The sequence below is a fragment of the Venturia canescens genome, chromosome 2 (assembly GCF_019457755.1).
Source record: "Venturia canescens isolate UGA chromosome 2, ASM1945775v1, whole genome shotgun sequence".
Classification (NCBI taxonomy): domain Eukaryota; kingdom Metazoa; phylum Arthropoda; class Insecta; order Hymenoptera; family Ichneumonidae; genus Venturia; species Venturia canescens.
In genome coordinates, this window is record NC_057422.1 from 33,408,531 (window position 1) to 33,480,619 (window position 72,089).

Below are 72,089 nucleotides of genomic sequence, written 5' to 3' on the forward strand. Positions count from 1 at the left end.
GATATGTGACGTTTATCGGTGACCGTTTCCAATGTTTCATAAACATGAAAATAGGTAATCAGCGATAATCTTTTCTGTTAATCGTTACAAATCAACAATTTTTTCCGACATTTCTATCAGAATCGCAATCCGAGATGCGATTCGAGACCGGAACTGACAATCGAACGATGTCGTTTCTGAACGTTCACAAATATGAAAATTGGTGATCACAAATAAACTTTTGTGAGAATCTTTACAAATTATCAAGATTCACTGACAATTCGAACAGAATCGGTTTCCGACGTGCGATTCGAGATCACAAGTTACAATCGAGTGATGTCGTTTCCGAAAGTTCGTATACATGAAAAACGGTGATCACGATAAACTTTTTGTTCAAGTCATCACAAATTAACAAGATTCTATGACATTTCGAACAGAATCGCTTTATGACGTGCGATTTGAGATCATAACTTACAATCGAGTTATGTCGTTTCCGAACGTGCATAAACATGAAAATTGGTGAATACGGATTCACATTTGTGTGAATCGATAGAAATTAACAAGATTCACTGACATTTCGTTCTCAATCGCTTTCCGATGTGCGGATCGAGATCATAACTTACAATCGAGTGATTTCGTTTCCGAACCATCATAAACGTGAAAATTGGAGTTCACCGATATACTTTTGTGTGAATCGATACAATTTAACAACATTCACTGACATTTCGAAAAGAGCAGCTTTCCGATGTGCGATTCGAGATCATAACTTACAATCGAGTGATGTCGTTTCCGAACGTTCATAAACGTGAAAATTGGAGTTCACCGATACACTTTTGTGTGAATCGATACATTTTATCAACATTCACTGACATTTCGAACAGAACAGCTTTCCGACGTGCGATTCGAGATCATAACCTACAATCGAGTGATGTCGTTTCCGAACGTTCATAAACATGAAAATTTGTGATCACCGATACACTTTTGTGCGAATCGATGGAAATTAACAAGATTCACTGACATTTCGTTCTGAATCGCTTTCCGATGTGCGAATCGAGATAATACATTACAATCGAATGATGTCGTTTCCGAACGTTCATAAACATGAAAATTGGAGATCACCGATACACTTTTGTGTGAATCGACACAAATTAATAAGATTCACTGAAATTTGGTTCTGAATCGCTTTCCGATGTGCGGATCGAGATCATAACTTACAATCGAGTGATCTCCATTCCAAACCATCAGTGACGTGAAAATTGGATATCACCGATACACTTTTGTGTGAATCGATACAATTTAACAACATTCACTGACATTTCGAAAAGAGCAGCTTTCCGACGTGCGATTCGAGATCATAACTTACAATCGAGTTATGTCCTTTCCGAACGTGCATAAAACATGAAAATTGGTGATCACCGATTCACTTTTGTTTGAATCGACATAAATTAACCAGATTCACTGACATTTCGTTCTGAATCGCTTGACGATGTGCGAATCGCGATCACACCTTACAAACAAGTGATGTCGTTTCCGAACGTTCATAAACGTAAAAATTGGTGATCACCGATACACTTTTGTATGAATCGATAGAAATTAACAAGATTCACTGACATTTCGTTCTGAATCGCTTTCCGATGTGCGAATCGAGATCATAACTTACAATCGAATGATGTCGTTTCCGAACGTTCATAAACATGAAAATTGGAGATCACCGATACACTTTTGTGTGAATCGACACAAATTAATAAGATTCACTGAAATTTCGTTCTGAATCGCTTTCCGATGTGCGAATCGCGATCACACCTTACAAACAAGTGATGTCGTTTCCGAACGTTCATAAACGTGAAAATTGGTGATCACCGATACACTTTTGTATGAATCGATAGAAATTAACAAGATTCACTGACATTTTGAACAGAACAGCTTTCCGACGTGCGATTCGAGATCATAACTTACAATCGAGTGATGTCGTTTCCGAACGTTCATAAACGTGAAAATTGGAGATCACCGATACACTTTTGTGTGAATCGATACAATTTATCAACATTCACTGACATTTCGAACAGAACAGCTTTCCGACGTGCGATTCGAGATCATAACCTACAATCGAGTGATGTCGTTTCCGAACGTTCATAAACATGAAAATTTGTGATCACCGATACACTTTTGTGCGAATCGATACAAATTAACAACGTTCACCGTCATTTCGATCTGAATCGCTTTCCGACGTGTAATCATCTCGAATCGCACGTCGGAAAGCGATGCTAGTCGAAATGTCAGTGAATGTTGTTAAATTGTATCGATTCACACAAAAGTGTATCGGTGATCACCGTTCTTAATGTTTATGAACGTTCGGAAACGACATCACTCGATTGTAAGGTATGATCTCGAATCGCACGTTGTAAAGCTGTTCTGTTCGAAATGTCAGTGAGTGTTGTTAAATTGTATCGATTTACACAAAAGTGTATCGGTGATCACCAATTTTCATGTTCATGAACGTTCGGAAACGCACGTCGGAATCTGATTTTGTTCGAAATGACAGTGAATCTTCTTGATTTGTTACGATTCTCGCAAAAATCTATCGGTGATCACCGTTCTTCATGTTTATGAACGTTCGGAAACGACATCACTCGATCGTAAGGTATGATCGCGATTCGCACATCGGAAAGCGATTCAGAACGAAATGTCAGTGAATCTGGTTAATTTGTGTCGATTCACACAAAAGTGTATCGGTGATCACCAATTTTCGTGTTCATGAACGTTCGGAAACGACATCACTCCATTGTAAGGTATGATCTCGAATCGCACGTCGGAAAGCTGTTCTGTTCGAAATGTCAGTGAATCTTGTTAATTTTTATCGATTTACACAAAAGTGTATCGGTGATCACCAATTTTCACGTTTATGAACGTTCCGAAACGACACCACTCGATTGTAAGGTGTGATCTCGAATCGCACGTGGGAATCTGATTTTGTTCGAAATATCAGTGAATCTTCTTGATTTGTTGCGATTCTCACAAAAATCTATCGGTGATCACCGTTCTTCATGTTTATGAACGTTCGGAAACGACAACACTCGATTGTAAGCTGTGATCGCGATTCGCACATCGGAAAGCGATTCAGAACGAAATGTCAGTGAATCTGGTTAATTTGTGTCGATTCACACAAAAGTGTATAGGTGATCACCAATTTTCATGTTCATGAACGTTCGGAAACGACATCACTCGATTGTAAGGTATGATCTCGAATCGCACGTCGGAAAGCTGTTCTGTTCGAAATGTCAGTGAATGTTGTTAAATTGTATCGATTCACACAAAAGTGTATCGGTGATCACCAATTTTCAAGTTCATGAACGTTCGGAAATGACATCACTCGATTGTAAGTTATGATCTCGGATCGCACGTCGGAAAGCTGTTCTGTTCGAAATGTCAGTGAATGTTGTTAAATTGTATAGATTCACACAAAAGTGTATCGGTGATCACCAATTTTCACGTTTATGAACGTTCGGAAACGACATCACTCGATTGTAATTTATGATCTCGAATCGAAATGTCATTGAATATTCGTAATTTGTCATGAATTGAGCAAAAATTTTATTGATGATCACCAACTTCATGTTTATGAACGTTCGGAAACGTTTTCATCGCTCGATTGTCAGTTCAGATCTCAAATGGCCCTGCGGATTGCGATACTAAATGTCTGTAAAATTGTTGATATGTGACGTTTATCGGTGACCGTTTCCAATGTTTCATAAACATGAAAATAGGTAATCAGCGATAATCTTTTCTGTTAATCGTTACAAATCAACAATTTTTTCCGACATTTCTATCAGAATCGCAATCCGAGATGCGATTCGAGACCGGAACTGACAATCGAACGATGTCGTTTCTGAACGTTCACAAATATGAAAATTGGTGATCACAAATAAACTTTTGTGAGAATCTTTACAAATTATCAAGATTCACTGACAATTCGAACAGAATCGGTTTCCGACGTGCGATTCGAGATCACAAGTTACAATCGAGTGATGTCGTTTCCGAAAGTTCGTATACATGAAAAACGGTGATCACGATAAACTTTTTGTTCAAGTCATCACAAATTAACAAGATTCTATGACATTTCGAACAGAATCGCTTTATGACGTGCGATTTGAGATCATAACTTACAATCGAGTTATGTCGTTTCCGAACGTGCATAAACATGAAAATTGGTGAATACGGATTCACATTTGTGTGAATCGATAGAAATTAACAAGATTCACTGACATTTCGTTCTCAATCGCTTTCCGATGTGCGGATCGAGATCATAACTTACAATCGAGTGATATCGTTTCCGAACCATCATAAACGTGAAAATTGGAGTTCACCGATATACTTTTGTGTGAATCGATACAATTTAACAACATTCACTGACATTTCGAAAAGAGCAGCTTTCCGATGTGCGATTCGAGATCATAACTTACAATCGAGTGATGTCGTTTCCGAACGTTCATAAACGTGAAAATTGGAGTTCACCGATACACTTTTGTGTGAATCGATACATTTTATCAACATTCACTGACATTTCGAACAGAACAGCTTTCCGACGTGCGATTCGAGATCATAACCTACAATCGAGTGATGTCGTTTCCGAACGTTCATAAACATGAAAATTTGTGATCACCGATACACTTTTGTGCGAATCGATGGAAATTAACAAGATTCACTGACATTTCGTTCTGAATCGCTTTCCGATGTGCGAATCGAGATAATACATTACAATCGAATGATGTCGTTTCCGAACGTTCATAAACATGAAAATTGGAGATCACCGATACACTTTTGTGTGAATCGACACAAATTAATAAGATTCACTGAAATTTGGTTCTGAATCGCTTTCCGATGTGCGGATCGAGATCATAACTTACAATCGAGTGATCTCCATTCCAAACCATCAGTGACGTGAAAATTGGATATCACCGATACACTTTTGTGTGAATCGATACAATTTAACAACATTCACTGACATTTCGAAAAGAGCAGCTTTCCGACGTGCGATTCGAGATCATAACTTACAATCGAGTTATGTCCTTTCCGAACGTGCATAAAACATGAAAATTGGTGATCACCGATTCACTTTTGTTTGAATCGACATAAATTAACCAGATTCACTGACATTTCGTTCTGAATCGCTTGACGATGTGCGAATCGCGATCACACCTTACAAACAAGTGATGTCGTTTCCGAACGTTCATAAACGTAAAAATTGGTGATCACCGATACACTTTTGTATGAATCGATAGAAATTAACAAGATTCACTGACATTTCGTTCTGAATCGCTTTCCGATGTGCGAATCGAGATCATAACTTACAATCGAATGATGTCGTTTCCGAACGTTCATAAACATGAAAATTGGAGATCACCGATACACTTTTGTGTGAATCGACACAAATTAATAAGATTCACTGAAATTTCGTTCTGAATCGCTTTCCGATGTGCGAATCGCGATCACACCTTACAAACAAGTGATGTCGTTTCCGAACGTTCATAAACGTGAAAATTGGTGATCACCGATACACTTTTGTATGAATCGATAGAAATTAACAAGATTCACTGACATTTTGAACAGAACAGCTTTCCGACGTGCGATTCGAGATCATAACTTACAATCGAGTGATGTCGTTTCCGAACGTTCATAAACGTGAAAATTGGAGATCACCGATACACTTTTGTGTGAATCGATACAATTTATCAACATTCACTGACATTTCGAACAGAACAGCTTTCCGACGTGCGATTCGAGATCATAACCTACAATCGAGTGATGTCGTTTCCGAACGTTCATAAACATGAAAATTTGTGATCACCGATACACTTTTGTGCGAATCGATACAAATTAACAAGGTTCACTGACATTTCGTTCTGAATAGCTTTCCGATGTGCGAATCGCGATAATACATTACAATCGAGTGATGTCGTTTCCGAACGTTCATAAACGTGAAAATTGGAGATCACCGATACACTTTTGTGTGAATCGATACATTTTATCAACATTCACTGACATTTCGAACAGAACAGCTTTCCGACGTGCGATTCGAGATTATAACCTACAATCGAGTGATGTCGTTTCCGAACGTTCATAAACATGAAAATTTGTGATCACCGATACACTTTTGTGCGAATCGATACAAATTAACAACGTTCACCGTCATTTCGATCTGAATCGCTTTCCGACGTGTAATCATCTCGAATCGCACGTCGGAAAGCGATGCTAGTCGAAATGTCAGTGAATGTTGTTAAATTGTATCGATTCACACAAAAGTGTATCGGTGATCACCGTTCTTAATGTTTATGAACGTTCGGAAACGACATCACTCGATTGTAAGGTATGATCTCGAATCGCACGTTGTAAAGCTGTTCTGTTCGAAATGTCAGTGAGTGTTGTTAAATTGTATCGATTTACACAAAAGTGTATCGGTGATCACCAATTTTCATGTTCATGAACGTTCGGAAACGACATCACTCGATTGTAAGGTATGATCTCGAATCGCACGTCGGAAAGCTGATCTGTTCGAAATGTCAGTGAATGTTGTTAAATTGTATCGATTCACACAAAAGTGTATCGGTGATCACCAATTTTCATGTTCATGAACGTTCGGAAACGACATCACTCGATTGTAAGGTATGATCTCGAATCGCACGTCGGAAAGCTGTTCTGTTCGAAATGTCAGTGAATCTTGTTAATTTTTATCGATTCACACAAAAGTGTATCGGTGATCTCCAATTTTCACGTTTATGAACGTTCGAAAACTACATCACTCGATTGTAAGTTATGATCTTGAATCGCACGTCGGAATCTGATTTTGTTCGAAATGACAGTGAATCTTCTTGATTTGTTACGATTCTCGCAAAAATCTATCGGTGATCACCGTTCTTCATGTTTATGAACGTTCGGAAACGACATCACTCGATCGTAAGGTATGATCGCGATTCGCACATCGGAAAGCGATTCAGAACGAAATGTCAGTGAATCTGGTTAATTTGTGTCGATTCACACAAAAGTGTATCGGTGATCACCAATTTTCATGTTCATGAACGTTCGGAAACGACATCACTCCATTGTAAGGTATGATCTCGAATCGCACGTCGGAAAGCTGTTCTGTTCGAAATGTCAGTGAATCTTGTTAATTTTTATCGATTTACACAAAAGTGTATCGGTGATCACCAATTTTCACGTTTATGAACGTTCCGAAACGACACCACTCGATTGTAAGGTGTGATCTCGAATCGCACGTGGGAATCTGATTTTGTTCGAAATATCAGTGTGAATCTTCTTGATTTGTTGCGATTCTCACAAAAATCTATCGGTGATCACCGTTCTTCATGTTTATGAACGTTCGGAAACGACAACACTCGATTGTAAGCTGTGATCGCGATTCGCACATCGGAAAGCGATTCAGAACGAAATGTCAGTGAATCTGGTTAATTTGTGTCGATTCACACAAAAGTGTATAGGTGATCACCAATTTTCATGTTCATGAACGTTCGGAAACGACATCACTCGATTGTAAGGTATGATCTCGAATCGCACGTCGGAAAGCTGTTCTGTTCGAAATGTCAGTGAATGTTGTTAAATTGTATCGATTCACACAAAAGTGTATCGGTGATCACCAATTTTCACGTTCATGAACGTTCGGAAATGACATCACTCGATTGTAAGTTATGATCTCGGATCGCACGTCGGAAAGCTGTTCTGTTCGAAATGTCAGTGAATGTTGTTAAATTGTATAGATTCACACAAAAGTGTACCTAGGGAAAAAAAGGTTGGGACAAGTACATTGATGGTTCCTTGTTTGTTGATGACATTATAAAAAAAGAATAATTCCATAAAAAAAAATTGCATAAAAAAAATTATTCCATAAAAAAAATAATTCTATAAAAAAAATTCCATAGAAAAAACTATTCCAGAAAATTTTCAACACAACAATTAAGAAAAAAATTTATAAATCAGGAAATTATATAACAATAAAAATCCACCATAAAACAAAATTCCATAGAAAAAATTATTCCATAAAAAAAAATAATTCTATAAAAAAAATTCCATAGAAAAAACTATTCCATAAAAAAATGATTTCAACACAACAATTGAGAAAAAAAATTACAAATCAGGAAATTATATTACAATAGAAATCCATAATTAAAAAAAATTATTCAAATGAAACGTGATCAAATACGCCACTCAAAAATGTGGTTAATGTAACAAATAATGAAATCTCGTTAGAAAACATTTTAAACATCGATCCGACATTTTTCTCATCTTATTCTAAAAAAGAAATAACTAAATGAATTGAATAAGTTTCCATCTGAGATACGTACAGCATTAAAATTTATGATATCAATTCGAGGCCAAGTATTTATTGACAATTCGGAATACTAATTCCTACGGAACATAACAGGAACTTGGGAAAAATTTCGTGAATCAAAAAATTTACCATTTAAGTTATGTACAGTTGTAAAATTTATGATATCAATTAGTGGACAAGTATTTTATTAGAAATTCGCAATTTAACATTATAACATTATGGTTAATATTCTAAACCAGTAGTGTAATAGTATTAGAATAATTAATTTTAATACGCATTAATAATACTCGTCCAGCTCAATTCATTTTATGGAAATTAGAAGAACAATCAGTAACTATAAAAAATCTTGAGATCTTGCTTTCTAACAATTAGAACGATGCCAACTCATTTTTTTAATAATCAGAACATATACAAATAATCAGAACATATACAATTTTGTTTGAATGCGAGTTGAAAATACTCTTCCAGCCCAAGCAACGATGAAGTTAGAAGTTAGTTTCCGACAGCAGAAACTTATATGGAAACCGAAGCCTTCCTGTCCATGACTTTTTGGTAAAATGCTTAATCCAAAAAAATCACATTAAAGGTAAAGCCATTTATTATTCTTTGACGGTAGAGACTGCTAAGAAAATCGATTCTTCTCTGACTTTCAGGACTCCCATGGTATTATTTACTACATTCGACGTCGATTGGATCGGTACAGATTTTGTTTAAATACGTGTTAAAAGTACTTGTCCGGCCCATCACTTTTCATTCAAATTGCTCATTCAAATAAAAATCAGGGCTCTCCTCTAGAAATGATCGATCACAAGTTACATACAGAGAGAAATGAGATTAATCTCAGGTAATTTTAACTCGACTGCACTGATTTAAAGAGAAATAGAAAAGAATTTTTTGTAAAATACAAGGGAATGTATTGTTTACTCAGTAAAAAAATACACTTTGTATAATAAAAGTTTTCGAGCATCTAAGATAATCCCCCAGTTGATATTGTAATGACAATAATTTGTACTTTTCTCTTTATTTAGCGAACCAATTCTATTCGGTATAAGAACTATCTATTCGGTATAAGAACTATAACCTATACTATTGCTGAGACCATTAAGCTGATAATAAAACGCATTTTAATAAATTTGCAAGCGGATTCGGCCATACAATCCCATTTGGTTATGATCATGTACACAATTGTAACTCGTTAAATTATACGTCAAAAGATAAGTACACCACAAGGGTACCCTAGAACTCTGAGAGAAGTAAATTCTAGTGAACACTCTGTCTTGAAAAAGATATTTCGATAGTGAACACTCTGTCTTGAAAAAGATATTTCGATAGTGAACACTCTGTCTTGAAAAAGATATTTCGATATATCGAAACTACCACGAATCGTTTTATTCAGAGATAATATAGTCTCGGCAAGAGCCTTGGGCCAGCAGACGAACAGGGCTGTCAATATACTTGCCCCGAGACGCTACCGAGTCTCTTGATGTAGAGCCTTTATGTGTTGCCGTGAATCGTTACCACGGAGCAGCTGTCAGATGTCCGAAGTAAAGTGAGCGCGCAGCGTCAGTGTTTGTGCTCTTCTTTGATTTTTATTTGAATGAGCAATTTGAATGAAAAGTGATGGGCCGGACAAGTACTTTTAACACGTATTTAAACAAAATCTGTACCGATCCAATCGACGTCGAATGTAGTAAATAATACCATGGGAGTCCTGAAAGTCAGAGAAGAATCGATTTTCTTAGCAGTCTCTACCGTCAAAGAATAATAAATGGCTTTACCTTTAATGTGATTTTTTTGGATTAAGCATTTTACCAAAAAGTCATGGACAGGAAGGCTTCGGTTTCCATATAAGTTTCTGCTGTCGGAAACTAACTTCTAACTTCATCGTTGCTTGGGCTGGAAGAGTATTTTCAACTCGCATTCAAACAAAATTGTATATGTTCTGATTATTTGTATATGTTCTGATTATTAAAAAAATGAGTTGGCATCGTTCTAATTGTTAGAAAGCAAGATCTCAAGATTTTTTATAGTTACTGATTGTTCTTCTAATTTCCATAAAATGAATTGAGCTGGACGAGTATTATTAATGCGTATTAAAATTAATTATTCTAATACTATTACACTACTGGTTTAGAATATTAACCATAATGTTATAATGTTAAATTGCGAATTTCTAATAAAATACTTGTCCACTAATTGATATCATAAATTTTACAACTGTACATAACTTAAATGGTAAATTTTTTGATTCACGAAATTTTTCCCAAGTTCCTGTTATGTTCCGTAGGAATTAGTATTCCGAATTGTCAATAAATACTTGGCCTCGAATTGATATCATAAATTTTAATGCTGTACGTATCTCAGATGGAAACTTATTCAATTCATTTAGTTATTTCTTTTTTAGAATAAGATGAGAAAAATGTCGGATCGATGTTTAAAATGTTTTCTAACGAGATTTCATTATTTGTTACATTAACCACATTTTTGAGTGGCGTATTTGATCACGTTTCATTTGAATAATTTTTTTTAATTATGGATTTCTATTGTAATATAATTTCCTGATTTGTAATTTTTTTTCTCAATTGTTGTGTTGAAATCATTTTTTTATGGAATAGTTTTTTCTATGGAATTTTTTTTATAGAATTATTTTTTTTTATGGAATAATTTTTTCTATGGAATTTTGTTTTATGGTGGATTTTTATTGTTATATAATTTCCTGATTTATAAATTTTTTTCTTAATTGTTGTGTTGAAAATTTTCTGGAATAGTTTTTTCTATGGAATTTTTTTTATAGAATTATTTTTTTTATGGAATAATTTTTTTTATGCAATTTTTTTTTATGGAATTATTCTTTTTTTATAATGTCATCAACAAACAAGGAACCATCAATGTACTTGTCCCAACCTTTTTTTCCCTAGGGGAAGTTTATGGTTTGATATCACGTCTTTTTTCTCATAAGTTTCTCATTTATGTTGTGATAGCTGTAGGATTTTGATTTCAATTTCTATGAATTATTTTGATAGTACATTTTTATAGATCTCATGCTCATACAAATATAAGCAACGTTAAAATTTTATTCTGCGAACTCTTTTCCGCACCACCACAGGGGTAAAGTTCCAGGCGCGTTTTTTTTAACGTGGTTTCCCCGAGAGGCCTAATCCACATCTCATCGCTTGTAAACTCGTTGCTTATTCTACCGTAGTAGGACCATCTCTCTGCACGTTGATACGAGTAACGACTAGTGTCACCAATAAGATTTGAGTTGACATGCTACAAAAAACAATGAAAACTAAAGATGAATCTTGATGCTGGCTAGAGTATCAGCAGTTTTTAAAAATCGTATTTACCTAGCTACCACATCTGGAGTTGTATTTCATCAAATGAGTGAGTTGGTGAACTTTAAGCACAATTTATCGTCCAATGAGAAACGTGGCTCTGCAATTCAAGGCTAAATTGGTCAGTGACTTTCTTCCTTATCCCTGTACCAAACACTTCAACTGATAAGTGTTCTAGTGAACTGAAAATGTAAAAAGGAGAACCTGCGCAGTTGAATGTGGTTATGCGTTGTACAATGGAAGTATAGGCCTTATATTTGTACGTTAGTAAAAAGAAAATATATAAAACGTACTAGCAATTATTTTCCGAACGATTTGTTTAATTTACTCTCTCATCAAAAAAAATATATAAGAATCTTTGGCATTAACAGGCCATGTTCTCTTTTTAATTATTGCATCATCAACGTTTATCCAAGATGAACGGCCATGTCTGATCATGCAGGTATAGTGGCCTGTGGTGACATGTTCACCATGATGAAGTATCGCGCTCATAACTTTAAATGTATGTCCGCATAGTTTTATCTTAGAGCTAGGGACAGCCTTGATTTTGCACTGTTTTTTTGTTATTTTACCCGTTTTTTCATTAACTACCGGTAACGCTAATACAATTACCAATATCTTTGACACTGAGCTCAAAGAGTATCGTACACTCCTTGTCATTGCAGAACAATTGTCGCAAGGAATATCAGCTGATTTCCATTCTGCTAAATTTCGATCAATTACTTCCTGGAGCGTTAATGTTGTTTTCGTGTTAATAAACACATCTATGGTTAAAAAATTTCTAAATTCCTCCGTTAAAGTTTTCGTATACCCGCAGGATTTGCAAACAACTTTTTTCAAAAGTTTACATTGAACAAAGTTTTTGACCGATGGCACGACTTGACATAGAGCATCAAAGAAATCTGATGCATCTTGTTGAATGGGTTGAACGAATTTGTCACCAATAAACTTTCGCACTTCATTTAAAGCGAATGGGGGGTTATTCTTTGTTTTATTAATCTCTAATGCAATCGACAGAGGTCGACAATCGTTCGCTTTCTGAACCGATTTCACAATGGGGTCACAGCTGAAAATACATTGAATGACAGTATTAGCATAACAAGATATGCCATCAGAGTTCAAAAATCCGGTAATGGAAGAATTTTCCTGCCGATGACATGTTTCGCTGTCTTGTATTTGCACATCGGTCATTCCTTTAGGCACGGCCCAAATAACATCACGTGTTTTAGGTCCCCGAGTATCTGGAACCTTTAGGTCGCCAAGATCGGGTCGATACAAATTCCTCAACCTATTGTACTCATCAATACATAAACGATTAGCATGAACCGAATATGGGTCGAAGTTTATTAAATGCAAGCCATTAAGAGACGTAACTCGCGACAAACCTACATAAATTTGGCCACAGCTGAATATCGTGTTCCCACAATCCATGACAACACATTTTAAACTCAATCCTTGACTTTTGTGGAATGAAATGGCATAACTAACACACAAAGGAAATTGTTTCCTAATTACGTATACACCGTCAATCACTTCGAATTTAACGCTCACACGCTCTATATCGTATTGCGCACCATTTGCGAGTTTAATTGTGACTTTCTCAATTAAATTCTTATTCAATGACTCGGAAACTGAAAGTACCTCGCCGATTGTTCCATTTACGAGACCTACTGTTACATCGATATTCCGCCGAAGCATAACTTTGGCACCGATTTTTACGGGGATCACCCTAGCGAGCCCTGCAGTTTGACTTATGTCATCTTCCCACCGTTGTAAAATCTTTGTCACCCTAGTCTTGACTGATGGTTTATCGATTAAATCTTCAGCTATTAAGTTAATTTCTGTTGACGGAATCCGATCTAACATTGCCTCATTTAACACATCACACATTCGATTTGTGGGCATCAAGCAAACTACATCGGTTGCTAATGTACTTATATAATCGCACAATTCTCTAATTCTATCAGGAATATTTGAAGATAGCAATTCAATTTTTCTAGACTCCAACATTTGTATACTTTCGGTATCTATATAACCCAAGCGTATTTTTGAGAGCATTTCTCGATAAGATGAATCATTTTTTTGACGCATGTTGATTGATAGTTCGTCATATTTGAATAAATTACCCCACAAATTTGTGCTGCACAATGAACCAATCAATTTTTCAACCTTCTCTTTCGAAAGTTTCATGAACACAGGCTCTTCTCGAACAGGTGGTAATTGTAAAAGATCGCCAAAAACTATGATATGTTTTTTACCAAACCAACCATCTTCAACATCAGTGGTGTTAAAAATTTCTGTTAGTCTCAGATGAATGTACATTAAAGTGATATTTGAGACCATGGATATTTCGTCAATAATTATAAGATCAACGTTCTTCAAATTAACTCTAATGACCTCTAAAGCTGCATCGGACAGCTCCTTATATTTTGGTGTTTTATTATGTTCAACGGGCAATTGGAACAACCTATGTAAAGTTAATCCATCTATGTTAAAAGCAGCAATCCCAGTGGGAGCGGTAACAGCCGAATCCTTACCTTTTATTTGCTTGAGCCAACAGGTTATGGTTTTTATTAAGAAACTTTTGCCCGTTCCGCCCTCTCCGCTCACGTACAAACGTAATATTTCATCAGAATCCATCGTGCTGGTAACCAAATCAAACACACGTTTCTGGTCTTCGTTCAATTCTGCAATCATTTCTGTAATATTGAGATCTTTATGAGCTTCATTTGCGCCTAAATTGACGAAATCTTTCATCGCTTCATCTGCTTCGATGGGATCACATCCTCGTGGAATATTATCAGAAACGGGATGATTTTCTTGGTCTTTTTCCATTTCATCAATTTTTTGCTGTATCAATTCTTTCATTTCCTTCGTGTTTTTGGCAATTTCCGCTAAACGCTCGTGATATTCTGCGGCCATTGGCAATTTAGCATGTACTGAAAAATACGACGCAGTATATGTCTCTTCACCGTTTTTAAGCTCGGCCACACATCGCCATGGCTGGAATAATAACAACAACGAGTGAAAGTAATTTTCAGGGTTGGTCATGGGATCATAATGATAATGATTAATCAAATATCCGCGTTCGCGTTTCCGTAGATACGAGCCTGGTTTAAGTTTATAAAATACAACGTCTTTCCGTTGAGGCATGGCTTTTACAATGTCATACCACTTTGCGTAATCGTAAAGACATACATCGTTCAATTCAGTTGGTCTATTTGGATAATTTTCAATCAAACCTTCGTAGAAAATATCCGTAGATTCTGCGTCCATGGTCTCTATTACTTTGCGGGGTTTCACCCGCCTACTTCTGACAATATTGATATCAACCCACCTTATTACAGTTTCTGGATCCGTCATGAACAACGGATACCCCAATAATCTATCGGCTGCTTCGAGTGCACCACATTCTCGATGGTTCAATGCACGTATTCCAATATTCCATAGCTTACTGGCTACAGATTTCGTACTGTTAATTTGTTCAAAAGTTTCCCCGACATGCGTTTTTTCTGATTTCGACAAATACTTGGTAAGATACCAAGCCAGCGCCGACGATTTTTCTCCTACAAATGAAATATCCATATTACCCTCCCAGGCTGTCAAAACAGCAGGGTTGTAGTTGTTTATATTAACTTCGTCAAGACTACGAGGATTATCATACAATTGGCATTTAGACTTTAATTTTCGCCGTCCAGCAATGGATGTTTGAACATCTCTGATAATCCACTCGTTAGTGACCGGTTTCGGAAATGCAAATCGACAAACTTTACGACTACTACCCTTATCTTTTACTCCTACTGATTTGCTACGCATACAGTAGGAATTGTGATGATGATATTGATGGGTAGTAACTCTACGATACAACATAGGTGAAACATCACGATTCGGTATTCTGCAAGTCACATACGTTTTGATGAATTCAGAGACTTCTTCTTTCGAGTTTTTTCCGAGAACAGGGGCACCCTCTATCCATATAAGAAAATGGAAATGTACCATACCTCTTCCCTGATATTCTCTCCTTATAACAAAATGTATAATTTTTCCGATGGGATGGTCATCTGATTCGAGGAATTTTACCATTGCTTTGAATTCATTATCAATGAATATTGCAGCTGATATGGGATCGGCAGCTATGAGTTCGCTCACTGATTTTCCGCTTCCAACTGAGGGATTCCTTTCTCGTAAAAATTCGGAAAGTCTATCCCATTGCCATTCACTCGGGCTCAATGTAAAAAACCACGTTGGAGGTCCATAATAAAATAGCATGCAATTCAAATCACTACGCGGTTTTTTCCAATACTGTTCGGTATTCGCAAGTTTAGAAAATATTGTTGATAAATTTCCTTCCAGCTCCCCTTTTCTCAATTGATCCAAGTAAGAAGCAGAAGTATATCGCACGCGTCCATCGGTAACGTTAAGCTTATGATATATACCACTCGATAATTGTCGAATAGTTTGAGCGTTTAAAAGAAAAAATAGGTATTGTTGATTCAACCGAAATTGATTATTTCGTGACAGAATTCGGAGTTTAGCATACTCAAATGATGAAAGATGGACAGGCCTTTCTTGATATTCTCCATTAATACCATCAGGATATTCGCACGGAAAACATAATAAATCCAACAACTTATATCGATTATCTAATGGTTCAGCGTGAACCTTCAACATCTGATAAAGTTCTGTGGCAGTTTTATTCTCCTTCGGAGCGTGCATTCTCTGAATAGTGTACTGTTCATAATAACAATCAGATGGTGTCATTTGCGTCAACAAAGCCGCTGCGCGGCCATCGATTTGCTTGTTTACACCTACTTTTTGAACACCGTCTCCTTGTTCGTTTTGTTTTTCTCGTCTAGCAAGCTTGATATCTGGGTCATCAACATCTTCATCACTGTCACATTCTTGGGATATTTGGAATTCCGTTTCACGTAAATCCGTGTCCAGCAAATCCGAATATCGCTCTGGTAAATTTATTTCACCGTATAGGATATTGCGTTCTTTCAGAGTCAAAAGGGCGCGAAATACTTTTTGTTTGTTCACAATCGATTCCCAAACTTTTTTACTCTTAGTTGGAACGCCACGTACTAACATGTATAGTTCATGATCTGAATTAATTGCTTTGGTCGGAGGACAAATTTTTTCCAATGTTCTTTCTAACGGTAAAGGCAAATGGAAAGCTCGCCCCTGAGCTTTAACCAACATTTTTCGGTGTGGTATATTTTTTTTATGTACAGTACCCATCTTCACTACTGTTTGAAATACTTTTGCTCTCTGTATCAAAATTTTTTCAAATTCATTCAAATCTTTAAGTGGAGCAGGTGTAGGTCGAACGTATAAATTATTAAGAACGCATGTGGGAGGTATAACACCAGCTCGGAGCTTGGTTAAACAATACTGACAAATATAATCTGAATCACAGTCTTTATGACTAGCAATGAACAGCTTCAAATCTTCCCAAATCTTCCCAACTGGAACGACGCGTAAGTTATCAAGTTTCCTGACATCGGTCAAGCAACAAAGCTTTTGACACGAAAGGCAAGGAAAATGTGCAAGATTAAAAGCTTTTTTCTGAAAAGATCGGAATGCGTCTGCATACTTGTGAAGTATGGCATCTTCGTCTAAAAGTATTTCGTCGGTATGTTGGAAATGTGTTGCATTTTCTTTTGCTTCTTCCGCAAATTTTTGCAAGCTTGCAACATCCGTCGTATTCAATACAATATCAATCTGCATCACTTTTTGCAGCAATGCTGATACGGTATAAAATAATCGCTTCACCAGCCTCACTAGTGGAAAATGCGGTGATAAGAATTCTAAAGATAACAACAACGATTCGCATAGGGAAGGCTGCATATAACATGCTTGGCTATGTCCCAACATGTTATCAGTGTGTTTTACTGTACATTTGCGGATTTTAGGTAAGACTGTATTCAATCTACGTACGGATATATCACGCATGATAGTCAGAAACTTCTCAAACTTGTTCAAAACAATCTCGTCTGGAACTCTGCAATGCTCAGAACAATTCCACGCTCGAAAACCACGGCGAGTTTTTTTTGTAACAATTAACGGAAAAACATTCGTTGCTTTAGATTTGATATCCAAAGCAATAGGTTCGGTGATTTTTCTGGGATGAACGTAAGCAGTTTCTTCATAGTAAGGTTCAGACCGTGCTGTATGCTTCCTATTCGAGCCACATAGAGCAGCTATTCTACTATTAATATCACAGTTCGATACCGCTGATTGGAGCGTTAAACAAATTTCAGCTCTACGTTTTAGCTTTTGCAGCGCTTGCTTGAGGGCGAAAATCTTTTTACCTCTAAGTTTTAAATTCCATTTAATAATACGCTCAGCTTCGAAAAGACATTGATCCAACGAAAGCGAACGTAATTTTTTCATTAATAGATTAACGTACTCTCTCCTAGTATTCGACAATTTTATAGTATCATTGGTTTCGCGAATTCGGCAATACTTCCGGGATAATTGTTTTGCCTTCTGTAACTTAATTTTAATGTCGATGAACTGTTGAAAATTCCGGTGATTTTTGTCATTTGCACGAAATGTAATGCAATTTTGAGCTATAAGTTTTGGGCGTTTTGGAGAGTGCGGAAGCGCCGGACTATTGAACATTGAAAACTTTCGCTTTTTACATTGTTCCGTTATATTTTTTTTTATAATATACGAGGAACAAACCGAAGGCAAGACTTTTGATATTTGCTGATGATTATTGAGTTGTTTATCAATGGAAGTTAGATTCCTACACTTTTCGCTACGATCACTCAAGTTATTTTCGTCTATTATGAGTAAAGGGCTATTGGTAGAACATTTCGGAAGTTCTTGATGATTTCCAACTACAGAATCTATTAAACTTGAGTCCTTACGCTCATTCCTGTCACTAGAGTGATTAATCACGAGTTGAACAGTAGGGTTTTTTACTACGGTGACTAAAACTGTTTTACCATTCATATTATCGAAGTTTTCACCGTTTTTAACAATTTCCGGATCAGTTATGATCGTTTTAATCGACTCATAAGGTATTGTCTCAGGAGAAGTCACGGGCTGCAAACTGGAAACTTCACAATTTTTCGCTACTAGTGCAGAATTAAGTTTGCGAGGAATGTGGTTTATAACGCCTATAATAGTCGGCTCTTGGTTCATTGCATTCCCGTTGACACAATCATGAACTTTAGTTGTGTTAATTTCTTGAGAATGCTTACACATTTGTCGCCGATTTCGTTTTCCCAATCTGTTTTGCCTCTGTTTTCTCAACTGTTCCAAAGTGCATATTTTGACAGGATCGCCTTTCCTAACTATGCGCGGAAAATGACACAGGCTTCCTGTGTCAAATATGTCTAACAAATGTTGACGCATATTTCTCACATCGTACTCAATTTTTTCCGGTTTCACACCAAAAAAAAGCGATGTTGCGAAAGCAATAGCAAATACTCCACAGTCAACCGAATTGGGTTGATTTGTCACGACTGGAAATTTAACGGGACGCTGATCAAACGAATAGTTCGGAAACAAACGCTGGAGATATAACTTGTGATGTGGATGTAACTTCTTTTGGTTCATAGAATCAAATATGGAAATGTTGTGGGTATCGTAATAAGCGCACACCCAATGACCCCCTTTATTGTTGATTCCTTCTGAACTATGCAAAATTTGAATAAATTTACGATCAGCTCTCTCTTCAGTAATATTATGGGGTATCTGCACCTTCCATGTTTCTTGCATCACAAATTCAAATGCAGAGTGTTCCGCTAAAAGCCGGCCAAAGGTGTCGATATGATCTCCAGTGAGCCACTCGCCTCTAGATATAATCGTTCGATCCTCGATTTTTAATTTGTTCATATTCATAATTGGAATAGACAATCTATACTATTATTAACAGCCAATAGTAATAAATTTCAATCGCCAGTATAAACTTTCGTTATAGCGGACGTGACAGCTTTTGATATAGCGCACAAAGCAACTTTTGATATAGCGTACGTAGCTGCTGTTAATGTAGCGCACGTAGCAGCTTTAACTATAGCGCTTATAGCAGCTTTCGATATAGCGCACGAAGCAGCTTTTGATATAGCGCACGAAGCAGCTTTTGATATAGCGCACGAAGCAGCTTTTGATATAGCGCACGTAGCAGCTATTGAAAGAAGGTAAAGAAACAGGAGGTAGGAAAGAGAGAAGGTAACGAAAGGGGAAAAAATGTCTCCAAGGAATGTCTCCAGACGTGGGGAAAATCTGCAAAGAAAAAAATTAAAGCTGTCAGAGATAGGTACAACAAAATGCAAAATACAGTGTTCTTGTATTCTTTCTTTTGTTGAACCGAAATCGTGACGTATACGCTACCACTACTTATAGAAAATGGCCGGGGGAATCGGTAAACTTATCTCGGAGTCATTTTCTTGGTGTTATATACGAGGTGATCCATGTCACTTCAGCCAGTAACATTCCCGAAAAAAATTAATTAAGATGTTATTGATCAAGTCGAACGTCCGTTTCAGGGCAAAATATGCAAAAATCGTTTTTTCCTCAAGAAAAGGCACTCGTTATGTTATTTTTCAAAATTTCCCAAATTTGGGAAAACAATTTTTTTTTGGTTTATATAATGGGATTCTTAAACATCGTGTAGTGGGAGCTATTTTTTTTCCGTTTGAAGAGTGTGGAGCACTTATAATACGTTACCAGATTTTTACGATACGAATGATATATGCCATGCTAATCAAATATAAATAAAATAAAAAAAAATACCAAAAATTCGTTTTTTGAATTCACGATTTGAGGAAATTAAAAAAAAAATAACAAGTGTTTTTTCTTAAGAAAAAAAGCTTTTGCATATTTTGCCCTGAAACGGTCATGCTCAATATAATCTAAAATATTTTTTTGTAAGGCCATAAAAAGACGCACATTTTCGTTTTTTTTTTACAAATGTAAATACGTCTAATGCTGCCAAAGATACAGCTATTTGAATGGAAACATTTCAAAAAATATCGATCGTAGACAATAAAGGCATGAAGCAAAATTGTAGAGAGATGAACTTCCTTCAAGTTTATTGTCATTGATCTATGTGCTATACATAAAATTAAAAGTGATGCTGCTGTTATTCCATTTCGCCGATTTTTCATTCTGAATTATGTATAACAATATTGACCGATAAAGTGTATGGAGAACTATTGTGAAGATTTGCATTTCCAACAAAGTTGTATTCCCGCTATCATGTGCTAAAAATGATTTTTTCGGCCCGCTGCGCGGGTCGCATTCCGTCTGCGTCAGACAGAAAAATCGTATACACTTCACGGGAGTGAAATTGGACCACCTCAAACCGCGTGCTTCTCACCCTCGCCTTCCGCTCGGGTGACAATTCTGCCCGCGGTTTGAAGTAGTCTATTTTCACTCCCTAGGTGTGTAATATACTATTTCTTGCTCCCCTAGCCAAAAGTACGCACTTTCCGGCCGCATTTCAGGCCGGGAAGAGCATTTTTCGTGGCCGGCTGACTCGGCTAACTTCAGTGCGCTCTGACGATATTTTTGCGGCTGGTGGTGGTGAAGCCTGTATTCGTTGCCATGATTTTGTTTATTCGTTGCCAAGCATCATTATTTGCTTCAAGCGGGCGCGTATAGCGTAGCTTTCATCATTCATGTTATGCGCTATACTGCCATGAACCCGGACGAATAACATACATTTGTTCGTCCAGATGCAAAAACAGAAAATAATGTGACCGGACTAATAAAATGAATATGGTCGTCCGGAATAATGTTGTATTTCCAGGTTCCAGGTTCATAGGAAAGCAGCACACATTCATATAAATTGTCAAGTATAGCGGGAAATATTCATATAGAAATTGTTAACTATCATGGGACTTTAAATCAGACATTTATCAGCGAATTTTTTATTTGTTCTAATAATATTGTTGTATTATTGTGTGATATTGTCGTGTGTGTTTTTTACTTTTTGTTTATGTTTTTAATGCCCGCCCCGACCAGTAAAACCTCGGCTTCGCCTCGGTCCTGCAAAAGTCGGGCGGGCGCCCCCCCCCCCTCTCCCCCTCACGATTGCTAGTAATTATTGAACGTACTTTCGGCTACGGGATCAAGAAAAATAGTATACAACCCACGGCCCAAATGTTAGATGCCAGGAAATCCAACTTTCGGGTCTAGGGTCGTAATATACTATATTTTAGAAAATTATGCTTTTTTAATTCCGGTTATTTTTTGTTCAGATACATCTTGAAAAATATTAACCCCGACGATTCAGCACGGAATGCGGAATTATGAGAAATTGAATACCAAACGCGTTCGTTCTCATCAACTTATGCGCTGAAAGTGACATTGTAAATCACGTAGTTTTTCCATTGTAATCTTTCTCGGATATACCCCGAAAATTTTCGTCCAAACGTCGAAGTATATGAGGCAAAATTGTGGAGAATTCTGACTTTCTAACCTAAAACGAAATTGCCAGCAATAATATTTAAACCAATCGAAGAAAACCGAAACTGGTCTGAGTGAGGCTCGATCCCAGAATTCGAGCCTAGAGCGCTATCGACTGCGCTACCAGACATTCTATAAATAATAACTGAGACAACCAAACTATTTACATTATAGAATACCTGGTAGCGCAGTAGAGTTCCGAATTCAAACTGCGAGAGGCAAGAGATCGAACCACTTTTTTCCTATCTTATTCCGGTTTACTAATTCTACACCCGTTGGTTACAAGAAATAGAAATAACTAGACCGGTTTAGTTGGGTGTTATGTACTTCTTCTTCTTCTTCTTCTTCTTCTTCTCTTCCTAAATGGCTATTTCCCACTGAGGGCATGTGCTACCAATGTGTTATGTCTGTTTCCACGCATTTTAACATCGGATTTTACTACATCCGCTGTTACTAAATTGGAATAAAAGCGCCATGTAAACGTAGTCATTGAATGAAGTTGAAAAAATACAGATACAGATAAATACATCAGTTCATGGGAAGGCCCTGTTGCTAGCGGAACAGATGCGGTCGTAATTCACCGCTGCGAGTCCACCAATATTCGCCTCTATCCGTAACTTTTGGTGGCTTTTTTTTTCAAAATTTGTTCGGATTTTTTATTCACAAGATTATTTGTTCAGTTGATCAATTTATCTTAATTGTTTCAATTTGAAAATTTAATTCAATCACGTTTTTTTCGTTGTTTTTGGTAAAAACTTTCGATAACAGTAAATTAAATATATTTTAATCACTGTACGAAAAAAGTTTTTTCCATTATAGAAATAATAAACAAGTGTTGTTAATAATTCATTTACAGTTATCAATGAAAAATATCTGTATAAAAATAGATGTCACATATTTTATTTTTTATATCTTTGGTTGATATGAAAAAATGAAAAAAGTTGATTTTTTTCTATTATACCCTCATCTTATAACATATGTATAATAAACAACATATCACAAGATTATTTGTTCAGTTGATCAATTTATCTTAATTGTTTCAATTTGAAAAATCAATTCAATCACGTTTTTTTCGTTGATTTTTGGTAAAAAGTTTCGATAACAATAAATTAAATATATTTTAATCAATGTACGAAAAAAGTTTTTTTCCATTATAGAAATAATATAAACAAGTTTTGTTAATAATTCATTTATACGGTCAGTTATCAATGAAAAATATCTGTATAAAAATAGATGTCACATTTTTTATTTTTTATATCTTTGGTTGATATGAAAAAATGAAAAAAGTTGATTTTTTTCAATTATACCCTCATCTTATAACATATGTATAATAAACAACATATATATCATAAAAAATAAGGAATAAAGTCCAATAATGATTAACGTCATGTAAATGAACAACTTGCAAAGTATAATACAAGATATGAAGAAGTTAGTGTAAATTGCAAAAATCAGCTTATACCGAACAGCAATTACACCGGTTGTAACAAAAAACCGAACAGAAACGTATATATCATAATAAAATAAGATAAGAAATAAAGTCCAACAATGATTAAGTAAATGAACAAACTTGCAAAGTACAACACAAGATATGAAGAAGTTAGTGGAATGTTGCTAAACAAACTCACACCGAACAGCAATTGCACCGGTTGTAACAAAAATATAACTTAACATAGAAAATTAGCTTCTGAAAAGCAAATTATCACTTTTTGTCAGGCTATCTCAGAACAGTCCTGTGTTTATTCTATTCTTTAAAATAAGAAATTCCACCGTCAAGTTCATGATAATCCTCAGTGCTCTCAGAAAACTTGGTCGACTGGCTTCAATTTGACAAATTTGACAAATTAACAAACACAGATATTCCGGAATACCAAAAGTTTCACTGGTTGACCGATCAAAATGCAAATTTGGCTCAACAAAACTATACTGAATGTTGTTGATAAACATATGATCTACCGAATATTTTCCTATTATATGACCTATTTATTATATGGCACACCAGGGTTGAGCAGATTTGTTTAACAACTCATGTATTGTTCTGACTTGAATGTATTTTGAGTAACACTGTCGCGAAGTTGATTTTTTAATGTAACTATGGCGAAACTAGGAATTCGAACAAATCTGTGTGTAAAAATTTCAGTTATTGTTTGTGAGTCGCAGCGAACACTATTTTGTCAAAACAGAATCTTTCTCCGATTATCAAAGAAAAGTAAGGTTTTGACTTCTATTTAAATTTATTGAAATTAAATTTCACTCATATTTATTTGTTGCAATAGTATTTTGAGCATATGAATTTTCAGTCACCCTCAATGAATAAAATGTGGGTGTGAAAACTTTTACTGATACTGAAAGACAGCGACAAAACTTTTTTTAATATTCATCTAAAAAACTGATACTGAAAAACATCGATAGAACTTTTTTTTATATTCATCTAACATCGATAGAACTTTTTTTTATATTCATCTAAAATACTGATACCGAAAGACAGCGATAGAACTTTTTTTGATATTCATCTAAAATAAAAGTGTGGCTGCGTTTTATTTCCTCCTTTACTATGTGTTTATCATGCTCAATGAAAAAAATATCACAACTAGAGAAACTGAACCGCAGTTCATTCTGGAAAAAAGCGAAAGTATTGTCTATTGAGAACCGCAAAAGAAAATCATAAGTGATTACTTCTATAAATGCAACCTTTTTTGACAGCAGAGGCTGAAATGCAGTGAAAATATACCTGACCGTAGACTCTATTTATGTTGATAAATCATGCACTCTTGCTCGAATTGAAAGGCAGCAATACAAGACTCATTATTTTCATCTCTCTGGCAACCAACAATGAAGCATTCTTGAAATATAAAATCAGTTCTCAAAATAAAGTATAATATGAGGATTTTTATTACCTTTGGATTGGAAAGGAGTAAATTACATTGAGTGTTGACGGACGATTTGAACACATTCAATATTTTCCTTCGCTGATTTGTTACCATCGAGGTATAGATGAAGTCAGATCACCTGCGAATGAGTAATGTTATTTCCTACATATTCCGCTATAAACGAAACAACCTCGAATATTATAAAAAAACCCCATATAAATATATTTTCACAAATCAATTTTACTGTCAACTTGAACAGTGCGTGCAAATTCCTTTTTTTAATTACATTTTTTTGATATAACGGAACACTTTCCATACTTTTCCATGCTAAATTAACTTTGATATAAAAAATAAAAATTAACATGCTCTGTGCTTAATCATGGTATCATTATGAAAAAACGAACAATGTCCATGTATTATTCTTCTACTTCATGAATATCAAAGAAAATGTTCCTATGAATCCCTTGATTCATAAAAATTATTACTTCGTACCCAATTATGTATTCGGACACCATTCGATTAAGAAAAAGAAGAGAGAAATATGATAAATACTCACGAATTATCCATCCAAAACCGTACACATCATCAGATATACATAGCCTTACGACGAACTGAAGTTAATAAAAACGAAAACACTTATCACTTCTGACTGATCTCTGTGTATGAATCGATGAGTTTCAAAAGTTCCAATGAGGAAAAGATTGATTTTTAACGAAAATAAGGAATTATTCACAGAAATAAGGAAAATGTTTACAACGAACTGTTAACACTGTATCAAGAGTGTTATATATAACGGTTATAACAAACAAATTAGCCATGGCATAAAACTTCTATTGAGCGACTCTTCATATTGTAGTTCAGACTTCTGCCGACAGGTCGCTACCTATCGAAATATACAACTAGTATCGGTTTGAAACAACTGACTCGTGATAAAGACAGCTATTCAAAAGCTTTTTGAAATAATTGAATAATAAAATTTGGAAGAAAATATGTTTTGTCGTTTTTTATGCTGTGGTACCGGTGAATTACGATTGAGTTTGAGCGCCCTCTGCACTATAATTGGGTAGCCAGACAGTTCAACTTCGGCGCCCTATTCCAACTTTTTATGCCCGTTTTCTCCAACGTTAATCTGAGTTTAAACTCGGTTCATCCTACCTCGAAACTATATTAAAAAAATTGAACTGAGTTTAAACTGCGTCGGAGAAAACGGCCATAAAAAATGACCGATTTGTGACCGATTCATTAAAATGGCCGCCGTTTGTTTCTCGTAGAATTTCGAGTTTGTAACAACGGTTTGTTTAAACAAAGACTAAAAAAGTAAATGAAAGAAATAATAGAAAAATTGACACGAGAATATAATTAAATTTTTTATTATATTGGCATAAAATATGTGCGTGTGTAAGTTTTCAATAAGAAAATGTATTGAATACAGAAATATAATATAAAAAAACTGACAATTGTTTACATGTATATGCACTAGTCGAGATGGCTTTTATGAGAGTGAGATCATTACAATTAACAAAAAAAAACGAAAAACATGTATAAAATATGTCAAACAAATTTGATATTGAATAATAAAAATTTAATTATTACGTTAATCTTGTGTTGTGACGCGCGACTGAAATAAAAACATGCCCAAATAAAATTATAATCAAAACAGTTAGCAAAATTTGTGACCAATTCGTGACCATTCAAAAAATGACGGTCATTTTGCAACTATGTAGACGAATTCCGTCATTTGACGCAGTCAATTGACGTTAAACAAAAAGACGGTCATTTTGACTTTGAAAAAACGCTTTAAAAAAAATGACGTCGCAAGACCGTCAAATGACGGTCATTGTAGTGTCATTTGACCAGACATGAAAATGACCGTCCTTTCGCAACTCTAGGACCGTGCTGTTGTCTTTCAACGGGAGTATAAGTGCTCATCATGCGGAATGCCATTTCGTGATTTTTTGGTATACCTGAAAAACTGAGAAATCTAATTTGAATTTTTCTTTTTTTCGAATTCTACTGTTCCTCTAGCGCGTACCAGCGTGAGTAGAATAATTTTTTAAAATGTACCAGGTGATTTATAAAAACAATATAAAATTTAATTATTACGTTAATCTTGTGTTGTGACGCGCGACTGAAATAAAAACATGCCCAAATAAAATTATAATCAAAACAATTAGCAAAATTTGTGACCAATTCGTAACCATTCAAAAAATGACGGTCATTTTGCAACTATGTAGACGAATTCCGTCATTTGACGCAGTCAATTGACGTTAAACAAAAAGACGGTCATTTTGACTTTGAAAAAACGCTTTAAAAAAAATGACGTCGCAAGACCGTCAAATGACGGTCATTTTAGTGTCATTTGACCAGACATGAAAATGACCGTCCTTTGGCAACTCTAGGACCGTGCTGTTGTCTTTCAACGGGAGTATAAGTGCTCATCATGCGGAATGCCATTTCGTGATTTTTTGGTATACCTGAAAAACTGAGAAATCTAATTTGAATTTTTCTTTTTTTCGAATTCTACTGTTCCTCTAGCGCGTACCAGCGTGAGTAGAATAATTTTTTAAAATGTACCAGGTGATTTATAAAAACAATATAAAATTTAATTATTACGTTAATCTTGTGTTGTGACGCGCGACTGAAATAAAAACATGCCCAAATAAAATTATAATCAAAACAATTAGCAAAATTTGTGACCAATTCGTAACCATTCAAAAAATGACGGTCATTTTGCAACTATGTAGACGAATTCCGTCATTTGACGCAGTCAATTGACGTTAAACAAAAAGACGGTCATTTTGACTTTGAAAAAACGCTTTAAAAAAAATGACGTCACAAGACCGTCAAATGACGGTCATTTTAGTGTCATTTGACCAGACATGAAAATGACCGTCCTTTTGCAACTCTAGGACCGTGCTGTTGTCTTTCAACGGGAGTATTAGTGCTCATCATGCGGAACGCCATTTCGTGATTTTTTGGTATACCTGAAAAACTGAGAAATCTAATTTGAATTTTTCTTTTTTTCGAATTTTCCTCTAGCGCGTACCAGCGTGAGTAGAATAATTTTTTAAAATGTACCAGGTGATTTACAAAAACAATATATATTGAAAAATGTGCACAAATTTGTTTACATCCTTCTTGATGTTATATCATCTCAGCCACGCCTCCATGAAAAATCTTAATTCCCAATAAACAATGAAAATGAAAAAAATTCAAACACTATACCACTATAGTAAAAAGAAGAAAACATAGAAACCTTCTGCTACGGCACGTATCAGAATCGCTGCTGACGCACTAAGCTTCTTTGCGGAACTGTATCAGAATTATAAACAAGATCGTCATCGTTTCTGTTAAACACTTCTTTATATAAATGATAAAAATAATGGGAAATCAATGTAAACATTTCGTTTATTTTAAAACTATAAAGCTTTATTTATTGATCTTTAACGGTCTAACGAGAATGTGTACCACGTACCACTTCCGGTGAAGTGAAAATTGTACAACGCCATCTGGTTTTTTATTCATACCCCAATCTTAAAAGAAGTACTTCCGCGGTTTCACTTTCTCGTAATCACTGGACCACTTAAGACGTAAGTAGCCTTTGTTGATAATAATCCGAATTGAGTAGCATATATTATATCCGAATTGAGTAGCATATATTATATATATATGATTTTCACAACGAATAATAATTGTTATTCTTTTCTAGATTGTTGGAACGAGCAAAATGGTCCATGATATGGTAGTGGATAACGAACCGAGCGGCAAGGGCGAGGCACATTCTGGAGCTGGAGCTCCGCCACCACAGCAGCCTGCTGGAGTTCCACCACCACAGCAGCCTGCTGGAGCTCCGCCACCACAGCAGCCAGCTGAGGAGCAACCCCTGCAACATCCTGGGGAGCAGCGAGAAGGCGAGCAGCTTGAGGAGAAAAAAAAACGTAAGTGAAAAGAAAGTTGAAAATAAAAATCTAATTCCTTATTCCTTTTCCTTATAAAAAAGTTCTTCGATTTTAGTACACAGTAAAGCACAGTGCAACACAATACCGATGTAAGAAGTGAGCACTGTATTGCACTGTGCCAAGTGTGCTTCGATTGATTAGAATGCACCCAAGGTATTAGTCCCAGCGTTGTCATGATAAACCGTGCTTTCGAATAAAAACAAAACCAGACCTGGTTGCCTACTTATTTACAATCAAGACTGCGGTTCAGTCTGGCTCTCTATTTTGTTGGGAAGCAGCCTCTGTTAAAATAGGATACACCCAACGCAATGGAACATAGTACTCACCACTTCCAGTTCATTTTGTGTTGCATTTCCTTTGTATTTGAACTAAGTGGAGAAACTTCCATTTGTAAACTTGGCGTAAACTCTCTCATGCTATTTCCATGATGAACCTCAAATAGCAAACTTTGGTTCTCCATTTCAGGCACTGCGATACACTATTCGGTATGAATTTTTAACTGCGAAGACCCTCTACAAGGTGTACGCTGTACCCAAAATGAGAAACCAAGGTGCTTATCCATTTTTACAGGGCACATTTGATACAATACAACACAGTACTTGCTATGTTAGCATTGTGTTTAATTGTACACCAAGCAGGGGAACTTCAAGTTTTCTATATATTAGATTTGGTGTAACTGACCCATCATGTGGCTATGCGGAACCTGAAATATAAAATCTTGGTTTTCTATGCGTTAGATAGTTTTTATTATATTCATTGGGCAGTTTATGCCAGGATATGAAGGCAGATTTTTCTCAAAATTACTTCTGTTTCCCGTCGAAAATCCTTAAAACAATTTATTTGTCAATTTTAGATCGAGGCACGAGAGCGGGCTGGCGGGTCCGCCAGCAAATGAAAATAAACTTTGTCGCCCAGCTCAACGAGCGGGTGGGGACGATAATGGCCGAAAGGTACCGCGGTCATCAGCGACGTGGTCGTGGCGGCCGGGGACGAGGTAAGGAAAATTTACATAATTGAACACATATGTAGACAATTAACATTTTATTTTCAAAAAAAAAAATCATTCGCACAGTATTCTCATTGTTTTTCATTTTTATCTGTTTTAGGCTCATCATGATGTCCCGGTGTTTTTTTTTTTTTAATTTCAAAATAAATAATAAATTGATATAAAGTTATAAATCTTTCGTTTTCATAATTTTCTTAATCTCCTATCATGATGTCCCGGTGTTTTTTTTTTTTAATTTCAAAATAAATAATAAATTGATATAAAGTTATAAATCTTTCGTTTTCATAATTTTCTTAATCTCCTAATTCCGTGTTGTCTTTTTTCTCAATTTTCGTATATAATTATTAAGAAGTCTTATTCTGTGAGAATGATCTACGCGAGAAAATAATCTATCTATCCGAGAAAATGACAGTTGGATAAATGTTGAAAATTCGGAACATTTGCGATTGTTGAGCGATGCTGGCATTCAGAAATTTTAACGGAAATAATTGATAATCAATAAATAGAACGTATATGACAGTGAAAGAATTTGGCTGGGGGAATCCCAGCCAAATCCCACTACCTTTACTGAACATCAGTGAATTATCGGCCGTCGGTAACTTTTAAAAATTATCATCAAATTTTTTGATCAAACTTATTTTCCGTTCTGTAATCTGTAATAATAAAGAACATAATTGAACTCACTTTAAAATTATACAAAACTTGACTGGGACTCGCAGCAAAAATGAGACTATAAACGGATGTAAAGGAAACAAATCAACAGAGTGTGGAATGCGAAATTGGAACAGTGGTTGATCTGTCGTAAAATACTCCGTGAATAATGCTCTTTAATGTATGCTGGATCTCGATGTCCAAACTCCCAAGACCATCGTTCGGCATGTACGTCGCCATGAAACGATGGATAACACCCAGATGCGCTAGTAGCGGCTGGTTCAATTCTAACTTACGAATTCGAAACTCGACCAACTAGAAATTAAAAAAATCTTAGTTCATTTGCCTTTACGTGTTGTCCTTTTGATAGTGAATTTTTACAAATACAATTGAAACGTTCAAAACATTTGAAGCACTTTCGACAACAAAAGTATTTAAGCAAATTCTACTTACATCTCTCACAATTTACCACTTCGGTTCGTTTTTCGGAAACTGAAAACCGAATAGCTTGCCTTGCTACGCCAGACTTATCAGCACGACCAGCAACAGGACCGCGAAGCATATCCTATTTTTCACCATTTTTCCCATCATCGTAACCAGAGGATCTAAGAAAATGCGGAAAGAATAATTATGTTTTTGATTAATCATCGAGAAAAAAAGCTTATTGCTAATTCACGAGCTGAATTGCTACTTTGAATGATTCGAAATGTATATTTTCAATCACTTTTGACTAAAATATCCTGACAAATGAATAAAATTATATCTCAAGTTACTTATGATAAGAGAATAGATAAATTCTCACCCAAATATTTGTTGACACCGAGAATATTGAGGATTCGAAGATACCAATAAGTACAATCGATGCAATACATGCCACGTGCAATGTCGAAAGTACCCGATCACAACCGTAATATGAGACCGATTTGGAATAATATTATTGCCGCTGCGTCGCAAGGATTCCCCATTTTCCACGCCCAGACGCTGAACTTGTGCGATAATTTGGCGGGTTCGAATGTCGCGATTTCTCGTACTTTTTCACAACCGAGTGTGCATATGTATGCAATCTCATAAATTTCAGCCCATGATGGACAATCGGCCATGCGGATGAGAATGCAATACGAGAAGAGTAGTATCATATAACCAATCTGTAATTAAATAAAATTATTTTTCACCACAAAATAACAGCACACAGTTTTGTGATGAATAATGGCTATTAATCTCAGTTTGAAGCTTAATTTACTGCGTTGACTTCCGTGCTCATATCGCTTAGTCAATTCCATCTAAAGTGAGCTCGAATATTAGTTTTCCAACTTTATTCTTCAAAAACGTGACAAAATTTATTTTATTATGACTCTTTTCAAAATCAAGTCATCTTTCGATCCTATTAACTTCGAAATCACTCTTTTCAAAATCGAGTCATCCTTCTATCCTAACAACTTCGAAAATTCGTCGTTCGCCACAGAATAAAACAAATGTTTCAACTCACAGCATTGGCCCAAAATTTGGTGATTTGTAATATTCAGAAAAGAATTCATACGCCCGATGAAGATTATCGTCGTTATCGGTTGGTATTCTTTCGTTTTCCTTAACAATTTTTTCTTTCACGATAGCTGGATTGTGGTCGCTGCCAATGAGAGCCTGTGGGAAAAGAGTGCATTACGAGACAGAAAAAAGCAAGTAAAAAAGAACGGGGAAATAGTGTCCAGTGTTGAAACACCAGTTTTATTTATATCAATTGGTTAGAAAATTTCGTACGCTCGGTTAGTCGATTCCGTTAACACCAACAAAAGTCAAAATGTTACAGACAATCGTGAATTTGACGTTGCAAACAACCATCATGAGTATTAGACAATTTCAAATATTGTATTTTATCAATTTTTTCAACCTTTCCTTGTTTAACCAGCTCGATACGAAAATTCGGGAGAATCGAAGGGTATAGCTCAACATCCGGTCCCGGGGAAATCCCCTGTTTCGAGTCGCTCGCCTCATTCTCATCCTCCAAAGCAATGAGATTTCTGAATCTGTGGCATGAGTTGGAGTTCCTCCCGAGTCTTGAACTGGAGCCTCGTTATGTTATAAGCCCGAGCACAACCTGCAATTTTCGGTTCCAGAAAAAATCAACTTTTTTGTTAGAAAAGTAACTAACTAAAAACGAAACACAACGTGACAAAGAAATTTTGTTTTTTTTCAATATGACGAAACAAAAATCTAACAATTCCAAAGCTGTAAATAAAAAAATGCTTCTTTGAACCTGATTTTAACCCATATGTATTAGAATCAATAATTAATAAAATATTTCGTTTCCTATAGTCAAATGCAATCATTTTATTTTTTCGGTTCAACTGTAAATAAAGCTCAATCAAAGGACAATCAAATGTCCGATCAAATATTATTGAAACTTCATAGTGATAATCACTGAAATATAAGATGATTCTTTTCTATGTTGTTTCCGATATATGTACTTCTACTCGATTTCACAATAAATAAATTTGATTCAAAAATCACATTATTGTTGTGGAATACATAAGGCAAAGATCACTTTCGTAATATATTAGCAATACAGTCTCATCAATGGTTTCTTTCCATTCTCTGTCTTATAAACACACCTGAATTATCGATGAAGTATATTCCACACTCACTGATAGTTTTGAAATTGTGATAAAATATTTCGCATATAAAATCATTTCCTAATAGTCAAATGCAATCATTTTATTTTTTCGGTTCAACTGTAAATAAAGCTCAATCAAAGGACAATCAAATGTCCGATCAAATATTATTGAAACTTCATAGTGATAATCACTGAAATATAAGATGATTCTTTTCTATGTTGTTTTATGTACTTCTACTCGATTTCACAATAAATAAATTTGATTCAAAAATCATATTATTGTTGTGGAATACATAAGGCAAAGATCACTTTCGTAATACATTAGCAATACAGTCTCATCAATAGTTTCTTTCCATTCTCTGTCTAATAAACATACCTGAATTATCGATGAAGTATATTCCACACTCATCGATAGTTTTGGAATTGTGAATTTAAAAAAATACTTACCCAATATTATGTTTGCTGATATTCTCAGTGACCCTATAGATGGTAATTCATGTCCATGAGCCTTATCGTGCCTCAGATTGACGATCCATTCAGGAATTTTCAATTGCTTGGCAATTTGAAACATGGATATTTTGTTTTGTGTGTCCAATGTTTGAAATTTGATCCAAAATCTCATTATCCAAAATCTCATTATCGTTGTGAAATACATAATGCAGAGATCATTTTTGTTGTACATTGACTATACAGCCTTATCACTGTGTTCTTCCCAGTCTCTGTCTCGTAAACACACTTGAATTATTGATAAAGTATTTTTCACACTCACCGGTAGTTTTGGAATTGTGAATTTAAAAAAATACTTACCCAATATTATGTTTGCCGCTATTCTCAGTGACCCTATAGATGGTAATTCATGTCCATCTTTTGGTTTTTGTGTATCTATTGGTTTTTCATGTATAATTACGGATTTTCATCTCAACAGATACAGACACCAAATTTTCGAAAACGTTCGAAATATTAATTTTCCTTGTTTGCATGTAAATTAACCAAGCTCACCGTAAATTATTATCTTCGAGTCCATCGCAAAGTGCAGATGCTGAAAACAATTTACCCCGAGATTTGGGGGTTATGATAACATTCTTCCTTTTTCTTTCATCTATTTTTATGTCAATGAAAAATACACACGGTTAAAGGAATAAGGTGAAACAAAAGGGAGCGATAATGAAAATCCTCGAAATGCCCCTTTTTTGACAACTGTAAAATAATAAAGATGGAAAAATAATGTTAGAGCACGTCGTTTGACGTTCTCAACGAATTCAGACTGTCCTAACGGCATACTAACGGGTCCGACCGTTCCGAGAGAGAAGTACATCTATGCTAACGTCTTTTTCTATTTGATTTGTGCGCACGCGCATTTTTTGACAATCGCTCTACCGTTGTAAGGGTTGTAAGGAGCTATATAAAATTAGCCCCTCGATTTTGACTTTTACCATTGTTTTTTTATTCATTCTGATTGTTTGGCGTTAGTTTGTGAATGGTTGATTCATTTAAACGTTTGTTTGACAATATTTGTTGACAAACAAACGAAACAAAAAATAGCGTTAAATTAGCCGCTACTGTTTTAAAATTGATTTTTTCACACGCCAATCGATTCGGAATCGTTTGTTTGAAACAAATAATATTGTTTGAACGTTTGTTTGATCATTGTTTATCCGAGAAATGGATAAATCAAATGTTGTCAAAATCATCCCGTTGTGGCGCTTAGCGACGAACGTAACCTATATATAATTCATGTTGTGAGTGTGACAAGACCAGACAAAACCCAGGAATCGAAGAATTTTTAGAGGACACATGGTCATGGAGAAAATCACCACTCCATAATATTCTCGGATCGATCAATAACACTCTGGCTCATGAATACAACGGCATCAAAATGTGAGTTTTAAATGTATTCAAATATTTCCGACTATAGACATGCCACTATAGTTCGCAGTTTTGTAATTGCGTCACTTTTGGTATTACAGTATCGACGAGGACGGAATCAACAATGTGAAATCCACAAAACTCGTTGAGTGAATTAACTCTCGAAGCTCGCTTGAAGCACTTTCGATATCGAAGAATACGCGAAGGCCTATCTGACCTCGAAGATCGGAGAAGTCTGAATATTTTGACGTCCACGTAACGATGGTTGCTAATCCGGAGAACTTGACCGTTCAACGTTTCGAATCTAAGTAAGGATGAATTGAAAGGTGACAATTTTTCACTTTCCTAGTCAAATTATTGCCGGAGCTGATGACTCTTTGAGACTGCGAAAAGTATTTTTAGTGCAAATCGATATATCATTTTATTTTATTCATTCAAATTTTATTCAACAATTTCATCTCGATTTTTTGATGTTCATTGAAATTATTTTGTTCATTCAAATTTTATTCAACAATTTCATCTTGATTTTTTGATATTCATTGAAATACCGATTTTTCGTTTTCTCTAAAATTTAATTTTGATTTTGAACTCCAAATGTATATAAATTAAAAATAATTCAAGATTATAAACTTCTATTTTGCTCAAATTTGATTTTTATGTGTAGAATTTGATGGTGAAACTTTGGAAAGTTTGTCAGGATTTGAAAGATTCACATCTCCCTCTCGACTCGGTCAGAGAGGGTCGACTTTAAACTGCGAAACGTAACAATGATGGTTTTTGGTATCGGTGAGTAACGTGACAGAATAAAAACCCAGAAAAAATTCTCAGTGCACCGATAAGTTAGTTTCAAATCTCGGAATATCGTTCCATGTGAATTCAGCTCGAGTTTTGCAATGTTTATTGAGTTTTTTTTATTTTTCTCTTTCCAGTGGCTACGTGCTTAACGTAACTGACAAGCAAGTGTCCATGGTTTACTTGCCGTACAATGGTTTGCTTGAGGATGTATCGTAACAATTCCGTTTGAAGTTTGAGGAGCTCCAGATTATTTGTTTTAAAGAGCAAGGCAGAAATCGAAGTTTGACAGCTTTCCATCGAACCATCAAGTTGCTTACAACCAAGAAAATTGAAAGTAAGTACAACTATTTTCCTTATTTACCCATTTATCACTATGCATTTTTTTCTTGTAACAAGTCAGAAGAGTAGCCACCAAGTATAGGTAGAATATATTCGAAAAGCCTTAGAGAAAAATATTTAAATTTCAATCCATTCAAGAATGCAAATAATTATGACGGAACAAATGTTTTTAAAAGATTTTTAATTTTACGAAAATACATATCTTAACATTGTTCATTTTATCAATCGGAATTAATATCGTTACAGTTTTGGAGTGATAAAAAAACTTCTACGAGTAGTTAATTCTTCTACTAATTATAGAATAAAGTCAAAGTTTATTAGAAAGAATATTGCTAATTTTTCATGGGAACGACTCAATTACATTTTATTTTTTGTTCATATAAAAATCCCAATGTTATCAATGATATTTTCTCCACAGACACACTTGACATTCGGCAAAGACTTCAGTCAGGCGATTGAATTGGAGCAAGTAGCACAGCAAGACGCAGAAAAAGATCGTTTCCTGGTAGAAAGAGAGCAGAACAGCAAAAGAGAGCGTCGATTATCAGCGCCGAGGGTGACGCCCAGGCGGCCAGTTTATTGGCAATATTGCCCGGAGACGCGGATGATGGTCTCGTCGAATTGAGAAGAATCGAAGCCAATTATTGCGGTCAAGAAATGTCGCTTATTTGCCTTCGAGCCAAAATGTCCTGCTCAATCTTCAACAGTTGATGACTAAAAATATGATGCAATGAAGAAAACTGAATGCGACTGAAAATCATGTGCAGGAAACAAAGCATTTGTCGCAGCTTTTTTTCTATGTAAACGTCTTCTTAACAATTCGAAAAGAAGAATACGCGAGTACAGTATTTTAAGCGTTCGCAATTTGAATTTCGCGAGATTCAAGTTCGAAATTATTTTGTAGATTCACGTACTTTGTTTTACATTTTTTTGTTTTCTAACTTTTTTCTTTACCAATGTGCGATGATAAATGAAAAGTCCAAAGCTTCGGGTTTTTTCCTCGCGATTTTTACTCAAATTTTTCAGCACACCTAGGAAATAAGAAGGACAGAAAAAGAAAGGGTTCAATAAACTAATAAATTGATCTCATTAAGGTTTCATTTCTTCTCCAAAAATGTTTGCAAGTTTATCTTTTTCTTGTAGCGTAGTTTTTCATGTTTGTCAATGAAAGTTTTTTTTATCGTTTAATACCAATGATCTGTGAAATAAAATTTGGCTGAAGTATGACAAGTTCTTTTTATTTCAATCTGTTGGTCATTCTAGCACCCATATCGATATGGTCTCTAAAATTACAAATACTTGAACATTGATTTGCGTGTATAACTTTTTTTCACTTAAAAACTCAAATTTTTCACAATGAAGGATATTGTTTAGCTCCGTTATTATTTTTGGTTATTATGATTGTTGGAAATAGAATGTCTTATTATACCCTCCCATCCGGCGTCAATTAGAGATTTCTTCAGTTGGTTATATCGAAGAGTTTGACGCGTTTGAGAATGTAGTTTTCGATCGAGTAGTGCACGTACTTGTAATATATTGGAGTGAATACAAAGCTTCTCGACATATCTTTTGTTGAATTCTTGGATGTTTTTTTTTGTGTACGCTCCGTTTAAGTGGAAGGTGATTGATTTATAAGATTTTAAATTATCGGAGTTAAAACATTTCGCGAAGCGTATTGCATTTGGAGGTTTTCCAGATACGAAAATGATGGTAAATCTAAACATTGAGATACAACTCTTGAGGAAAAATTACAATGCAATATTACTTACATATTTTCGTAGAAAATTAGATTCCTTACACAAAAGAACCTTACGGGCAATACGTTCAGAAAAAGCGTTCAATTGGATGGAAGAAAAATTGGTGGAATTCTAATGAAAGAAACTCTATTTGATATATGCGTCATGATTTTATTTTAGTACTGCATAATAAAATCCATTATCTTCAATCTATCTGACTACGGAACAAGCCAATAAGTCAGAAGAGAAAAGCTGTTTTCTACACCATAAGAATCGTGGAACAACAGAGACACCCCTGTGGTTTTAAATATATCGTGGAAGAATGATATTCATATCTATACGATGAGCAATCTGATATGATTTTTATAATCGTTTTGTGAAACTTTGATCCAATTCCATGGCTATTTTCTATTCTTTATTTGTTATGATTTGATCATATGCATCCATCATGATGATCACGATGCTTAATTCTATAGCGAAACTCGTAACCAAAATGGCTCTGAAATTTGAGTCATATTTTGAAAATCTAAATTCTACTGTTTCACTTCATTTTTTAATCATAAAAATTAATAGAGTAAAGCAACGCAATGTGGCTGAATAAAAGAGAAACCCAAACAAATATGTAAATTGAAACGTTTCGAAAAATAGACATAAAAATGGATTTTTTTCAATTGATTTGCAAAACTAAGTTTATTCATGAATGAAGGAATCTGGGAAATCAGAGAAATTACAAAACCATTTGCGTTAAAATTTTTTTTCATAACATTTACAAAAATAATGTAGAAATAAATCTGTATAAGGCTCACACCAGACAGTTGGCAACTTTTTAAATTTTTTCCTTCACCTTCGAGAATTGTTATTGATTCTCACAATTATTCCCCATTTTTAAGACACTCGAAATAATGATAGTTCGATGGAACGCTGTCAAACTTCGATTTCTTCGATTTCTGTCTTACTCTTTGAAACAAATAATCTGGAGCTCTTCAAATTTCAAACGGAATTGTTACGATACATCCTCGAGCAAAACATTACAGCAAGTAAACCGTGGACACTTGCTTGCCGTTTACGTTAAGCACGCAGCCACTGAAAAGAGAAAAATAAAAAAACTCGTTAAATGCAAGACTCGAGCTGAATTCGCATTGAACGATATTCCGAGATTTAAAACTAACTTATCGGTGCACTGAGAATTTTTTCTGGGTTTTTATTCTGTCGCATTACTCACCGATACCAAAAACCATCATCGTTGTGTTTCGCAGCGTAAAATCGACCCTCTCTGACCGAGTCGAGAGGGGGATGCGAGTCTTTCAAATCCTGACAAACTTTCTGAAGTTTCACCATCAAATTCTGCACATAAAAATCAAATTTGAGTAAAATAGGAGTTCATAATCTTGAATTATTTTTCATTTATATACATTTGGAGTTCAAAATCAAAATCAAATTTTAGAGAAAACGAAAAATCGGTATTTCAATGAATATCAAAAAATCAAGATGAAATCGTTGAATAAAATTTGAATGAATAAAGAAAATGACAAATCGAAATAAAATTTGCACTAAAAATGCTTTTCGCAGTTTCAAAGAGTCATCAGCTCCGGCAATAATTTGACCAGGAAAGTGAAAAATTGTCACCTTCAATTCATTCTTATTTAGATTCGAGATGTTGAACGGTCAAGTTCTCCGAATTAGCAATCATCGTTACGTGGACGTTAAAAATACCCAAAGTGACGCAATTACAAAACTGCAAACTAGTGGCATGTATAGTCTGAAATATTTGAACATTCAATAATTTTTAAAACGTACATTTTGATCCCATTGTATTAAAATGAGCCAGAATGTTATTGATTGATCCGAGAATATTATCGAGTGGTTTATTTTTTGAAAAGTTTGACAATAGACAACGAGCCATTGACGCTGGGCTTGTGGATTTAAAAAAAAATGAGAGTCAGATACCATTTCTCTCTGGGAATCCAGCCGGGATGTTCGACATTTTCTCCAGCCGTAAAACGTTCTCCATATCGACTACAATTGTCCAGTCAAAATCTACGACAAACATATTCAACGGACGGCGATTGTTTTCTCCGAGAAACCTCATTCTCACAAACTTCAATTTGGAAAAACAGAAAATTATTTAATTACATGTCGAAATGATATAACTAAATAAAGGGATACAATATATATTTACCACAAACTTATTTCTCTTGGCTCGGCCTCGTGTGGTACCCAACACAAACTCGATTCGTTGTTTGCTGTCATCCGAATGAGACAGTTTAGTCATGTAAAAATTTTCAGAGTTTTCAAGGAAAGAAATTGAAGCTGGCAGAGTCGGACTTCTATCTTTATGAGATTTATCAATTTCTAGTAAAATTTTCGCCTGTTTGGCCACTTGATTTTTATTCATAGTTGGATTAAATTTTTGCTTGAGGAAATAAACCTTGAATAGATTTGATGATCCAGGACTTTCTGAAAAATCATAATTTTTTTCCTTGTTTTTATACAACATAATCGATTCTGTTTCATGGGAAGTTGTCGCATCTGATTTTTGGTGACCATACTGTTTATTCTCGTTTATACTTTAACTTTCTGAAAAATCATAATTTTTTTCCTTGTTTTTATACAACATAATCGATTCTGTTTCATGGGAAGTTGTCGCATCTGATTTTTGGTGACCATACTGTTTATTCTCGTTTATACTTTATTATCTGGAATGGATAAATTTTGCATTTCAACTTCAGAGCTAATTTCAGGATTTCATCATACATTCCATCTGCCAGCTTGATAGAAAGATGTTTGGCCTTATTTTTGTTGATGGCTCTACATTCCTGTAAGAAATCTGTATCCGGTGAACGCAAATTCATTATTTTTTTAATTACATGTCGAAATGATGATTCTATAAAAATACCGATACTCGAAATGTGCCGGGTGTATTTATTCCAAATAAAATATCGGGAGCAACTTTGACCGTGCTTGAACTTTTTCATTACCACCATTTTATTAAAAAAATAATCACCTCATTGATATAAAATGAAATAATCACGTCATTGTTGATTAATCCTTCCACTTTTCATTTATTTACAATCCGCACGCAAACAGCACTCTGAGGATCATAACCTCAAACGTCAACATACAATCCGCACGCAAACAGCACTCTGAGGATCATAACCTCAAACGTCAACATAACATGAAATTTCGGCTAGTGACTTTCGATCTCTCGGTCCTTCCACAGCTGCTTTCCGCCAACTTCCCTGAATTTATTGTTGAATGTGATTGGCCTAGAAATTTTCTCACCTCTCATTGGTTGCAACCAAAATTCTCTCACCGGGGATTGGTGATCGTGGGGGCCAAGGAGCCTATGTTTGTAGCGGTCAGAGTACGCGTATACAGATACGAAAATCATGAATGTGTTAGTAATTTTATGCATAATCTTAAGCCCGTGCAAAGTTTTTTCTCAGCAATTGCGACACCGATCATGCTGATTTTGGGCTCATTCGATAGAGAACTTCTTAATTAGCTGAAAGTTCAATTTTCAAAGCCGTACATAACTCATGAGCTTCGTAATTAAAGAAAATCACATGCGAATTTTACCCCCACCACGTCGAATCGTTTTATTCAGAGAAAGTATAGTCTCGGCGAGAGCCTCAGGCCAGCAGACGACAGGGCTGTCAATGTACTTGTCCCGAGACTCTACCGAGTCTCTTGATCGGTGATCACCAATTTTCACGTTTATGAACGTTCGGAAACGACATCACTCGATTGTAATTTATGATCTCGAATCGAAATGTCATTGAATATTCGTAATTTGTCATGAATTGAGCAAAAATTTTATTGATGATCACCAACTTCATGTTTATGAACGTTCGGAAACGTTTTCATCGCTCGATTGTCAGTTCAGATCTCAAATGGCCCTGCGGATTGCGATACTAAATGTCTGTAAAATTGTTGATATGTGACGTTTATCGGTGACCGTTTCCAATGTTTCATAAACATGAAAATAGGTAATCAGCGATAATCTTTTCTGTTAATCGTTACAAATCAACAATTTTTTCCGACATTTCTATCAGAATCGCAATCCGAGATGCGATTCGAGACCGGAACTGACAATCGAACGATGTCGTTTCTGAACGTTCACAAATATGAAAATTGGTGATCACAAATAAACTTTTGTGAGAATCTTTACAAATTATCAAGATTCACTGACAATTCGAACAGAATCGGTTTCCGACGTGCGATTCGAGATCACAAGTTACAATCGAGTGATGTCGTTTCCGAAAGTTCGTATACATGAAAAACGGTGATCACGATAAACTTTTTGTTCAAGTCATCACAAATTAACAAGATTCTATGACATTTCGAACAGAATCGCTTTATGACGTGCGATTTGAGATCATAACTTACAATCGAGTTATGTCGTTTCCGAACGTGCATAAACATGAAAATTGGTGAATACGGATTCACATTTGTGTGAATCGATAGAAATTAACAAGATTCACTGACATTTCGTTCTCAATCGCTTTCCGATGTGCGGATCGAGATCATAACTTACAATCGAGTGATATCGTTTCCGAACCATCATAAACGTGAAAATTGGAGTTCACCGATATACTTTTGTGTGAATCGATACAATTTAACAACATTCACTGACATTTCGAAAAGAGCAGCTTTCCGATGTGCGATTCGAGATCATAACTTACAATCGAGTGATGTCGTTTCCGAACGTTCATAAACGTGAAAATTGGAGTTCACCGATACACTTTTGTGTGAATCGATACATTTTATCAACATTCACTGACATTTCGAACAGAACAGCTTTCCGACGTGCGATTCGAGATCATAACCTACAATCGAGTGATGTCGTTTCCGAACGTTCATAAACATGAAAATTTGTGATCACCGATACACTTTTGTGCGAATCGATGGAAATTAACAAGATTCACTGACATTTCGTTCTGAATCGCTTTCCGATGTGCGAATCGAGATAATACATTACAATCGAATGATGTCGTTTCCGAACGTTCATAAACATGAAAATTGGAGATCACCGATACACTTTTGTGTGAATCGACACAAATTAATAAGATTCACTGAAATTTGGTTCTGAATCGCTTTCCGATGTGCGGATCGAGATCATAACTTACAATCGAGTGATCTCCATTCCAAACCATCAGTGACGTGAAAATTGGATATCACCGATACACTTTTGTGTGAATCGATACAATTTAACAACATTCACTGACATTTCGAAAAGAGCAGCTTTCCGACGTGCGATTCGAGATCATAACTTACAATCGAGTTATGTCCTTTCCGAACGTGCATAAAACATGAAAATTGGTGATCACCGATTCACTTTTGTTTGAATCGACATAAATTAACCAGATTCACTGACATTTCGTTCTGAATCGCTTGACGATGTGCGAATCGCGATCACACCTTACAAACAAGTGATGTCGTTTCCGAACGTTCATAAACGTAAAAATTGGTGATCACCGATACACTTTTGTATGAATCGATAGAAATTAACAAGATTCACTGACATTTCGTTCTGAATCGCTTTCCGATGTGCGAATCGAGATCATAACTTACAATCGAATGATGTCGTTTCCGAACGTTCATAAACATGAAAATTGGAGATCACCGATACACTTTTGTGTGAATCGACACAAATTAATAAGATTCACTGAAATTTCGTTCTGAATCGCTTTCCGATGTGCGAATCGCGATCACACCTTACAAACAAGTGATGTCGTTTCCGAACGTTCATAAACGTGAAAATTGGTGATCACCGATACACTTTTGTATGAATCGATAGAAATTAACAAGATTCACTGACATTTTGAACAGAACAGCTTTCCGACGTGCGATTCGAGATCATAACTTACAATCGAGTGATGTCGTTTCCGAACGTTCATAAACGTGAAAATTGGAGATCACCGATACACTTTTGTGTGAATCGATACAATTTATCAACATTCACTGACATTTCGAACAGAACAGCTTTCCGACGTGCGATTCGAGATCATAACCTACAATCGAGTGATGTCGTTTCCGAACGTTCATAAACATGAAAATTTGTGATCACCGATACACTTTTGTGCGAATCGATACAAATTAACAACGTTCACCGTCATTTCGATCTGAATCGCTTTCCGACGTGTAATCATCTCGAATCGCACGTCGGAAAGCGATGCTAGTCGAAATGTCAGTGAATGTTGTTAAATTGTATCGATTCACACAAAAGTGTATCGGTGATCACCGTTCTTAATGTTTATGAACGTTCGGAAACGACATCACTCGATTGTAAGGTATGATCTCGAATCGCACGTTGTAAAGCTGTTCTGTTCGAAATGTCAGTGAGTGTTGTTAAATTGTATCGATTTACACAAAAGTGTATCGGTGATCACCAATTTTCATGTTCATGAACGTTCGGAAACGCACGTCGGAATCTGATTTTGTTCGAAATGACAGTGAATCTTCTTGATTTGTTACGATTCTCGCAAAAATCTATCGGTGATCACCGTTCTTCATGTTTATGAACGTTCGGAAACGACATCACTCGATCGTAAGGTATGATCGCGATTCGCACATCGGAAAGCGATTCAGAACGAAATGTCAGTGAATCTGGTTAATTTGTGTCGATTCACACAAAAGTGTATCGGTGATCACCAATTTTCATGTTCATGAACGTTCGGAAACGACATCACTCCATTGTAAGGTATGATCTCGAATCGCACGTCGGAAAGCTGTTCTGTTCGAAATGTCAGTGAATCTTGTTAATTTTTATCGATTTACACAAAAGTGTATCGGTGATCACCAATTTTCACGTTTATGAACGTTCCGAAACGACACCACTCGATTGTAAGGTGTGATCTCGAATCGCACGTGGGAATCTGATTTTGTTCGAAATATCAGTGAATCTTCTTGATTTGTTGCGATTCTCACAAAAATCTATCGGTGATCACCGTTCTTCATGTTTATGAACGTTCGGAAACGACAACACTCGATTGTAAGCTGTGATCGCGATTCGCACATCGGAAAGCGATTCAGAACGAAATGTCAGTGAATCTGGTTAATTTGTGTCGATTCACACAAAAGTGTATAGGTGATCACCAATTTTCATGTTCATGAACGTTCGGAAACGACATCACTCGATTGTAAGGTATGATCTCGAATCGCACGTCGGAAAGCTGTTCTGTTCGAAATGTCAGTGAATGTTGTTAAATTGTATCGATTCACACAAAAGTGTATCGGTGATCACCAATTTTCACGTTCATGAACGTTCGGAAATGACATCACTCGATTGTAAGTTATGATCTCGGATCGCACGTCGGAAAGCTGTTCTGTTCGAAATGTCAGTGAATGTTGTTAAATTGTATAGATTCACACAAAAGTGTATCGGTGATCACCAATTTTCACGTTTATGAACGTTCGGAAACGACATCACTCGATTGTAATTTATGATCTCGAATCGAAATGTCATTGAATATACGTAATTTGTCATGAATTGAGCAAAAATTTTATTGATGATCACCAACTTCATGTTTATGAACGTTCGGAAACGTTTTCATCGCTCGATTGTCAGTTCAGATCTCAAATGGCCCTGCGGATTGCGATACTAAATGTCTGTAAAATTGTTTATATGTGACGTTTATCGGTGACCGTTTCCAATGTTTCATAAACATGAAAATAGGTAATCAGCGATAATCTTTTCTGTTAATCGTTACAAATCAACAATTTTTTCCGACATTTCTATCAGAATCGCAATCCGAGATGCGATTCGAGACCGGAACTGACAATCGAACGATGTCGTTTCTGAACGTTCACAAATATGAAAATTGGTGATCACAAATAAACTTTTGTGAGAATCTTTACAAATTATCAAGATTCACTGACAATTCGAACAAAATCGGTTTCCGACGTGCGATTCGAGATCACAAGTTACAATCGAGTGATGTCGTTTCCGAAAGTTCGTATACATGAAAAACGGTGATCACGATAAACTTTTCGTTCAAGTCATCACAAATTAACAAGATTCTATGACATTTCGAACAGAATCGCTTTATGACGTGCGATTTGAGATCATAACTTACAATCGAGTTATGTCGTTTCCGAACGTGCATAAACATGAAAATTGGTGAATACGGATTCACATTTGTGTGAATCGATAGAAATTAACAAGATTCACTGACATTTCGTTCTCAATCGCTTTCCGATGTGCGGATCGAGATCATAACTTACAATCGAGTGATATCGTTTCCGAACCATCACAAACGTGAAAATTGGAGTTCACCGATATACTTTTGTGTGAATCGATACAATTTAACAACATTCACTGACATTTCGAAAAGAGCAGCTTTCCGATGTGCGATTCGAGATCATAACTTACAATCGAGTGATGTCGTTTCCGAACGTTCATAAACGTGAAAATTGGAGTTCACCGATACACTTTTGTGTGAATCGATACATTTTATCAACATTCACTGACATTTCGAACAGAACAGCTTTCCGACGTGCGATTCGAGATCATAACCTACAATCGAGTGATGTCGTTTCCGAACGTTCATAAACATGAAAATTTGTGATCACCGATACACTTTTGTGCGAATCGATGGAAATTAACAAGATTCACTGACATTTCGTTCTGAATCGCTTTCCGATGTGCGAATCGAGATAATACATTACAATCGAATGATGTCGTTTCCGAACGTTCATAAACATGAAAATTGGAGATCACCGATACACTTTTGTGTGAATCGACACAAATTAATCAGATTCACTGAAATTTGGTTCTGAATCGCTTTCCGATGTGCGGATCGAGATCATAACTTACAATCGAGTGATCTCGATTCCAAACCATCAGTGACGTGAAAATTGGATATCACCGATACACTTTTGTGTGAATCGATACAATTTAACAACATTCACTGACATTTCGAAAAGAGCAGCTTTCCGACGTGCGATTCGAGATCATAACTTACAATCGAGTTATGTCGTTTCCAAACGTGCATAAAACATGAAAATTGGAGATCACCGATACACTTTTGTGTGAATCGATACAATTTAACAACATTCACTGACATTTCGAACAGAACAGCTTTCCGACGTGCGATTCGAGATCATACCTTACAATCGAGTGATGTCGTTTCCGAACGTTCATGGACATGAAAATTGGTGATCACCGATACACTTTTGTGTGCATCGATAGAAATTAACAAGATTCACTGACATTTCGTTCTGAATCGCTTTCCGATGTGCGAATCGAGATCATAACTTACAATCGAATGATGTCGTTTCCGAACGTTCATAAACGTGAAAATTGGAGATCACCGATACGCTTTTGTGTGAATCGATACAATTTATCAACATTCACTGACATTTCGAACAGAACAGCTTTCCGACGTGCGATTCGAGATCATAACCTACAATCGAGTGATGTCGTTTCCGAACGTTCATAAACATGAAAATTTGTGATCACCGATACACTTTTGTGCGAATCGATGGAAATTAACAAGATTCACCGACATTTCGTTCTGAATAGCTTTCCGATGTGCGAATCGAGATAATACATTACAATCGAGTGATGTCGCTTCCGAACGTTCATAAACGTGAAAATTGGAGTTCACCGATACACTTTTGTGTGAATCGATACATTTTATCATCATTCACTGACATTTCGAACAGAACAGCTTTCCGACGTGCGATTCGAGATCATAACCTACAATCGACTGATGTCGTTTCCGTACGTTCATAAACATGAAAATTTGTGATCACCGATACACTTTTGTGCGAATCGATGGAAATTAACAAGATTCACTGACATTTCGTTCTGAATCGCTTTCCGATGTGCGAATCGAGATAATACATTACAATCGACTGATGTCGTTTCCGAACGTTCATAAACGTGAAAATTGGAGTTCACCGATACACTTTTGTGTGAATCGATACATTTTATCAACATTCATTGACATTTCGAACAGAACAGCTTTCCGACGTGCGATTCGAGATCATAACCTACAATCGAGTGATGTCGTTTCCGAACGTTCATAAACATGAAAATTTGTGATCACCGATACACTTTTGTGCGAATCGATGGAAATTAACAAGATTCACTGACATTTCGTTCTGAATCGCTTTCCGATGTGCGAATCGAGATAATACATTACAATCGAATGATGTCGTTTCCGAACGTTCATAAACATGAAAATTGGAGATCACCGATACACTTTTGTGTGAATCGACACAAATTAATAAGATTCACTGAAATTTGGTTCTGAATCGCTTTCCGATGTGCGGATCGAGATCATAACTTACAATCGAGTGATCTCGATTCCAAACCATCAGTGACGTGAAAATTGGATATCACCGATACACTTTTGTGTGAATCGATACAATTTAACAACATTCACTGACATTTCGAAAAGAGCAGCTTTCCGACGTGCGATTCGAGATCATAACTTACAATCGAGTTATGTCGTTTCCAAACGTGCATAAAACATGAAAATTGGTGATCACCGATTCACTTTTGTTTGAATCGACATAAATTAACCAGATTCACTGACATTTCGTTCTGAATCGCTTGACGATGTGCGAATCGCGATCACACCTTACAAACAAGTGATGTCCTTTCCGAACGTTCATAAACGTAAAAATTGGTGATCACCGATACACTTTTGTATGAATCGATAGAAATTAACAAGATTCACTGACATTTCGTTCTGAATCGCTTTCCGATGTGCGAATTGAGATAATACATTACAATCGAGTGATGTCGTTTCCGAACGTTCATAAACGTGAAAATTGGAGATCACCGATACACTTTTGTGTGATTTGATACATTTTATCAACATTCACTGACATTTCGAACAGAACAGCTTTCCGACGTGCGATTCGAGATCATAACCTACAATCGAGTGATGTCGTTTCCGAACGTTCATAAACATGAAAATTTGTGATCACCGATACACTTTTGTGTAAATCGATACAATTTATCAACATTCACTGACATTTCGAACAGAACAGCTTTCCGACGTGCGATTCGAGATCATAACCTACAATCGAGTGATAACGTTTCCGAACGTTCATAAACATGAAAATTTGTGATCACCGATACACTTTTGTGCGAATCGATACAAATTAACAAGGTTCACTGACATTTCGTTCTGAATAGCTTTCCGATGTGCGAATCGAGATAATACATTACAATCGAGTGATGTCGTTTCCGAACGTTCATAAACGTGAAAATTGGAGATCACCGATACACTTTTGTGTGAATCGATACATTTTATCAACATTCACTGACATTTCGAACAGAACAGCTTTCCGACGTGCGATTCGAGATTATAACCTACAATCGAGTGATGTCGTTTCCGAACGTTCATAAACATGAAAATTTGTGATCACCGATACACTTTTGTGCGAATCGATACAAATTAACAACGTTCACCGTCATTTCGATCTGAATCGCTTTCCGACGTGTAATCATCTCGAATCGCACGTCGGAAAGCGATGCTAGTCGAAATGTCAGTGAATGTTGTTAAATTGTATCGATTCACACAAAAGTGTATCGGTGATCACCGTTCTTAATGTTTATGAACGTTCGGAAACGACATCACTCGATTGTAAGGTATGATCTCGAATCGCACGTTGGAAAGCTGTTCTGTTCGAAATGTCAGTGAGTGTTGTTAAATTGTATCGATTTACACAAAAGTGTATCGGTGATCACCAATTTTCATGTTCATGAACGTTCGGAAACGACATCACTCGATTGTAAGGTATGATCTCGAATCGCACGTGGGAAAGCTATTCTGTTCGAAATGTCAGTGAATCTTGTTAATTTTTATCGATTCACACAAAAGTGTATCGGTGATCTCCAATTTTCACGTTTATGAACGTTCGAAAACTACATCACTCGATTGTAAGTTATGATCTTGAATCGCACGTCGGAATCTGATTTTGTTCGAAATGACAGTGAATCTTCTTGATTTGTTACGATTCTCGCAAAAATCTATCGGTGATCACCGTTCTTCATGTTTATGAACGTTCGGAAACGACATCACTCGATCGTAAGGTATGATCGCGATTCGCACATCGGAAAGCGATTCAGAACGAAATGTCAGTGAATCTGGTTAATTTGCGTCGATTCACACAAAAGTGTATCGGTGATCACCAATTTTCATGTTCATGAACGTTCGGAAACGACATCACTCGATTGTAAGGTATGATCTCGAATCGCACGTCGGAAAGCTGTTCTGTTCGAAATGTCAGTGAATGTTGTTAAATTGTATCGATTCACACAAAAGTGTATCGGTGATCACCAATTTTCACGTTTATGAACGTTCGGAAATGACATCACTCGATTGTAAGTTATGATCTCGGATCGCACGTCGGAAAGCTGTTCTGTTCGAAATGTCAGTGAATGTTGTTAAATTGTATAGATTCACACAAAAGTCTATCGGTGATCACCAATTTTCACGTTTATGAACGTTCGGAAACGACATCACTCGATTGTAATTTATGATCTCGAATCGAAATGTCATTGAATATTCGTAATTTGTCATGAATTGAGCAAAAATTTTATTGATGATCACCAACTTCATGTTTATGAACGTTCGGAAACGTTTTCATCGCTCGATTGTCAGTTCAGATCTCAAATGGCCCTGCGGATTGCGATACTAAATGTCTGTAAAATTGTTGATATGTGACGTTTATCGGTGACCGTTTCCAATGTTTCATAAACATGAAAATAGGCAATCAGCGATAATCTTTTCTGTTAATCGTTACAAATCAACAATTTTTTCCGACATTTCTATCAGAATCGCAATCCGAGATGCGATTCGAGACCGGAACTGACAATCGAACGATGTCGTTTCTGAACGTTCACAAATATGAAAATTGGTGATCACAAATAAACTTTTGTGAGAATCTTTACAAATTATCAAGATTCACTGACAATTCGAACAGAATTGGTTTCCGACGTGCGATTCGAGATCACAAGTTACAATCGAGTGATGTCGTTTCCGAAAGTTCGTATACATGAAAAACGGTGATCACGATAAACTTTTTGTTCAAGTCATCACAAATTAACAAGATTCTATGACATTTCGAACAGAATCGCTTTATGACGTGCGATTTGAGATCATAACTTACAATCGAGTTATGTCGTTTCCGAACGTGCATAAACATGAAAATTGGTGAATACGGATTCACATTTGTGTGAATCGATAGAAATTAACAAGATTCACTGACATTTCTTTCTCAATCACTTTCCGATGTGCGGATCGAGATCATAACTTACAATCGAGTGATATCGTTTCCGAACCATCATAAACGTGAAAATTGGAGTTCACCGATATACTATTGTGTGAATCGATACAATTTAACAACATTCACTGACATTTCGAAAAGAGCAGCTTTCCGATGTGCGATTCGAGATCATAACTTACAATCGAGTGATGTCGTTTCCGAACGTTCATAAACGTGAAAATTGGAGTTCACCGATACACTTTTGTGTGAATCGATACATTTTATCAACATTCACTGACATTTCGAACAGAACAGCTTTCCGACGTGCGATTCGAGATCATAACCTACAATCGAGTGATGTCGTTTCCGAACGTTCATAAACATGAAAATTTGTGATCACCGATACACTTTTGTGCGAATCGATGGAAATTAACAAGATTCACTGACATTTCGTTCTGAATCGCTTTCCGATGTGCGAATCGAGATAATACATTACAATCGAATGATGTCGTTTCCGAACGTTCATAAACATGAAAATTGGAGATCACCGATACACTTTTGTGTGAATCGACACAAATTAATGAGATTCACTGAAATTTGGTTCTGAATCGCTTTCCGATGTGCGGATCGAGATCATAACTTACAATCGAGTGATCTCGATTCCAAACCATCAGTGACGTGAAAATTGGATATCACCGATACACTTTTGTGTGAATCGATACAATTTAACAACATTCACTGACATTTCGAAAAGAGCAGCTTTCCGACGTGCGATTCGAGATCATAACTTACAATCGAGTTATGTCGTTTCCGAACGTGCATAAAACATGAAAATTGGTGATCACCGATTCACTTTTGTTTGAATCGACATAAATTAACCAGATTCACTGCCATTTCGTTCTGAATCGCTTGACGATGTGCGAATCGCGATCACACCTTACAAACAAGTGATGTCGTTTCCGAACGTTCATAAACGTAAAAATTGGTGATCACCGATACACTTTTGTATGAATCGATAGAAATTAACAAGATTCACTGACATTTCGTTCTGAATCGCTTTCCGATGTGCGAATCGAGATCATAACTTACAATCGAATGATGTCGTTTCCGAACGTTCATAAACATGAAAATTGGAGATCACCGATACACTTTTGTGTGAATCGACACAAATTAATAAGATTCACTGAAATTTCGTTCTGAATCGCTTTCCGAAGTGCGAATCGCGATCACACCTTACAAACAAGTGATGTCGTTTCCGAACGTTCATAAACGTTAAAATTGGTGATCACCGATACACTTTTGTATGAATCGATAGAAATTAACAAGATTCACTGACATTTTGAACAGAACAGCTTTCCGACGTGCGATTCGAGATCATAACTTACAATCGAGTGATGTCGTTTCCGAACGTTCATAAACGTGAAAATTGGAGATCACCGATACACTTTTGTGTGAATCGATACAATTTATCAACATTCACTGACATTTCGAACAGAACAGCTTTCCGACGTGCGATTCGAGATCATAACCTACAATCGAGTGATGTCGTTTCCGAACGTTCATAAACATGAAAATTTGTGATCACCGATACACTTTTGTGCGAATCGATACAAATTAACAAGGTTCACTGACATTTCGTTCTGAATAGCTTTCCGATGTGCGAATCGAGATAATACATTACAATCGAGTGATGTCGTTTCCGAACGTTCATAAACGTGAAAATTGGAGATCACCGATACACTTTTGTGTGAATCGATACATTTTATCAACATTCACTGACATTTCGAACAGAACAGCTTTCCGACGTGCGATTCGAGATTATAACCTACAATCGAGTGATGTCGTTTCCGAACGTTCATAAACATGAAAATTTGTGATCACCGATACACTTTTGTGCGAATCGATACAAATTAACAACGTTCACCGTCATTTCGATCTGAATCGCTTTCCGACGTGTAATCATCTCGAATCGCACGTCGGAAAGCGATGCTAGTCGAAATGTCAGTGAATGTTGTTAAATTGTATCGATTCACACAAAAGTGTATCGGTGATCACCGTTCTTAATGTTTATGAACGTTCGGAAACGACATCACTCGATTGTAAGGTATGATCTCGAATCGCACGTTGTAAAGCTGTTCTGTTCGAAATGTCAGTGAATGTTGTTAAATTGTATCGATTCACACAAAAGTGTATCGGTGATCACCAATTTTCATGTTCATGAACGTTCGGAAACGACATCACTCGATTGTAAGGTATGATCTCGAATCGCACGTGGGAAAGCTGTTCTGTTCGAAATGTCAGTGAATCTTGTTAATTTTTATCGATTCACACAAAAGTGTATCGGTGATCTCCAATTTTCACGTTTATGAACGTTCGAAAACTACATCACTCGATTGTAAGTTATGATCTTGAATCGCACGTCGGAATCTGATTTTGTTCGAAATGACAGTGAATCTTCTTGATTTTGTTACGTCCTAGGGTCTCCACCATCGTGTTGGCTGGTATGTATCTGTAACATAAAGAAAATATATTTAAAATTGCCGCTTAAAAAAATAAAATTTATTATTCGAAATAATAGTGACCAACATAGAAAGGCGAAAATAACTTTTAAGGAGCGCTATAGTTCAGTAAACGCTATAGTATGTAGACTAGCGAGCCCCGCGCGCAACTGACCTGCCTCACGGAGCCCGAGCGCCCGATGAGTCATCACTCAGCGCTCTCGAAATTTCAATTTTCATTAACTAACAATAATCGACTTAGAGCATTTTTAACAATTGGAACGTGTTTCTTACGAAAAGGGCTTTATTTTGATACCTCACACGGGTACCTTTTAATCATTTTTACCAAATATCAAAAGTTAACAATTTCAAATTTCATTAACTAACAATTTTACAGTTATCTAAATTTTAACGCTACGAGCGTGTTCTAGATCAAAATCCCTTTCAAATGAATACTCGCACGACCATTTTGCAATAATTCTTCTGTGAGTTATCAATTCGCGGAAAAACCGCGAAAAACCGCGAATTACCGCGAATCGTCCAAAAACGTCGAAAATCAAGTTCCAAACGATTAGATTCAATAGCAAAGACCATAATAAGTAACTTGGGTGCTTTTTACAATTTTTCCGAAACATAAAAATTTAACAATATTTAATTTCATTAATTAACAATTATGTGGATAAATTATCTCTGTTACTCTCAAACGATAGGGAACTCAATGCCCTTTAAAATGATTACAAACTCGACCACTTTACACAAATATTTCACCGATATATCAATTCGCGGGTTAACCGCGAAAAACCACGGAAAACCGCGGATCACCCAAAATACATCAAAAACTCAGGAAATCAATGGGATTTCATAGCAAAGCGATATAGGACACAGTTCAAAAGCGATCGACACATTTTTAAGCATATAAACAATAATTGTTAATAAATAAACAAATTCCGCTACAAATAAATTATCGTTATTTTCAATCAAGGAATACAAATATATGTGTATGGGGAACAGAACCGCTTATTTCGCTATTTCTATCGAGGTATATGTGTATATAAGGTTTATACATAAGTTAAAGTATATATAGATATGTGAGGACATGTATGTACATAGACTCGCTAAAACGCTTCTTATATAATGCTTAGGCTACGAAATAAATTCACATAGGCGAATCTCTGGAACACTTATTTACAAAAACTGCAAATGCATTTCCGGTCTGAAAGTATATTTTTACACAAATAAAATAATAATAACTCACCCACTCGCAGAGGATAAATCTCGTATTGATTATTGTCATCAGAAAATCCGCGAGGTGAAACCCGATATCTTCATCCGGCGTAGCGCGACAGTACAGCCTATCAAAAGAATTAATTACGCGAATTCACGCACAAACAAAACTAAATAATTCTTCTTTCCAAACTTACCAAAATCCATACGTCGACACTCGTCAACCCTGACCCTTCACTCGAGTCCTTTTTTTATGACCCTTTCTTTCCAATTTTTTCGAGGGTTTTTCCCAGCGAAAGGAAAGGACTCTAGAAAAAAAACTTCTCAAGAGTCTCTTAGGCGAAGTCACGCACGTGCCAGATGTGACAGTCCTCGTCAAAACGCTGTACAAAACTTCCTGGAAAACGCACAGAAAAATAAATTGTTAAATGTTAAACAATAAAAGAAAGTATGTAGAAAACGTACACTTACCGATGAAACTTCGCTGCGCACCGTCCAAACCATTGTAAACACCCGTAGAGATCCTGCGAACAAAATAATATTTATAAAACAACAAAATAATTAATTAAATAAACAATAATTGTACTTACCAACCCGAAATTTACTCGCCGTTGGATCCAGAAGAACCTGAAAATAGAAAATGGCAATCAATCAATAAAATAAGCATCGATTCGTAATTAATTAATAAACAACCAATTAATTGTTATAAGAAGATATTAAATATACTTACACACCCGTTGTATCCAGAGAAAACCTAGAAACAATAATGAGATAATAATCTTACAATGAATAGTAAATAAGAATGTAAAATCAATAATTATTTAACTGAAGTTAATTAATTATTGATAAATAAAATATAACGAAATGTACTTACCTTAAAATTAAGCTGAAAATAAATGTAAAATTAATGATTAATTAAACTGGTTTTAAATAATCAATAATTACGAGTTAAACGAATTTATAAAGTATATAGAAACAGTATATAAGAGTCACGGATACTCACTTTATTTGTGTGCGCCAACCAACACCGAGACGCCCGGCCTCACCGATACTCCAACGGGACGCTGCTATTTAAGAGCGCAGGCGCGCCGCACTCATCAGTTCTCGAGTCTCTCCACAGCTAGCCAGTCGAACTCCGGCCGAGAGCGAGCACGGATACTCCCGCGGAGCAGCTGAAAATCGAATAGTTTTAATAAGTTTTAAAGTTCTCGAATCTCTCCACAGCTAGCCAGTCGAACTCCGGCCGAGAGCGAGCACGGATATTCCCGCAGAGCAGCTGAAAATCGAAAAGTTTTAATAAGTTTTTAAAGTTCTTTTTTCGTACAAGTTAATCGTACAAGTTTATTTTAATTTTGTAACATCGCAACTTAAAAGTTTGTAACAATACATAAGTGTAAAAAGGGTGAAAAGTGTTTAAAATAATTATTCAAATCATCCTTAAACCCTCGTTGAGTAATTTCCACCGAATCTCGCGATTAATTAACAATTTATTTCCGTTGAGTAATTTCCACCGAATCTCGCGATTAATTAACAATTTATTTCCGTTGAGTAATTTTCACCGAAACTCGCGAATAATTATCATCAATTTTCTTCGAGTGATTTTTCCATTCTTTTCCTCGAGAATTAATATTTCTTAATTCGATAAAATCGAGTCTAACTATTTTTCTCGAATTATAAATTTTCACGAGTTATCTTCATCAAGATTAACTAGAGTCTCAATTTCATGTTTTACAAAAACTCGTGTTCATTACTGAACGAATTTATTAATTTCATTCTCTCTTTCATCTAACACCGTAAATTCTTAGAAACGTGGCATTATTTAATTTCATTTTCGTGCCTTAATTCAGCGATAAACCTGCGGATTTATTTCCTTTATAATCTGGCATATTTCTTTTATTCAATCTCTCAGTTGAATAATTAATTCAAGTTTTTGCATACGATTCTTTTTGTGCTAGACTCAGGCACGTTAGATCGTATTTTAAATTCCTTCATTTGTATCGTTCGGTGCTGGAGAATTTGGCACGCCGATACATATTGCTATCTCTCTCTCTCTTTCTCATTGTTCTGTGCTGGAGAATTTGGCACGCCAACGAGATTTCTATCTCTCTCTCTCTTTCTCATTGTTCTGTGCTGGAGAATTTGGCACGCCAACGAGATTTCTTTCTCTTTTCTATCCTTTAAACAACTTGAATTAATTATCAAAATATAAATTTAATTATGAAATTCTCTTATTATGCCTAGACGTCGAGGAGGCGTTAAATTTCAAATCCGCCGGGCTATCGCACGTGCCTGTAACAGACCCGCTCTAAATCGCGGTAATAATAAATCGTGGGTGAAAACATTGTGCAAAGCCACTCAACACCCACAGCTATCTGAAAACTCTGGTGTCGTATATCCGAACGATATTATTTATAATTTGGTGTTAAAATCGGGTCCGAGTAAAATTCGCGTCGTTTCCGACGTTATCATTCGGAAGAGCATCTTCATCATCGACGCTAATTCGCCATACTCATTGGGACGTTTGGTCGGTTCATCGATCTTCACTCAACGAGAGGAGTACAACCCCGATTGTGAAAACATCTCGGAGGCACCGACCGTTTCCCGACCATCAACACCAATCGACATCGAAGTAATAACAATCGACTAACTCATCCGTCGAAGAATAATTAAACGGTAAGTGAGTTTTATTTTATTTTTATTCTGGAAAGGTCATCCGGTAAATATCTCACGAGCATAGGTTTCGGTCCTGAGGGGGAAAATCTCACCTTCTCAAATACGAGATCTAAAATAAGTCTACGCGTCGTACCCCGTGTATCATTTTTTCTGGACAAATAAATTCTTCCGGTTACCGACCATCGAGCATACTGCTGACGGTAATTCAGTCTGTGTCAATTCAATCGGTCAAGTAGAGTTCCACATTTCCAGCAGTCGGTAAATTAACCAACCGCGACCAGGGTAAATCTTTGTCGTACCAAGCGGGCTGCTCTAAAAAGTTTCTCTTTTACCGTCCGTAGCCGTGAATCGTATTGTCAGTATTTCGTTAGATAATTTGTCTCTCTCTAAAAATCCGGGCATTAAACCACACGACGTAACAGGTTTATATATTTTTTGGTGGCAGCGGTGGGATACCGTCGTGAAATAAAGTACTGGTGGCCTTTCTTTTATTTTTTTGTAATTATCATTGGTTAATTTTCGCAATCGAGTAAAGCGAGGAAACTCGTAACCTCAATTGTGATAAATTCATTCAAATTTCAGAGAATATCGTCACTATTCTGTCGAATTTCAAATTAAAATCAAATTATCGATCGCTAAATTTGATTATTTCTCAAATTTATTCGTATAACAAACCATTATCGACTTCGTTACTCGAATACCAAAGCATTTCTCGTCAATTTAAAAATTGGACAAATTTTCCTTCATCAATATTTTTTGAATTTCTACCTACCAAATCTCAGTAACAAACCGTACCGAACATAAATAAACGGAGAAAAATCATATTCCAAACGATTTAACGCAACATTTCCGTAATATAAAAATTTTGTAAAATTGGACAAATTTTGCAATTTCAAAATATCATCTCTCCTATACGCTAACAATCAATTTTAACTTCAAGGAGTATAAATATTCGGAAAATATTAAGTTCCAAACGTCTACACTCGGGATTTTCGAAATAAATCATATTTGAAAAATTGGACAAATTTCTCGACTTTAAAATTTTTATTTGAATTTTTCGGAGTTCAACTCAAATAACAAACTACACCGAATTAAAAACAGCAGGGAACAGTCCGTTTCCAATCGTTTGAATATTTAATTTTGCCATTTTCAATATTTTTTGGAATTGGACAAATCTTTCGAAAATTTTCCTGTTCTCAATTTTCATATAACAAACGCAATCAAGTCGTTACATTCGAAGTACAAACAATTTCAAAACTTTTCATTAGTATTTTTCAATAAAATACAATTTTCGTAATTGGACAAATTTTTCAAAACTCCCCCTACTTGCAGATTTCCAAATAACAAACGTTACTATACCATTATTTACAAAATACAATTAATTTCCAAACGTTTTAAATAAAACTTTCCAATAAAATCAAAATTTTAAATTTTGGACAAAATTTTTATACGTCCCCATTTCTCAACTTTTGGGCAAGTTTATAGTGTCACTCTTAACAGCGTAGCTCATTTAACTTAAAATCATCTAAATTCGTCAAATCATTCAAAATGGATCCGTCATTTGAGCTAGAATCTAGAGCCCTCGCCGAACGTCTAGAGGCTAAACGTCGAAAATTGGAAAATGAAAAGCTTCGACTAGATAGGGAGCGTCGAGAGCTGACTAAACGGGCCGAAGAATTGCGAACAAGGGAGGAATATCTAGATAACCCATTTACGCGGATACGCGACATGATGAATTTTATGGAGGAACAAGCAAATGAGATGAACCTCTTGAAGGGCAAGGTGCACTCGCTCTTTACCGAATTGAGCCTCGTTAGAAGCGATATAGTCCGGTCTTTTAAAAAATTCCTAAACCGAGCATTGGACCAAGGTTCGAGCGATTCAACCGGGGTCGGAGAACCTTCCCACACGCCAACTTTGGAGGCGGAAACCCTTGAAACTCGGGCAGCTCCGGCCTCTCGGCCTCAAACGCACGATCCGGGTATTGAAGCTACGCGTCGGGGGCGTCAACTTAATTATTTCCCGAGGGAAGTCTCGGATTTGCTCATGGTGTCCGACAGCATAAAAAACGCGCTTAGGGATACAAACAGAAACAAACGGCGAATGAAGCGACAATTAACCAAATTTTCCAGCCGTATTCCGATCGTTCGGAATTCGGTATTCAAAACCGCGTCGCAAAGGACCACGGTTCCGGAGCGCGCGGCGGAAAGCGAAACACCAATAACCGAACTACTCGAAGGTTGTTCGATCCAGTCAACACCTAACTCTTAACTTGTGTTTCCTTCGCAAGTCCCCCTCTCTCTTCTTTCTTGAGTTTTCTGTCCTATCAATTTTCATCCTAATTCTATGGGGGAAGTGAAAAACCCCGACGGCGAGAAATACCCGTCATACTGTAATTTTCCTTTTTCATTCTAATTCTACGGGGGAAGTGAAAAACCCCGACGGCGAGAAATACCCGTCATTTCTGTTATTTTCCGTTCTGTCTTATTTCTCTACAGGAGAGGGAAAACATCGGCGGTGAAGACATTACCGTCGTTGTTTCGCTCCCATTCGACCATAACTTTGAACGGTTGATTTCCTCCCCTTTTTAACGGACAAAGTTTCCGTAAATTTTTTGGAGTATGTGTGACTCCCTTTTTAACGGACAAAGTTTCCGTAAAATTTTTGGAGTATGTGTGACTCCCTTTTTAACGGACAAAGTTTCCGTAAATTTTTGGAGTATGTGTGACTCCCTTTTTAACGGACAAAGTTTCCGTAAATTTTTGGAGTATGTGTGACTCCCTTTTTAACGGACAAAGTTTCCGTAAATTTTTTGGAGTATGTGTGACTCCCTTTTTAACGGACAAAGTTTCCGTAAATTTTTTGGAGTATGTGTGACTCCCTTCTCAACGGACAAAGTCTCCGCAAAATTTTGGGGTATGCGTGACTCCTTTTTCACGGACAGAATCCGACTCCACAGAAAATATTTTTAGTCCGCCAGCCCACTTTAAAATGAAAAATATAGAGCAAAAAGACTCAAGTAACATAAACGAGGAGACACAAACTCGTAAAAGGAAAAGAAAGACCGGAATTTCTCCAGGTGAAGAAGGATCACAAGACGACCCTATCGACGAGTCGATGTTGGGAAGCAGGCCCTTCGACCCTGGGCCCCCCGGCGAATTAAACGTTCCGAGTGACGGACTATTATTTTGTGAAGATTTAGTTGAACCACAGGGATCACGGGTCGAAATTAATGCTCCTGGTAATCGCGTTGATGTCAACATATACGGTGAAAGACCCGAAGACATCAGCGTTGAGCCAGATCTGCCAATCGATATCTTAAATGATAACCCGCCCCTCGAATTCGACGATTTCTTTGAGGGCTACGGGGCGAATATGGAAGAAAATAATTTGTTGGAGGAAACTACATTGTCGGACGAAAACGAGTCTCAAGAGGAAACGGATCTTTTGTTGGACCCTGGGGAATGCGGTAGAGGTCCCTCAAACGATCCAGCTTATTCAATCGAAGGTGCTTTATCGATACGAGAAGTTCGCGATAATTTGTCAATGCAAAAGGGAGCGAAAATTATTTTTATTACGAGACAAGGGCTACCCCTCGATGACGGAGCCAAGGAACTAGATACTCTCAAAAAGATGCCTCAATATGAGAATATTAATATTTTTAGGGCCAAAGTTGCCAGGGAAAAGGGATGTGCAATGATAGCACTACCAGTCGTTTTTCATCTGAGAGAGAATATTTCCTTGGACGATCTAGGGGACACGTTCGAGTCGTTAAGAGATGTTGTTCGCGAGGAAAATATCACCTCAATTAGTATCGCTAAGACAAATTCAATCGGAGGTCTAAATTGGGCCGAAATTAAAAACCTTTTAATACAAATTCTGAGGGATCAAATGATCGCTCTCACCATCTGTCAACAGCTGATTCGTTTCCCGACGGAGCAAGAGCGCCTCGAAATTATTGCCGAGAAGCACGCCTCCGCGGTCGGTGGCCATAAGGGCGTAAATAAAACTTACAAGCGGATCAGAGAACACTTTTTCTGGGAAAATATGAAGACCCACATTCAAGATTATATAGCGAGATGCAGAAATTGCCAATTAAAAAAATTAGTCCGGGTCAAGACTAAACAGCCCATGGTTATAACCGACACGCCGGGGCGATCTTTCGACAAGATTTCGATGGACGTCGTCGGCCCCCTTCCTACCACCAGTAGCGGAAATTCGTATATCTTGACTATGCAAGACCTGTTAACAAAATGGTCAATCGCTGTCCCGCTGGCTAGGACGACGGCCGTCGACATCGCTGACGCGTTTATAGAACATTTTGTCTGTCAATTTAGTGCTCCGAAGGCAATTCTCACAGATCAGGGGCGAAATTTTCTCTCGAGCTTAATAAGGGCAATCGCAAAAATCTGGCGGATCAAATTATACCAGACAACCGCCTTCCATCCGCAAAGTAACGGATCGATCGAGCGATCGCATCACGTATTGGCGGAATATATAAAACAATATATTGACAAAAATAATGAATGGGACAAATTACTCCGTAGATGTATGTTCTCATATAATACTAGCCAACACGAGGGGACGAAATACACCCCCTTCGAATTAGTTTACGGACACCTGGCTAGGCTCCCATCGGCTCATCAACACATCGAAGAGGACCTGGATCCGACGTACGCGGACTACCTCGAAAATCTGTTTATCACGATCGATCAGCTTCAAAACCTTGCCCGCGAAAATCTAATCGCGGCGAAAGAGAGATCAAAACAATATTACGATCGAAAAATCAACCCACAACAGTTTGACGTTGGCGACGTCGTTCTTATGCTGAAGGAACCAAGTAAAGGGAAATTCAGTGACCAGTACACGGAACCCTGTGAAATTATTGAAATTCTATCCGGGGGAAATTTAAAAATCTTGTATAAAGGGAAATCGCGAATCGTTCACGCGAATAAACTTAGAGGTACCCGCCTCCCACTTGATTAATAATCGGGTATCCTCTCACTTTCAGGAAGACCATGGTACGATTACTACTTGGCTTCCTTCTCTTGCAAGAGGCTTCCGCGCTGTTGGGATACGACTGTGCGGGGCCAAATCTCAACATTACAACTATTTCGCTTAACAACGTAGGAGAATGCAATGTTCCGATCAACGCGCCTATTCCAAAGGAAACATACATTCAACTGCTCCAATTATCAGACTTTTCGCACGCCGAAGTCGTGCAGTGCCGCGTGGAAATAGACCGCACCATTTACTACTGTGGGATGAGTTCGCACGTTTCGGTGGTTCAGAACGGACGCCAAATTTACCTCCACGAACTCGACGAACGTGGGTGTCAAAAACTTCAGGAAACTGGGATATTACAACTCAGCCCATCCAGCATCATAACCGGGTTAAGGAAGAACAGCACAACCGATCGCGCTATTTTATTAGGCGGTTCCCTCACCAACAGTGGAAGCTGCCAAGGGACACAGTACAGCGACGCGTTTGGAAACTGGAACGGGGTCGTAATCCAAGCAACAGTAAAAATCACGCTGACAAACTACATGGCCGAAGTGAACTTGGTCAATAATAAAATTATCCTTCAGTCAGGTACGCAGTGCTATCTTTCCGATGGTACTTGTTTGGACGTCGAAGGGAATTCAGCCTTCTGGATAACTGAACCAGCAGACTCGTGTCAGTTCAATCGATACGATGTCCTCTTCGAAGGCATTGCCCATAAACAACAAAATCCAGACTCAGCGACCAACAATCCTGACGTATTCTCACTAACAACGCACGAAACGACGTTCGCGTTAGCAGCCAAATCAATGAAGCATATCTGCGGTTACAATCTCGTTCGTACGGAGCACCCAAAACTTTACATTCTGGAAACACAAAAGGGAAGGACGTTCGCGCAGAAAAAACAAATTCCCGTCAACAATCTCGATATTTTTTCATACATGAACTCCAAATTTATTTACGTTGAAAAACACATCCGTACACAGATACAAAATCTTTACAGAGATGTCGTACTACAGAGGTGTAATCTCGAGCGTCAGGTAATCCAAAACGCATTAAACACAGCCCCTTTGTTCCCGGAAAAATTCGCCACAACAATCATGAAGGCTCACGGATATATGGCCGTAGTATTGGGAGAAGTTGCCCACATTATAAAATGTACACCTGTCGACTGTAGCATCCGCCGGACCAAGGAATGTTACAACGAACTTCCAGTAACGTATCGGAACGAGTCCCGTTATTTATCGCCAATCTCGAAGGTTCTTCTCAAAGCAGGGACCCAAATCGAGTGCGATCCACTTCTTCCAGCATTGTACAACATCGATAATAACTGGTATCGGTTCAGCCCGCAAGGAGTCCCAGCTCAAACCCCTCAAGAACTTCACCCGACTGCACATCCATCGTGGAATTACAATCCGATCGGAGACTTAGCAGTTTCTGGAATATACACAGTAGAAGAAATTAATCAATTAAGAGATCGCATCATGTTTCCAGCTGAAAGAGCCGCTCTCCTCAACACTATCGCTCGCGGTTCTGCCGGTTATCCAGTGGCAGGAGGAACAATTGCAATACAAAATTTATTAAGTACCGAGGCAATTGAACAACTCGCGGAAGGTACAATTAACAAAATTTGGCATGGTTTGGAAAAATTCGGAATAGTAAGCTCCGGGTTCTTCGCCATAGCGTTTATCTTCAGCATCGTAAAAGCAGTGATCGACATCATCATACAGGGTTACACCCTTCATTCTCTCTACGGTTGGAGCGTCGCATTAATTGGCGCAATTTGGAATTCTATAACTTATCTTTTAATCACACGCCACTACAAGAAAAACAGCCAACGGGAAAATTCATATGAGATCCCGCGTGAAACAGAACTTTCGGAGGTCGTCTCACAGGAGCCGAAACCGTCCCCATCGAAAAGACGACTTTCTGGCGTAGACCCTGTACTTTTGGGTCGTCTTACAGCCGGTTCTCAGCCTAAGTAAACCATCGGCTTCGAACTTCTCCGGGGAGGTGTTACGTCCTAGGGTCTCCACCATCGTGTTGGCTGGTATGTATCTGTAACATAAAGAAAATATATTTAAAATTGCCGCTTAAAAAAATAAAATTTATTATTCGAAATAATAGTGACCAACATAGAAAGGCGAAAATAACTTTTAAGGAGCGCTATAGTTCAGTAAACGCTATAGTATGTAGACTAGCGAGCCCCGCGCGCAACTGACCTGCCTCACGGAGCCCGAGCGCCCGATGAGTCATCACTCAGCGCTCTCGAAATTTCAATTTTCATTAACTAACAATAATCGACTTAGAGCATTTTTAACAATTGGAACGTGTTTCTTACGAAAAGGGCTTTATTTTGATACCTCACACGGGTACCTTTTAATCATTTTTACCAAATATCAAAAGTTAACAATTTCAAATTTCATTAACTAACAATTTTACAGTTATCTAAATTTTAACGCTACGAGCGTGTTCTAGATCAAAATCCCTTTCAAATGAATACTCGCACGACCATTTTGCAATAATTCTTCTGTGAGTTATCAATTCGCGGAAAAACCGCGAAAAACCGCGAATTACCGCGAATCGTCCAAAAACGTCGAAAATCAAGTTCCAAACGATTAGATTCAATAGCAAAGACCATAATAAGTAACTTGGGTGCTTTTTACAATTTTTCCGAAACATAAAAATTTAACAATATTTAATTTCATTAATTAACAATTATGTGGATAAATTATCTCTGTTACTCTCAAACGATAGGGAACTCAATGCCCTTTAAAATGATTACAAACTCGACCACTTTACACAAATATTTCACCGATATATCAATTCGCGGGTTAACCGCGAAAAACCACGGAAAACCGCGGATCACCCAAAATACATCAAAAACTCAGGAAATCAATGGGATTTCATAGCAAAGCGATATAGGACACAGTTCAAAAGCGATCGACACATTTTTAAGCATATAAACAATAATTGTTAATAAATAAACAAATTCCGCTACAAATAAATTATCGTTATTTTCAATCAAGGAATACAAATATATGTGTATGGGGAACAGAACCGCTTATTTCGCTATTTCTATCGAGGTATATGTGTATATAAGGTTTATACATAAGTTAAAGTATATATAGATATGTGAGGACATGTATGTACATAGACTCGCTAAAACGCTTCTTATATAATGCTTAGGCTACGAAATAAATTCACATAGGCGAATCTCTGGAACACTTATTTACAAAAACTGCAAATGCATTTCCGGTCTGAAAGTATATTTTTACACAAATAAAATAATAATAACTCACCCACTCGCAGAGGATAAATCTCGTATTGATTATTGTCATCAGAAAATCCGCGAGGTGAAACCCGATATCTTCATCCGGCGTAGCGCGACAGTACAGCCTATCAAAAGAATTAATTACGCGAATTCACGCACAAACAAAACTAAATAATTCTTCTTTCCAAACTTACCAAAATCCATACGTCGACACTCGTCAACCCTGACCCTTCACTCGAGTCCTTTTTTTATGACCCTTTCTTTCCAATTTTTTCGAGGGTTTTTCCCAGCGAAAGGAAAGGACTCTAGAAAAAAAACTTCTCAAGAGTCTCTTAGGCGAAGTCACGCACGTGCCAGATGTGACAGTCCTCGTCAAAACGCTGTACAAAACTTCCTGGAAAACGCACAGAAAAATAAATTGTTAAATGTTAAACAATAAAAGAAAGTATGTAGAAAACGTACACTTACCGATGAAACTTCGCTGCGCACCGTCCAAACCATTGTAAACACCCGTAGAGATCCTGCGAACAAAATAATATTTATAAAACAACAAAATAATTAATTAAATAAACAATAATTGTACTTACCAACCCGAAATTTACTCGCCGTTGGATCCAGAAGAACCTGAAAATAGAAAATGGCAATCAATCAATAAAATAAGCATCGATTCGTAATTAATTAATAAACAACCAATTAATTGTTATAAGAAGATATTAAATATACTTACACACCCGTTGTATCCAGAGAAAACCTAGAAACAATAATGAGATAATAATCTTACAATGAATAGTAAATAAGAATGTAAAATCAATAATTATTTAACTGAAGTTAATTAATTATTGATAAATAAAATATAACGAAATGTACTTACCTTAAAATTAAGCTGAAAATAAATGTAAAATTAATGATTAATTAAACTGGTTTTAAATAATCAATAATTACGAGTTAAACGAATTTATAAAGTATATAGAAACAGTATATAAGAGTCACGGATACTCACTTTATTTGTGTGCGCCAACCAACACCGAGACGCCCGGCCTCACCGATACTCCAACGGGACGCTGCTATTTAAGAGCGCAGGCGCGCCGCACTCATCAGTTCTCGAGTCTCTCCACAGCTAGCCAGTCGAACTCCGGCCGAGAGCGAGCACGGATACTCCCGCGGAGCAGCTGAAAATCGAATAGTTTTAATAAGTTTTAAAGTTCTCGAATCTCTCCACAGCTAGCCAGTCGAACTCCGGCCGAGAGCGAGCACGGATATTCCCGCAGAGCAGCTGAAAATCGAAAAGTTTTAATAAGTTTTTAAAGTTCTTTTTTCGTACAAGTTAATCGTACAAGTTTATTTTAATTTTGTAACATCGCAACTTAAAAGTTTGTAACAATACATAAGTGTAAAAAGGGTGAAAAGTGTTTAAAATAATTATTCAAATCATCCTTAAACCCTCGTTGAGTAATTTCCACCGAATCTCGCGATTAATTAACAATTTATTTCCGTTGAGTAATTTCCACCGAATCTCGCGATTAATTAACAATTTATTTCCGTTGAGTAATTTTCACCGAAACTCGCGAATAATTATCATCAATTTTCTTCGAGTGATTTTTCCATTCTTTTCCTCGAGAATTAATATTTCTTAATTCGATAAAATCGAGTCTAACTATTTTTCTCGAATTATAAATTTTCACGAGTTATCTTCATCAAGATTAACTAGAGTCTCAATTTCATGTTTTACAAAAACTCGTGTTCATTACTGAACGAATTTATTAATTTCATTCTCTCTTTCATCTAACACCGTAAATTCTTAGAAACGTGGCATTATTTAATTTCATTTTCGTGCCTTAATTCAGCGATAAACCTGCGGATTTATTTCCTTTATAATCTGGCATATTTCTTTTATTCAATCTCTCAGTTGAATAATTAATTCAAGTTTTAGCATACGATTCTTTTTGTGCTAGACTCAGGCACGTTAGATCGTATTTTAAATTCCTTCATTTGTATCGTTCGGTGCTGGAGAATTTGGCACGCCGATACATATTGCTATCTCTCTCTCTCTTTCTCATTGTTCTGTGCTGGAGAATTTGGCACGCCAACGAGATTTCTATCTCTCTCTCTCTTTCTCATTGTTCTGTGCTGGAGAATTTGGCACGCCAACGAGATTTCTTTCTCTTTTCTATCCTTTAAACAACTTGAATTAATTATCAAAATATAAATTTAATTATGAAATTCTCTTATTATGCCTAGACGTCGAGGAGGCGTTAAATTTCAAATCCGCCGGGCTATCGCACGTGCCTGTAACAGACCCGCTCTAAATCGCGGTAATAATAAATCGTGGGTGAAAACATTGTGCAAAGCCACTCAACACCCACAGCTATCTGAAAACTCTGGTGTCGTATATCCGAACGATATTATTTATAATTTGGTGTTAAAATCGGGTCCGAGTAAAATTCGCGTCGTTTCCGACGTTATCATTCGGAAGAGCATCTTCATCATCGACGCTAATTCGCCATACTCATTGGGACGTTTGGTCGGTTCATCGATCTTCACTCAACGAGAGGAGTACAACCCCGATTGTGAAAACATCTCGGAGGCACCGACCGTTTCCCGACCATCAACACCAATCGACATCGAAGTAATAACAATCGACTAACTCATCCGTCGAAGAATAATTAAACGGTAAGTGAGTTTTATTTTATTTTTATTCTGGAAAGGTCATCCGGTAAATATCTCACGAGCATAGGTTTCGGTCCTGAGGGGGAAAATCTCACCTTCTCAAATACGAGATCTAAAATAAGTCTACGCGTCGTACCCCGTGTATCATTTTTTCTGGACAAATAAATTCTTCCGGTTACCGACCATCGAGCATACTGCTGACGGTAATTCAGTCTGTGTCAATTCAATCGGTCAAGTAGAGTTCCACATTTCCAGCAGTCGGTAAATTAACCAACCGCGACCAGGGTAAATCTTTGTCGTACCAAGCGGGCTGCTCTAAAAAGTTTCTCTTTTACCGTCCGTAGCCGTGAATCGTATTGTCAGTATTTCGTTAGATAATTTGTCTCTCTCTAAAAATCCGGGCATTAAACCACACGACGTAACAATTTGTTACGATTCTCGCAAAAATCTATCGGTGATCACCGTTCTTCATGTTTATGAACGTTCGGAAACGACATCACTCGATCGTAAGGTATGATCGCGATTCGCACATCGGAAAGCGATTCAGAACGAAATGTCAGTGAATCTGGTTAATTTGTGTCGATTCACACAAAAGTGTATCGGTGATCACCAATTTTCATGTTCATGAACGTTCGGAAACGACATCACTCCATTGTAAGGTATGATCTCGAATCGCACGTCGGAAAGCTGTTCTGTTCGAAATGTCAGTGAATGTTGTTAAATTGTATCGATTCACACAAAAGTGTATCGGTGATCACCAATTTTCACGTTCATGAACGTTCGGAAATGACATCACTCGATTGTAAGTTATGATCTCGGATCGCACGTCGGAAAGCTGTTCTGTTCGAAATGTCAGTGAATGTTGTTAAATTGTATAGATTCACACAAAAGTGTATAGGTGATCACCAATTTTCATGTTCATGAACGTTCGGAAACGACATCACTCCATTGTAAGGTATGATCTCGAATCGCACGTCGGAAAGCTGTTCTGTTCAAAATGTCAGTGAATCTTGTTAATTTTTATCGATTTACACAAAAGTGTATCGGTGATCACCAATTTTCACGTTTATGAACGTTCCGAAACGACACCACTCGATTGTAAGGTGTGATCTCGAATCGCACGTGGGAATCTGATTTTGTTCGAAATATCAGTGAATCTTCTTGATTTGTTGCGATTCTCACAAAAATCTATCGGTGATCACCGTTCTTCATGTTTATGAACGTTCGGAAACGACAACACTCGATTGTAAGCTGTGATCGCGATTCGCACATCGGAAAGCGATTCAGAACGAAATGTCAGTGAATCTGGTTAATTTGTGTCGATTCACACAAAAGTGTATAGGTGATCACCAATTTTCATGTTCATGAACGTTCGGAAACGACATCACTCCATTGTAAGGTATGATCTCGAATCGCACGTCGGAAAGCTGTTCTGTTCGAAATGTCAGTGAATGTTGTTAAATTGTATCGATTCACACAAAAGTGTATCGGTGATCACCAATTTTCACGTTCATGAACGTTCGGAAATGACATCACTCGATTGTAAGTTATGATCTCGGATCGCACGTCGGAAAGCTGTTCTGTTCGAAATGTCAGTGAATGTTGTTAAATTGTATAGATTCACACAAAAGTGTATAGGTGATCACCAATTTTCATGTTCATGAACGTTCGGAAACGACATCACTCCATTGTAAGGTATGATCTCGAATCGCACGTCGGAAAGCTGTTCTGTTCGAAATGTCAGTGAATCTTGTTAATTTTTATCGATTTACACAAAAGTGTATCGGTGATCACCAATTTTCACGTTTATGAACGTTCCGAAACGACACCACTCGATTGTAAGGTGTGATCTCGAATCGCACGTGGGAATCTGATTTTGTTCGAAATATCAGTGAATCTTCTTGATTTGTTGCGATTCTCACAAAAATCTATCGGTGATCACCGTTCTTCATGTTTATGAACGTTCGGAAACGACAACACTCGATTGTAAGCTGTGATCGCGATTCGCACATCGGAAAGCGATTCAGAACGAAATGTCAGTGAATCTGGTTAATTTGTGTCGATTCACACAAAAGTGTATAGGTGATCACCAATTTTCATGTTCATGAACGTTCGGAAACGACATCACTCGATTGTAAGGTATGATCTCGAATCGCACGTCGGAAAGCTGTTCTGTTCGAAATGTCAGTGAATGTTGTTAAATTGTATCGATTCACACAAAAGTGTATCGGTGATCACCAATTTTCACGTTCATGAACGTTCGGAAATGACATCACTCGATTGTAAGTTATGATCTCGGATCGCACGTCGGAAAGCTGTTCTGTTCGAAATGTCAGTGAATGTTGTTAAATTGTATAGATTCACACAAAAGTGTATCGGTGATCACCAATTTTCACGTTTATGAACGTTCGGAAACGACATCACTCGATTGTAATTTATGATCTCGAATCGAAATGTCATTGAATATTCGTAATTTGTCATGAATTGAGCAAAAATTTTATTGATGATCACCAACTTCATGTTTATGAACGTTCGGAAACGTTTTCATCGCTCGATTGTCAGTTTAGATCTCAAATGGCCCTGCGGATTGCGATACTAAATGTCTGTAAAATTGTTGATATGTGACGTTTATCGCTGACCGTTTCCAATGTTTCATAAACATGAAAATAGGTAATCAGCGATAATCTTTTCTGTTAATCGTTACAAATCAACAATTTTTTCCGACATTTCTATCAGAATCGCAATCCGAGATGCGATTCGAGACCGGAACTGACAATCGAACGATGTCGTTTCTGAACGTTCACAAATATGAAAATTGGTGATCACAAATAAACTTTTGTGAGAATCTTTACAAATTATCAAGATTCACTGACAATTCGAACAGAATCGGTTTCCGACGTGCGATTCGAGATCATAAGTTACAATCGAGTGATGTCGTTTCCGAAAGTTCGTATACATGAAAAACGGTGATCACGATAAACTTTTTGTTCAAGTCATCACAAATTAACAAGATTCTATGACATTTCGAACAGAATCGCTTTATGACGTGCGATTTGAGATCATAACTTACAATCGAGTTATGTCGTTTCCGAACGTGCATAAACATGAAAATTGGTGAATACGGATTCACATTTGTGTGAATCGATAGAAATTAACAAGATTCACTGACATTTCGTTCTCAATCGCTTTCCGATGTGCGGATCGAGATCATAACTTACAATCGAGTGATATCGTTTCCGAACCTTCATAAACGTGAAAATTGGAGTTCACCGATATACTTTTGTGTGAATCGATACAATTTAACAACATTCACTGACATTTCGAAAAGAGCAGCTTTCCGATGTGCGATTCGAGATCATAACTTACAATCGAGTGATGTCGTTTCCGAACGTTCATAAACGTGAAAATTGGAGTTCACCGATACACTTTTGTGTGAATCGATACATTTTATCAACATTCACTGACATTTCGAACAGAACAGCTTTCCGACGTGCGATTCGAGATCATAACCTACAATCGAGTGATGTCGTTTCCGAACGTTCATAAACGTGAAAATTGGAGATCACCGATACACTTTTGTGTGAATCGATACAATTTAACAACATTCACTGA

The 72,089-nt window shown here is 36.7% G+C and overlaps 2 long non-coding RNA genes across 2 annotated transcripts; one reads left to right on the plus strand and one right to left on the minus strand.

Annotated features, from left to right (window-relative positions):
• Positions 1 to 30,219: 30,219 nt before the first annotated feature.
• On the minus strand, positions 30,220 to 31,699 carry LOC122406474 (uncharacterized). Its single transcript, XR_006259969.1, has 3 exons — positions 31,369 to 31,699; positions 31,020 to 31,171; positions 30,220 to 30,881 (listed from the first exon to the last, which is right to left on the minus strand). It is a non-coding gene; the product is annotated as an uncharacterized lncRNA (long non-coding RNA).
• A 3,227-nt stretch (positions 31,700 to 34,926) lies between these two features.
• LOC122406399 (uncharacterized) lies at positions 34,927 to 37,383 on the plus strand. The gene is made up of 5 exons (XR_006259957.1): positions 34,927 to 35,052; positions 35,142 to 35,348; positions 35,705 to 35,826; positions 35,970 to 36,169; positions 36,593 to 37,383. It is a non-coding gene; the product is annotated as an uncharacterized lncRNA (long non-coding RNA).
• Positions 37,384 to 72,089: the final 34,706 nt, after the last annotated feature.